The sequence below is a fragment of the Durio zibethinus genome, chromosome 10 (genome assembly GCF_047325235.1).
Source record: "Durio zibethinus cultivar Kanyao isolate XHJ-2024 chromosome 10, ASM4732523v1, whole genome shotgun sequence".
NCBI classification, from domain to species: domain Eukaryota; kingdom Viridiplantae; phylum Streptophyta; class Magnoliopsida; order Malvales; family Malvaceae; genus Durio; species Durio zibethinus.
Window position 1 is genome coordinate 8728633 of NC_143171.1, and position 60948 is coordinate 8789580.

The 60948-nt window shown below is 32.9% G+C and overlaps 4 protein-coding genes and 1 pseudogene across 11 annotated transcripts; 3 read left to right on the top strand and 2 right to left on the bottom strand.

Annotated features, from left to right (window-relative positions):
• The first annotated feature begins 28218 nt into the window (after positions 1-28218).
• On the top strand, positions 28219-31915 carry LOC111292702 (PHAF1 protein At3g51130). 4 transcript variants are annotated; one of them, XM_089766696.1, is made up of 14 exons: positions 28219-28388; positions 28751-28833; positions 29085-29177; positions 29270-29337; positions 29414-29519; positions 29604-29664; positions 29752-29918; positions 30195-30257; positions 30377-30424; positions 30609-30722; positions 30920-31010; positions 31099-31172; positions 31427-31531; positions 31648-31915. In XM_089766696.1, exons 1-14 carry the CDS (start codon positions 28286-28288, stop codon positions 31693-31695), a joined length of 1224 nt encoding a protein of 407 aa, XP_089622822.1. In that variant the 5' UTR covers positions 28219-28285; the 3' UTR covers positions 31696-31915. The 4 variants fall into 4 exon arrangements, with proteins under 4 accessions (XP_089622822.1, XP_022740946.2, XP_089622823.1 ...); XM_022885211.2 differs by having other exon boundaries at positions 29085-29159; XM_089766697.1 differs by lacking the exon at positions 30377-30424.
• Positions 31916-31933: 18 nt separating this feature from the next.
• On the bottom strand, positions 31934-35994 carry LOC111293284 (putative pectinesterase 53 pseudogene; annotated as a pseudogene).
• A 1589-nt stretch (positions 35995-37583) lies between these two features.
• Positions 37584-40603, top strand: LOC111293076 (protein CHAPERONE-LIKE PROTEIN OF POR1, chloroplastic-like). Of its 5 annotated transcripts, XM_022885794.2 has the most exons (6): positions 37621-37736; positions 38032-38136; positions 38463-38671; positions 38751-38854; positions 39314-39773; positions 40163-40603. In XM_022885794.2, the coding sequence occupies exons 3-6, from the start codon at positions 38526-38528 to the stop codon at positions 40317-40319; spliced, it is 867 nt and encodes a 288-aa protein (XP_022741529.2). In that variant the 5' UTR covers positions 37621-37736; positions 38032-38136; positions 38463-38525; the 3' UTR covers positions 40320-40603. The 5 variants fall into 5 exon arrangements, with proteins under 5 accessions (XP_022741531.2, XP_089622826.1, XP_022741528.2 ...); XM_022885796.2 differs by lacking the exon at positions 38032-38136 and having other exon boundaries at positions 37584-37736; positions 39323-39773; XM_089766700.1 differs by lacking the exon at positions 38032-38136 and having other exon boundaries at positions 37584-37736; positions 38754-38854; positions 39323-39773.
• A 147-nt stretch (positions 40604-40750) lies between these two features.
• LOC111293285 (fructose-bisphosphate aldolase 2, chloroplastic-like) lies at positions 40751-43948 on the top strand. Its single transcript, XM_089766699.1, has 5 exons — positions 40751-42037; positions 42224-42493; positions 42595-42704; positions 42892-42982; positions 43067-43948. The coding sequence occupies exons 1-5, from the start codon at positions 41867-41869 to the stop codon at positions 43313-43315; spliced, it is 891 nt and encodes a 296-aa protein (XP_089622825.1). The 5' UTR covers positions 40751-41866; the 3' UTR covers positions 43316-43948.
• Positions 43949-55487: 11539 nt separating this feature from the next.
• LOC111292811 (putative serine protease EDA2) lies at positions 55488-60680 on the bottom strand. The gene is made up of 12 exons (XM_022885401.2): positions 60401-60680; positions 60100-60225; positions 59831-59986; positions 59472-59654; positions 58585-58710; positions 58425-58478; positions 58275-58346; positions 57953-58158; positions 57701-57795; positions 56459-56533; positions 55992-56075; positions 55488-55803 (listed from the first exon to the last, which is right to left on the bottom strand). The coding sequence occupies exons 1-12, from the start codon at positions 60590-60592 to the stop codon at positions 55688-55690; spliced, it is 1485 nt and encodes a 494-aa protein (XP_022741136.1). The 5' UTR covers positions 60593-60680; the 3' UTR covers positions 55488-55687.
• Positions 60681-60948: the final 268 nt, after the last annotated feature.

The following is a 60948-nucleotide window of genomic DNA, read 5'->3' on the forward strand; positions in this document are numbered from 1 at the left end:
AGGTTTGACATGACATGATTAGCTGGCACATAATGAGGTTTAAGCTTAACTAGGTTGGCAGATGACAAGAAAAATATTGATTTTTTTAAAGTTCATAACCTCTATTAAGAAGGAGTTTTTTTTTCAAAGGATGAGAATATTTAATAAGACTTTCAGGCATAATCTTCAAGACCTCAGAGCATGATCTTTAAAACCACTTAGTACCCCTTTAGATTTGAATTTTTCTAAAAAAGTTCCAAAATCTTTATTAAGAATGAGCCTTTTTAAAGAAAATAATGATTTATAAAACCTCTAGGCATGATTTATAAGACCTTCAAGCATGATTTATAAGACCTCCGCGTATAACCTCTAAAGTATGAATCATAAAACCTCTCAACATGATTTATAAAACCTTCGGACATGATTTAAAAGACATTTGTGTATGATTCATAAGATCTCTTGGAATAATTTTCAAAACCTCTGAACATGATTTGTAAGACCTTCGAGTATCGCTTTTCTAAAACTTCTGAATACATCTTTAAAACCTTCATATATCATTTTTAAAACCTTTAGGTATCTCATCTTTAAAAAACTCATAGTATATCTTTAAGTGTATTGTCAAAACCTTATGGTGCAATTTGTGAATATCTCTAAATTGATTTTTGAAAATTTTTTTATTGAGATTTTTAAATTTTTAAAGCGTCTATTGAGAGAAATGTTTTTAGGTTTTTTTTACTAAAACAAAATTGATATGTTTTATCTTTATACAATTTTTATTTCACAAAAAATGTGTAAAGAAGGATAGTTGTAGATACATTATTTTTTTAGAGAATTTTTTTGACATCAAAATGGGCTTTTAATCTTAAATGAGTCTTAATTGAAATTTTGAGTTTTTGGGCTTAAAGATCAAGAAGCCCAAAATTATGTTTTCATTTATTTTTGTTATTATTATTATTATAGATATTTGGTTTCTAGTTATTTTATTTTAGTTTATTTTATTATTTTATTATTTTTTGTCATGTGTTAAAAAAAAGATTTAGGTAGATTTAACCGGTAAAGATTGAAGGCTAAGATTCAAAAATAATTAACACATTGCTAATGGAAAATGTTTAAGCATCAAGTTTAATTAGCAAAGAAAAGATTCTCGAGAGAAAAATCTTGAGAAAATTTTGGTAGATTTAGTAAGATCTTGATTTTTCAAGTTAAAATGGGATTTATTGTTATAAAAAGACCTTGAATTTACACAGATCGAAGGAAGAATTCGACAAATAGCAAGATCATTTGACACAAAAGTAGTTTTCAACAAATCACAAACAATTCAATAAGGAAATAATTCGGCAACAAGCAATAGGCTCAATTACCAAAGGTTGTAAGATCAAAGAATCAAGTAATCAAAATCAGTAAACAATTCCAAGCTAAATTCCACAACACAAGCAGCAAAGAATTTACCAATAATTTCATTAATCAAATTCAACAAAAAGAAAACCTAGAATCCAATAGTTCATCACCAACCCAGAAAAGACAGACCCACTACCTCGGATAGAGTTCAACATTAAAACAAAACCTAACCCAAAGTAATTTGATCAAACTCAAAATCCAATTTAAACAAAAAAAAAAAAACAAAGAAACCAACTAAATATCAAGTTATCTGCCTAGAAAACCAAACCCAAATTCAAAAAAAAAAAAATCTAAAATCAATCCACCTATGTCAACACATCATCAAGATCATACAAAGTTGGAACGCAAAAGCTAGAGAAAAAGGAAGTTCTTTGGCTACTTCAACCTTGATCGTAGTTGTTTTCAAATAGCGACAAAGGTAGTGGGTTGTGATCAGTTTTTAGGTTTTGCTAATTTGGTGTAGTCCTTGAGAGTTTGGAGGTATTGGCCACGACAACAATAATTGTACTTGCTAAAGTCTAGGTTACTGTTGTGTTGAATTTGAATAGAGAGAGTTTTTAGAGAAAACTAGGAACAAAAAAGTTAAAGAAGAAAAATGAAAAAGAATGAAGTTGAATATTTAACCATGGTCTAAACGATAGTGTTTTAAGCATTGGAATAAGTGGACCAATTGACTTATGCAAGGAAAGATCTACGTGCTATAATGACCTGATCCGATTAATTTGATTATTTTTTCTTCGATTTTTTTCTTCCTTTGTTTTTTATTTTGATTCTTTCTTTCAATTGATTGAAAAATAATGATGAAAAAGAACGTTTAGTTTTTGCATGATTAACTAATATTTTAATTTTATGAATCTACATGATTACCTAAGATATTTATTGTATGATTTATTGCATGATCATTAATATATTTGCATAATTATTATATATTAATATTATTTATGACTTCCTATTTGCATGACTTATTAGCATAATATTTTTACATGTTTATAGTTTTCGTATGATTATTTCATGAATTTAATTTTGCATGTTTTTTATATTTATTGCATGATATCTTGATATGATTTCTGGTATGATTTTTATACTGACATGATATTTAGTATGATATTTGCATGATTGCATGATATTCTTTATAGAATTTTTTGCATGACCATATTTTGTAAATAAATAAAAGGATTGGAATTGATAATTTACATGAAAAAAATCATCTTTGATTAAGGCTTAGGTAAGATAACATATAATTAGTTTGGTAGCAATTTTGGGCGTAATGGGATGCTAAAACATTTTTTGTACGTAACTGACTCCTGAATTTAGTTCTCTTGACATAGACCAGAACTTATTCTTTTTACAAATCCTTAGTTTTTACTTAGGGTAACCTTAAAAAAGATAGATTCATTTAGGTTTCCAATCACACCTAGAAAAAAATTTTGTGGTGACTCTATACTTTTTTTGTCTAATGGGCATGTTCTCGAACTTAAACGTTATGACACAAGCTATACGTGATTGCCCTGTATCTAAAGAAGTTGGGATTAGAATGGGGATCACTTGGGAAAGGGATAATGATAACTTTTAAGCCATAATAAACTAGATTGAAAATGTTGCAAGCAATGTAGAGAAAGATAAGTTCAATATTTTTTTCATAACTGCTTGGGCAATATGGAATAATAGGTTTAAGGAACTGCATGAAGTAACGAAAAGAAGTCTTGAACAAATAATAGGTTTTGTGACATCATACGTAGATGAATTTGTAGCAGTTCAATATGACTTCTTTATAACCATTTATTGCTTTTATTTAGACAAGGGGTCAAGGGTATTTTTTTATTTCATATTCACAAGTGACATGCTAGATCATACATTTCATATATTTATATATACAGATAAATAGATTAACTTATAGGTTCATATACAATATCTTTCTATATATAATGATGGTATCAATTCATATGGCCATGTTTGATTCGGTTGAATAAAAATGAAATAGAAATTAGCTTTCAAAGATATCGCTAACTAGGTAGTGAAGGTGAACTTTGATGAGGCTTTTAACAAAGATCTTCGAGTTGGGGGTGTGGGAGTAATAATAAAAAAACATGAAAAAGAAGTAATGGATGCATTAGTAGGAAAACTACATAGGCTTCAAAATGTATAGACTGTAGAAAGTTGGCAACTATCAGAACATTATCCTTTGCAGAGATATAGGTTTCATGAAAATCATATTAGAAGAAGATACATTACGGATTATAAAAAGGTTGAATAGTGAAAATATCAACCTCTCTCCAGGTGTTATCATCCTTGATAAGGCTCGGTTGCTTGTAAAAACCATGCAAATTTGTCAACTAAGCCATACCAAATGTAAGGGAAATAAAGCTACACACAAATTAGCAAAGTTTGGGGAAAATTTGAAAACAAATGTATTTTGGGTGGAGAAATGTCTTGGTTTCTTATTGTCTTTCATTGTTGAGGATAATAAAAATTTACGTTATTAGGTTTTATTTGTTTCGTTGAAAATGACTTTCGAAAAATAATTTTGAGAAAATGTTTATATTTTTTGCATTAAAAGAGATTTTCTGTTATTTGAATGAGTTAATGAAAAATATTTTTCCTTATTTGATTGTTTTTTGAAAAAGTCCTTTTTTTTCAAATAATATTAATATAACTATTAAAATAATAAAAATTATTTATTATTAAAATTTATTAAAATTATTAATATTAAAAATAATTATATTTTAATAATAATATTTAATCTTAAAATATTATGTTAATATAAAATTACTTTAAATAAAACTATTTTTAATTCTTTATATTATTTATTAATATTTATTAATATTATTTATTAATATAATACTATTTCTTAATATTATTTATTAATAAGTAAAATTATGTTCAAAAATATTGATAAATATTTCCACTCATAATCAGTTCTGTTTCAGAAAATGTCTTCTCTTTTTCAAATCCGTAAAATAATTTTCAAAAAAATAACTTCACTTTTCATTAATTAATAAGTTATTTTTCATTGACCAATCAATTTTTTGTTAAATAAATACCTAAAAATGCGAAAATTATTTTTCAAAAAATAATCACTTTAAAAAGATTATGGGCTAAAAAATGTATAATTTAATACAAAATTTTAAAATAATTGCATTCGAACATTTGATTTATTAATTGATGTATAATATTTATTTTTAAATCTTTTATTTAAAAAATTAAATTATTTATATTTAAGATTATTACGAATTGGATAAGATAATTGGAATTAAAAGTTTAGACCAAGCGATCATTAACCAAAAATATATTTCTTGAATATACATTCTCATAGATCTTTTGTTATAATGTTATTTTTCGTCCTTTTATTAAAATGAGAATTCTATTATCTTAAATGAAGAAAGCCAATAATTTTTGCAAAAATATTTTTATTGCCTACAAGTTTGTACCATAATTATCATTATATAATCTTATACATGAATGCTGCAGTTTTTGCAGCACACTTATGTCTCTCCCTTTTTTCTACTTTGTTTTTTTTTCCCTTATGGTGCCACATTTTTTTTTTTTACTTTTCTTATCAATTTTTTTTTATTTTTTTATATAATTTATTTTATTATTACAATGGGACCCATTGGGTCCACTTTTTTTGTTTTTTATTTTACTTTTTATTTTATAAATTTTATAATTTCTTATATTTTTAATTTTTTAAAGTAGAACTTGCTATTTTTTGTTTTTGGTGGGCCCATTTTTGTTTCGTTTTCAATTTTTTTGCATTTTTATTTTTTTATTTTAAATGATTCATAATTATTTTAACTTGAGATCCGTTTTTTTTTTTTTTGGGACTTGTTTTTTTCTTAAATTTTTTATAGCGTATGTCTATTTTATTCATTTTTAAAAAATGTTTAATATATATTTTTATTTTTTCAACTTACTTGATGCCAATTTTTTTATAAAAAAAAACTTAATTAATCTTTTTTTCTTTTTTACTAAACTCACTTAATATAAAAGATATGTCACGTGTTTTTTTTTTTTTTATGTTTTAAACTTTTTCTCATTTTTCTATTTTTTTATATATTTAATGAATAACTTTTTATATTTCATTTTTTTAGTGATTCATATGATATCCAAGATAGTTTACGTATTAAGTAATTTTATTTTTTTTGTTTTTTGTTTTTAATTTTTTCTGTTTACAATTTTGTCCTATTTTATTTAATAAATATTTCTAAATACTTTTAATTTTTTAATGTTAGGCTCATTTGATATTATTTTTAAAAATATATATTTTTTGTTTTTTATTTGATAATTATTTTTAAAATGATATTAACAAAGGTGTCACTCTCACATCCAAATTTTATTTTATTTTTCTTTCTTTTTTCTATCTTTTCTTTTATTTTTTTAAAATTTATGATATAAAATTTTCAAAAATAAAATAATTACTGTTAATGTTTTGTGTCAACTTTTTTTTTCTTTTTTTCACTTTTCGTCATTTTATTCTTTTTCTTAAAATTTTCCTTTCCTTTCTTTTTTTCTTTTTTATATTTAATAAATATTTTTATTTTTTATTATGGGTAGGGTAAATTTTCTATTAATAATTAAAAATATTTTTTTGTGCCATCTCTAATTAGAAAATTTTTTTAAAAATATATATTAATGGAGGTATAAACGTGGTATGTAGATTTAATTTTTTTGAGCTTTTTTAATATATAGTATAAGAAAAAAGAAGTTTTTTAATCAATAATATCAAATTAGCACCGTAAAAAAATTACAATATAAAAAAAGTTAAATATTAAAAATAAATTAAAATATAAATATAAATTTATGATATCAATTTTATAAGGAAATCTCATCATTGTTAATACATCTTTTCTACTAAATTTCTCTATTTTTTTTTTCGTCATTTTTTACTCTTCTTTATTTTTCTTTATTTTTTTGTTCTATAATTAGATTTTTAAAAAAATGCATGTGTATATGTGATACCTTATTTCATTTTTTTTATCTTTTAGTTTTTGTTAATCAAATAATCGACAACAAAGACAATTGGTAAACTAATTTAAATATAAATTTTAACAAAGGTACCTTATTCTTGTTTTTTTTTATTTTTTATTTGCTAAATTTAAAAAAAAATACGATGAAGAGATATGATAAAATAAAAAAAAATTAAACCATGACTAGTACAAACAATTCAAAACATGACACGAAAAGCATTATAAAAAAAGACATGAAAATGATATAGGTTAAAATTTTAGCAAAAAACATATATGAATTTAATAAAAACCAAAAAATATATTTCGTGTTGTTGCATTCTTACAAATTGTGATATGTAATTTTCATGTAAAATATAATATTAATACACGAATTCTTATTATTTTATAGGATACGAATACACGAATTATCAAATCTACTCACGATAATGCATGAGCACTTTTCTAATACAATATAAAAGGTGTTATTGTATTTCTAATATAAAATCTTTTTATTTTGAAAGTTGTATCAACTTAAAATATTTCAATAAAGGTTAGAATTTAGAAGATAAATAAGATCATAATAATCATAATCCTAATGTTACTTCCTAAGTTCCAAATCGTGTCATACCATAATTATTTAAAGGAAAATGTTAACAATTGTCTAGCGGAATGGTGAAGATGATATTTTTTTAAAAAATAATATATATGTTTTAAATTTAATGAAAGTAGTATATTAAATAAAAAAATAAATAATATTTTAATTATTATTAATCAGTGTTCATAAACTATCATAATGTTTAACTCCAAGAATCTAACCATTAAATACAAAATTATAAAGTCACCATTAATTTTTTTTATTTAGGTGTCATTGGTTACTAATGTGAATCTATTCATTTTAAAGTTATTCTAAGTCTAAACTAAGGATCCTACAAAGAATAGATTTTAGTCTACATCAACAAAATTAAGATTTGAGAATCAGATACGTACAAAAAAAGTATTAGTATCTCATTACGCCTAAAATTAGTATAAAAATAATTATATGTTATCTTACCTAAACTTTATCAAAGATGATTTTTATCATGTAAATCAACCAATTTTAATTCTTTTGCTTATTTATGCAACATGGTTATATAAAAATTTTATCAAAAATCAAAACATGCAATCATGCAATCATGCAATTATGCAACTATCATAAATATCATGCCCATGAAAAAATCATATAAAAAATCATGCAATTAAATATATAAAAAATCATGCAAATAAATATTTAATAAATCACACAAATACATTAATAATTGTGGAAATATATTAATAAACCACATAAATAAATATATTAATAATTATATAATTAATTAACAATCAAGCAAATAATAATGAATCATGCAAATAATAAATAATCATATCCTAAAAATGCAATAATAAAAAAAATCACAACTTAAAAATCCAATCAAATTTCTTCTTCTTTTTCCTTCTTCTCATTATTTTCAATTAAATTAAATTAAGAAAAAAATAAAAAAAAAAGATTAGGAAAACAAAAACCTCAAAGCTGAAGATGGATTAGGTCAAAGACGTAGATCTAAGTCACATGGGTCAACTTCTTTCCTTCAACTTTCGATGCAGTGCATTTTGGCCAATTTTATATTTCAAATTTTTTCGATTCATTCTTTCAATGTTCTTCCCCTCCCTCTAATTTTGTTTTTTTTCTCTAGCATTCTAAAATGCCATGGCTTGCCACCCTTGTAACCCAGAAACTGACCAGCTACCTCAACGGTTCCCACCATCAAACCCCATGACCACCGTCGGCCTTTATCAAACCTAAAAAATTTCACCCAATTCTTCCTTTTTCTTCTTCACCAATCGAGACCCCAAATTAGAACTCAACAGCAATCCAAACCTCAACGAGACTACCTTATGTCATCTTTTATCACTTTACCGAGAAATGACCAGCTAGAAGGTTACCTTCTTCTTGACAACTAGGACTACCCATAATCGAATCCATTTTCTCTTCCTCCGACCGAAACCCAATAGAGAAACCTTTTCCCAATTTTCGTTCCTTTGCAAATTTTGGCTTTCTGTACAAATTGGGTTTATTATGCTTGTTGATTTTTTATTGCTTGTGTTGTTTGCTTCTAGGTTTGTGTTTGATTTTCTATTGGTTAGGATTTTTCTTTTGATTTGGGATTTTTTTTTTTTTTTTGGATTGGGGTTTGGTTTTGCTAATCCTAGGTTTAGGATTTACCAATTATACTTGGTGATGCCGAATGGTTGATTATGGTATTGGTTTCGAGCTAACTACTCGAAGTTGGGTCGAGACTGTGTTATTTGATCTTTGGCTTTGAATTACTTTCTGGCTTATTGCAAATTGGTTCCATGAATTACTCCTCTATTTGGTTGCAGATTTCTTACTAATTCTTGCTCTGTTTGTTTGCTTGATTATTGCTTTCTCCTGGTCAACTGCTAGAAAATTAAGCTTGAATGCCAAATTGGTCATTGGGTCATATTGCTCTTGATTGTTCTTGTCAATTACTTGTTCTATCTGTTCTAGACTTGCTACTCTCGATTCTTCCTTGATTTGTACGACTGAAATCTACTAATTGCTTCTCTTGTTGAATTGCTTATTGATTAATACTTATTGCTGTTGAATAGCTTGATGTTGGAAACTGCTAATTACTCTTTTTTGTCCCCTCTGTGTTCAGATCAATTTTCTTTATATAGAGATTTAATCCCTTTAAACTCAAAAGCTTTGAAATCCCACCAGAAAAGTCTCATAGGATTCAATTCCGTGTAATTTTCCTTTTTTATAGATTAAAGCCCAAGTTTTCCAAAATTATTTGATCATTAAATCCCCAAATCTAGACTGGATCCAGAAATTTCCTTAATCGATTGGATCTTTGATTTCTAGAATCGATATCTACAAATTTCCATTTTCTTCTGTTTACTTTTTTGTTTTTTTTTTTGTTTTTTTGTTTTACATTTGACCTTTCACTCAAGAAATTAAAAATCAAAATTAAAAATCAAAATCAAAATTGAAATTAAAACCAAAGTTAAAAATTAAAATTAAAAAATCAAAAATTAAATTAAATTCTAAACTTTTAATCTTTGACCCCAAAATCCATTTCTTTGTATTAAAGCTCAATTGTACAATCAAATCAAAATTTGAAACTTTATGAATTTTGAAAATTTTTCATAAAAAATAGGATATCTATAACTATATCTCTTTATGCATTTTTTGTTAAATGAAAATTGTACAAAGATAAAAATGCTTACATTTTGTTTGGGTCTAGAAAAATCAAAAGAAGATAGTAAATATTCTTTTTCAAAGCTTGAAAATTTTGAAAAATAAAGTATTTTTTTATCGCAGTTTTGACTTTTGAAAAGTAAAGTACTCTTTCAACAAAGCTTCATAGTTTCAAAAATAAAATACTCCATTGAGGCTTTTGCTTTTGAAAAGTAAAGCATTCTTGTACCAAAGCTTTAACTTTTGAAAAATAAAGTACTTTTCTATCGAGGTTTTGATTTTTGAAAAATAAAACACTCTTTCATGGAGGCTTCAAACTTTAAATAAAATGCTTTTTCACAACTTAGACTTGAAACTTTAAATAAAATAGATATTTGAAATTTTTAAAATCATGTGTAAATACCTCAATCTGTTTGGAAGGTCTACGAGATTAACTCTATCGATTAAAAAATGAAAAAATAATAAAAATAAAAAAGCTGAAAAATGAAAAAAAGGGTGGTTGAATTTGGGTAAGACTGGGTTGAAGAGTTTAAACTGAATTAAGGTTTAGAGTTAGAAATAAGAAAGGATTGAAATCTCATCTGGTTTAGGGCTCTCGGATTGAAGCCTTATAAATATAGCTTTAGACACAAAAATAAAAAAACACATAGAAACATAAATTAAAAAAATCACAAGCAGAAAGCAATTAAAAAGTTTTTCGAAGATTTTGGGTTTAGGGGAAAAAAAGGAATTTTTAAAGAAAATTCTAAAAAATTTCTAGATTTTGATAAATTTTTCAGCATCGATTGAATTTTTTAACAACTTTTTTGACATCGGTTGAATTTTTCGGTGAGGGTTTCTAGAATCTGATAAAGATTCTAACAAAGTTTGAATTTTTTAACGACCATCTGACAAATCAACTTAGATTTTGATGATATTTTTCAGAATCCGATTGATATTCAATTAAAGATTCAACAGAGTTAGAGAAAAATGAGAGAGGTAGAAATCAAAGAAAGCAGTTAAAAAAATTTTTTTGAAGATTTTTTGGGGTTCTAAAATATTTTTTTGAAAAAAATCTAAAAAATTTCTAGATTTTGACAATTTTTTTTCTACCTTTCGTCTCAAGCCGAGCCAAGTTGAGTTGCTTTTTAAGCCATTCCAGTTTTTCTTCCTACAATTGAGTCAAACCATCTAGCCGTTGAGCCTAGCCATTTTTCTGTTTGGTATTTTTTATTATTTTATTTTATTTTATTTATTTTCATAGTATTTTTACATGATTAAATTTGAGAAAAAATAAAAAAATAAAATATTTTTTGAGAATAAGTATTAATTATCTAATGATGATATTTATAGAAATTTCAAATGATAAATTTTTATAAAATTTTTAGGTGAAAAATTTTGTTTAAATTTGTCCAAAATGGTAAAATAATTTAGATAAATTTTCAATAAAAATAATTAATATTTATTTTTTAAAAAAATTAAAAAAAAATAAAATTTTGGTTGAAAGTATGTGACAATTATCCAATGATGAGATTTTTAGAAATTTCAAATAGTAAATTTTCTAAGAAATTTTTAAGTGAGAAATTTTTTAAATTTGTCCTAAATGGTGAAAGAATTTAAATGAAATTTCAATAAAAAATAATTGTCATATTATTTTCTTTCTCAAAACAAAAAAAAAATTTCTAAATAGGCCAAAATAGTGAAAAATTTAGAGATTTAAAAAAAAAAATTTCTAATTTGGCCCAAATTGTGAAATAATTAGATATATTTTTGACAAAAAAAATAATTAAACTTTTTTCGATAACAGAGCCTCTTCAAGAAAAAAAAATGTAATTTTTGAATACTCTTAAGGTGAAAAAATATTTTTAAGAAATTTATCAGATTGATGGAAGAATCTTATAAATTATTTTCAATATTCGACATTAAATCTTAAAACCATTAGAATCAAGACTTTAGGATAAATTTAAAATAAAATGGTACCATCTTCAGATTGGCATGTAGGGGTGCTATAACCTTTCTCACATGTAATCGAACTCTCGAACTTTATTCTAGTTTGTAAATCTGAACCTATTCTTTTAGGGACCCTTAATCGAGTTTAGGAGCTCCTTAAGAGGATAGATTCCTTGGATGGTCAATCACACCTAGTTAAAAAATATTTGTGGCGACTATTTAGTTTGTTAAATCTAGCTATAGATTTTTGGATTTATATGTTACGATAATTTGGTGACTTCACTGGGGACAGCCATAGAGAGTCAAGCCATAAACTTTTAAATTTATCCTATTTTTTGGTCTAATGGTTTTAAATTGTAATGATTTGTGTTATCTGTTTACTAACATTTTTGTCTTGTAATTTATTTTTAGGGTATGAAACCTATATGTTCCTTCACACACACTATCACATACATTTACATTACAGGAGTTCTATACCTAAGCTCTGTCCCTCTTAGAAAAGAGTAAAGTACCTACGCTCTTGTGAGATGATAATCTTCACAATAGTTAGCAAATTACTCTCACTCAAATTGAATCTTTTTCGTTGGTAGCTTGTGATGGGTGAGGATTGAAATACCTTACTAGTCTGTGATGGACAATGATGTAAGAAACAATTTAGGAATCGTTAGCAGTCAAAATCACCTAACCCTGCATATAATCAACACCTAAGAGGCCAACCTTAAGATAGAACCATTCATACCTAGTGACAGATGTAACCTAAAGTTAAGACAATAAAAAACAGTTTGTGATCTAACTATTTTATTTGTTTGACTTTGTGTATTTACATTACCATGTCATGCATCATTTCTATTGTCATTATGCATTTGTATCATTTTAATATTAAATTTCAACCATGAAAATACACATTCCATTTATGCATCAACATATCATGCATAAAGCATAACATTTCTGATCATAATTATGGTACTCAAAGTTCAAAGATAGCTTCACCAACCAAAAATTTCACACAATCAACTCACCAATATAATACAAGAGCTTGAGCCAGACAGATAGAATAAGAAATTTTTAATCGTTTTAAGAGGATAGAGAAAGCCCAATAGAAGCTAGAAATAGAGTTGAATAGGATTTTAAAGGCTTTAAACAGGTTAAACAAGGGGAAATGTATATAAAAAAGTAATAGCCAATAAGATCATCTATCATAAGAGGTGGATGGCCCACTATACCCTCCTCATTTTAGGTTACATCAAGCTCAACTTACACAAGGTCCACAACCATAATAGTTCACCTATCTTGTATGGTACATATACCTTGAAATACCATCAACTTCAAACCCGAGACAGTATCAGAGTTATGTAAATTTTATCTTTACTGATAATGTAGTAGAATCAATACCAGTCTTTAATTTGAATGATCTAGAAAAGAAAGAAAAACTAAAGCCTAAGGAAAATGAGACTTTAAAAGCCTCAAAAGCTTAACAGAAGATGAACTTGTTAGAGGAAAGGTTGAGAACCGTAGAGGGCATTGGTTTTTATGGTTCAATGAATGTTGCTGGGCTTTGTTTAGTCCTAGATGTGGTTATCCCTTCGAAGTCCAAAGTGTCAGAGTTCGAGAAGTACGATAGTATAAAATGTTCGAAAACTCACATTACCATGTATTGTCAAAAAATGATTGCTCATGCTAATAATGAGAAGCTATTGATACATGTATTCTAAGATAGCCTTATAGGTTCTGCTACTAAATGGTATGTCCAGTTAGATAGGATCCACATTCGATCTTGAAGTGATATGGCTCATGACTTCATTAGTTAGTGTAGGCATATCATAAACTTAGCCCCAGATCACCTTTTTTATAGAATATAGAAAAAAAAGCGATTGAATCATTTAAAGAGTATGCTTATATGTGAAGGGATATTGCTTCTTAAATGTAGCCTCTTTTGACGGAGAAAGAGATCATGGTATTATTTGTCAGCACTTTAAAATCTCTCTATTATGAAAAAATGATAAGAAATGCAACAAAAAATTTCGTTAACATGGTGATCTCAAGCGAAATCATTAAGAATACCATTAAAAATGGTAAGCTAAAAGAATGAGAAACTAAGAAGGCATTAGAGATGAAAGAGATCAAAGCTAAAGTCATGAGCTTTGGCAGATAGTTTAGAGGTTATCAACCTTATCCATTACAAGGTTACTCTCCATACTCTCTTACTACGAACAATACCTCATCCTACCCATACTAGCCAATCCTATTGCCTTCTTATCCATCAACATACTAGCCTATTTTCATCCTGCAAGCTCTCATATACAGCCTTAATATTCAACCTCCTGCAAGACCCCAAATTCATCCTATTAACCTAACAAGTTATTCATGAAAGTAACGAATTACTCAAGAAAAATGCGTATTTGATCCAATCCCCATGACTTATATGAAGTTATACCGAGAGCTCTACAATAACCACTTGATTACTTCCAATCGTGTGGAGCCACTTAAGTCACCTTATCTCAATTGGTATAACCCTACATCTCATTATGACTACCACTATCAAATTACTGGCCATTTCACAAGAGAATTATACTACCGTAAAACATAAGGTGTAATGGTTGATCAAGGATAGAATGATAAGTTTTGATCAAGAAGGGGCAACAACACCTAATGTTAGTGGCAATCTATTGCCTAATTATAATGTCAATGCTCTGAATGAGAATCAAGAATAAATTGATCCAAAAAGGCCTGGAGAGCTACAATGAATCATAGAGCTAGATGTTAAGAAAGATCATTCACTTGATCGCATAAGGGCATAATTTTAGAAAGAAAAAGATATTAAGGCTGGTTGGAAATTGTTTATCATTTTAGGATTTCTTTCAAAGTAATGTTAGGATTTCTTTTTTGCAATAGGATTTCATTTGTTATCATTTTAATAAAAGGCAAGTTAATGCATTTCATTACATTTTCTCTTTCATTTAACTATTATTCTGTGCTTTGTTACCTTTCATAACTTTTTATTTCCATTCTCAAATTTCAGACGGTAAATATTTAGACAATGATAACAATAATTATGGGATTTAATTTTAAGAACTGATTACATTGTTTTGAGAAGACCATTTGAGCAAAAGAAGTTAGCTACTAACAGAGGTGGAATAGATATGTCTTAAAAATGTGCAATCATTTCTTTATTTTTGTTCAATAGATGATGTTCAAGGAAAGCATTTATATTTGAGATAAAAAATTACCATATTTCTTTTATCATTTAAAAAATCATTTATTACTACCTCTTTGAGCTTATTATGATTTTTTTTTCTAAAGATCACTAACCAAGGATCATACTCCACACTGAGTGATAATTTTTTTTTAAAAAAAAGGTAAAAGATCGCAAAAGGTCTCAAAGATGAAAAGCAAAAAAAGAGAAGAAAAAAAAAATAAGCAAGAGAGAAGAAAAATGAATACCATGAATGATTTGAGGTAAAGTAATGAAAATCTTTTTGTGAAGAATGAGAAGAATGAAAAAAGAAAAAGTAGTAAAATGATGCAAAATACCAAGTTGCATCAAATGATGAATGATTGGTTGGTTCTGAACCCATTAAACACAAGTTTTGAGCCTATTTTATCCATTCTTTTCATGACCTTCACCATGACCTATATTACAACCTTTAAAAGTCTATTTGGATCAAATGTGAGTGCTCGAATTGAATGATTATATGTTAGGCTAAGACATGCTCGTGATGGAACAACAAAATCTTCTTACATTGTTTTAGAGATTGATTAGTGAGAGATATCATTAATGGATGAAAAAAAAATAAAAAAGAGAAAAAAAATAAAAAAATAAAAAAAAATGAAAGAATGGAAAAAAAGAAGAGAAAATGAAGACTCAAATTGAAAACTCGAAAGGGTAATTTAGGTAAAAAAATCTCTAAGTTGAGAGTTAGATGAATAGTTCACATGGATGGAAGGTTAAAGACATCCGAAGATCCCTCAAAGATGGGGTAAAGTTTAATAAGCTTAAAATGATTTTAACAATCAATAGAATGAATTTTTGAAAAAGAATCCTAGATTAATGTTCAGAATTGTATGAATATTCATTGTTTAGGTATATCATTTGTCTCAATGACATGCATCCAACTTGTTTTCTTCCTCATTTATTTTTGTACCAAACTCATTCTTTATTGATTACCTTTTTTCGATTCACCCTATGCTTTTCTATTCTTACATCCCCATAATGAATCGAGAAAATGTATGAATGTATTATATTTGTCATCATTTGAAATGATGATGAATGAATGATGATGTGCATGAAAAATTCTTGCATTTCTTTGAAAAGAAATCCAAGATGATAGGAAGCAAAAAATAAAGAATGTAGAAACTTGAAAAGATGATTCGAAATGACATAAAGTGTGACCAAGTAATGAATATAGTGATGGATTAATCAATATAATTTATGAAAAGTGATCAAATGATAAGAATCAGTGGACAAGATTTATTTTGGAATGGCTAGTGCTAAGAAGCCTATTAATGGTGATCAAGTGATGATCATAATGTGGATTAAAGGATAAAATTTGTTTTGAAATGGTTATTGCTGAAAAACCTATGAATGGTGATCGAATGATAAAAATAATGTGGATCAAAAGATAAAATTTGTTCTGAAATGGCTAGTGCTGAGAAACCTATGAGTTGTGATTAAATTATATGAGGTAATGGATAAAATTTGTTCTGAACTTGCTAGTGCTAAAAAGTCTATGAATTGCGATCAAGTATCAATGGATGGAACTTGTTCTAAATGGTTAGTGTTGAGAAATTGAAAAAAAAAAAGATAAGAGATGATGGAGTATTAAGAACCATATTGCCACAATTAATTAGAATTTCATGACATGGACATTCGCATTACATGCATTGCATTTGCATTGTTGTTTGGAGAATATTTAAAACTTTGGTTTGGCTATGCATGAGCATTATGCAATAAACATTTGAATCATGGTTGAGAATATGGCATTGTGAGAATCTAGATTGTTGCATTTGCATCATTAAAAAAGCATTTGCATCATTGATCATGACATTCATTACATACAAAATTTTAACTTTGGTAAAAATTTGAAAGTCATCTAAAAAAGAAATTTTGAATCTTTGGATGAATTCTTTTGAGATAAAATTGTAAACCCTTAAATGAAAATCTTTGAGTTTTAAATGAAGATTTTAAAAAATCCTCGAATGAAAATCTTTGAGTCTTAAATGAGAATCTTTAAGAAATCTTTAAATATGAATATTTGAGTTTCAAATGAGAATCTTTGAGTTTTTAAATGAGAATTTATGAGTTTCAAATGAGAATATTTGAGTTTTCAAATGAGAATATTTGAGTTTCAAATGAAAATCTTTGAGATATGAAACCCTAAAGTTTGTCGAAAGTGAATATTCGAACTAGAATGAAAAGTTTTAAACTTTTGGATGTGAATCTCCAAAATTCAAATGAAAAGCTTTAAACTTTTTTGATGTAAATCCCAAATTTAGGTGAATCTTTAAACTCAAATGAGAAGCTTTGAACTTTTGGATGAGAATCTCCAAAATTCTAATGAGAATCTTTAAATGTTGGATGTGAATCTTGAATTTACAAATGCAAATTTTAGAAATCCTACAAATTTGAATTCTTGCATATTTGAAATTTTACAAATCAAATTCTTATGAAACTGAAATTTTGAGAATCAAATTTCAATGAATTCTTGCAAAGCTGAATTGTTCTTGCGAATCTGAACTTTTGAATTTTGAACTCAAATTATGAATCTTTGAGTTTTTATCAGACATGATCTATGACTCCTCTGGATATGATTATCAAAGAGTCTTTTATTTTCTAAAATTGTTATGCCTTTATTTAGAGAAGCCTTTTATTTTTCAAAGTTATTGTGCCTCTATCTAAAGGAGCTTTTATTTTCCAAAGTTATAGTGCCTCTGTTTAAAAGAGCCTTTATTTTTCAAAGTTGTGGTACCTTTGTTTAGAGGAGTATTTTATTTTTTCAAAGTTGTGGTGCCTTTATTTAGAGGAGCATTTTATTTTTCAAAAGTTATGGTGCCTCTATTTAGAGAAGCTTAATTTATTTTCAAAAGTCGTTAAGCCTCTATTTAAATGAGCTTTGTTTACTTTAAAAAAAATAAAAAAAAGTGTCAAGTTGATCAGGTTGTCTACGTTTTTGCACAATTCTTGTTTCACAGAAAATGTATAAAGAGGGACAGTTGTAGATACTCCTATCTATTTGGAGGGTCTACGAGATTAATTCTGTCAATTAAAAAATGAAAAAATAATAAAAATGAAAAAGCTAAAAAAACAAAAAAAAGGTGGTTGAATTTAGGTAGGACTGGGTTAAAGAGTTTAAACTGAATTAAGGTTTGGAGTTAGAAATAAAAAAGGATTGAAATCCCATATGGTTGAGGGCTTTCGGATTGAAGCCCTATAAATATAGCTTTACACACAGAAATCAAAAACTCAGAAAAAACACACAGAAACAAAAATAAAAAAATTGCAAGCTGAAAGCAATTAGAAAGTTTTTTGTAGATTTTTGGGTTTAGGGAAAAAAGGAATTTTTCTGGAAAAATCTAGAAAATTCTCAGATTTCGGTGAATTTTTCAGTACCGGTTGAATTTTTGACTACTTTTTCAGTGTTGATTGAATTTTTCAACGAGGGTTTTCAGAATCTAGTGAAGATTCTGGTGAAGTTTGAATTTTTTAGTGATCATCTGGTGAATCAACTCAGATTCCAGTACTATTTTTCTAAAATTCGGTTGATATTCAACTGAAGATTCAACCAAGTTAGAGAAAAGGGAAAGAGGAAGAAAACAAAAAAAGCAGTCAAGAAAATTTTTTTGAAGATTTTTTGGGGTTCTAAATTTTTTTTTAATTTAAAAAATTTCTAGATTCTGATAATTTTTTTCAGTTTTTATCTCAAGCCGAGCCAAATCGAGTCACTTTTTAAGCCATTCCAGTTTTTTTTTCCTACAGCCAAGTTGAGCCTTCTAGCCACTGAGCCTAGCCATTTTCTTGTTTGTTATTTTTTATTATTTTATTATTTTATTTAGTTTTATAGTATTTTTTCATGATTAAATTTGAGAAAAAATAAAAAAAATAAAATATTTTTTAATAAGTAATAATTATCCAATGATGGAATTTATAGAAATTTCAAATGGTAAATTTTTATAAAATTCTTAGGTGAGAAATTTTGTCTAAATTTATCCTAAATGGTGGAATAATTTAGATAGAGTTTCAATAACAATAATTGATATTTCTTTTCAATAAAAAAATAATAAATAAAAAATAAAAAAAATAAATTTTTGGTTGAAAATATGTGACAATTATCCAATAATGAGATTCTTAAAAATTTTAAATAGTAAATTTCTAAAAAATCTCTAGATGAAAATTTTTTTTTAATTTGTCCCAAATTGTGGAAGAATTTAAATGAAATTTTAATAAAAAAATAATTGTCATATTATTTTCTTTTTAAAAACGAAAAAAAAAATTCTAAATAGACCAAAATGGTGAAAAATTTAGAAATTCAAAAAGATAAAATATTTTTAATTTGACCCAAATTATGGAATAATTAGATATATTTTCGACAAAAAAAAAGAATAATAATTAAACCTTTTTCGATAACAAAGCCTCTTCAAGAAAATAAATAAGATTCTTCAATAATCTTAAGGTGAAAAAATATTTTTAAAAATTTTATCAGATTGATGGAAGAATCTTATAAATTATTTTTAATATTCAACATTAAATCTTAAAACCATTAGAATCAAGACTTTAGGATAAATTTAAAATAAAATAGTACCATCTTTAAATGGGCATGTAAGGGTGCTATAACATTCTCCACATGTGATCGAACTTTCGAATCTTATTCTAATTTGTAGACTCAAACTTATTCTTTTAGAGACCCTTAGTTGAGTTTAGGAGTTTTTTAAGAGAATAGATTCCTTTGGTGGCCAATCACACCTAATTAAAAAAGATTTGTAGCGACTTCTTAGTTTGTTAAGTCTAGTTATAGATTTTTGTATCTATATGTTATGACATTATGCACTAAAATCTTATAAATCATTCTTACATTCGAAAAAGCTCCTTCTTAAAAGAGACATTGAAACTTTAAAAATTCTTACCTTAAAGTGATTTCTTTCATTTTAATTGGATTATCATTGATGTCTTTTATCAAAATCATCTCAACATCTATTTTCTCTAAACATATGTAATGAATGCAAGCAACGTATGAAAAGATTTTCCAATATTCTATTCTCAATTTTAAAATTCAAACTTTGATTATTCTTGTCCTTCATTCATGTATAATAAATGCAATGAATAATGAATGCAATATTCTTAATGGATGCAATGAATACAATGTATAAAATGCAATAAATGCAATAAATGCAATGCATGAAATGCAAAAGTCAATGTTATGTATCTTTAATTATGGTAAATGGTTTTCAAAACTCTTTTTCATGTTTTTTCACCCTTTCAACTTTTTTTTAGTTTTTTTAAAAACTGGCTAGCAAATGCATTAGCCAATTTCTTTTCACCAATTTCATCATCTGATCTCAACCTTTGGAATATTTCTTTTATCTCACAAAGATCAACATTCTTTTAAACTTTTTTCATCATTCTCATTTCATTTCAATCTATCCTAATCATTTTTAACTTTTTTGAAATAATGCAAGGATATTTCATGTCAATCATTTATCATCATTCCAATTTGATGACAAATGTAATACATCACATTTTCTTAATTCATCATAGGAATAAATGGTAAAAATCAAGGAACATAAAAAAAATGGTATTCATTATAAGAACAAATCTAGTAAAAAATCAAAGCAAATCATCAAGATAAATATTGAGAAGGGTTCACAACATCAAAGATAATGAGTATTCAAACAATCTAGACAAATTAATTCTAAATTCTTTTTCAAAAGCTCATTCCATTGATATTCTTAATAGTAAAACTCATCAATCCAAGCATTATGAAATTCTCATTAAAGTTGTTTTTCCAAGTCTCCATTTCAAATATATCCATTTTTTTACTTAACTTGTCATTTTGAATTTTTAATTTAAGTATTCATTTTTCCTTTTTTTTTCTTTTTTTCTTTTTTTGCTTTTTTCTCTTTCCTTATCTTTCTTTTTCTTTTTTTTTTTGCATATTTTTTTTCATTTCATTTCCCCTTAATCCACTAGTGATATTTCAATCAAAATCCCAAATAATCTCATTAAAAGTCTACCTTAGTTCAATTTATGATTATTTGATTCGAATATTCACATTCGATCAAAATAGATTTTTAATGTAATGTAAGCTAAGGTTATAGGTTACGAAAGAAATGGACAGAATAGGCCTAAAATGTATTTAAAGGTTTATAAACTAAATAATCATTTCTCATCATATGGAACACCTTAGCCTTTTGTCCTATTATTTATCTTTTCTTTCTATTTTTTTTTCTTCACATTTTTCTTTCATTTTTAATCTTACATCTTTCATCATTTTTCAAAAAAAAAATCTAAACACAAAAGAGTTTTGCCTCTTTAAGTCATTAAGGCTTTCATTTTTTTTTTTTGAACAAGTTTTTTTCAAACTTTGTCCCTTAGTGTGGAAGATAATCCTTGGTTAGGATTCTTTGAAAGAAAATTTCAATAGGCTTAAATAAGGTAGTAAATGAATAATTTTACTCTTTGTGTAAAAGTAAAAGAAAAATTATCATTTTTCATTTCAAATATAAATACTTTCAATAAAGAATATTTATTGACAAATAGTAAACTTGTGAATGAACCATTATAAAAATCACATACTGCATTACTTTCATAAGTGAAACTCTTTGCCATATTTGACTTATTTAATAAAATATGCCTTCTTTTACTTTAGTAATCTCAATAGATTAAGAGTCTTAATTTATTAATCTTACCAATATGAATGATGCTTTCAAAATTGAATCTTAAATTATTATCTTAATTATCTTAACATTTATTATTTAGATCATAGGAATGAGTGAAATATGAAAGGCATATATAAAGGCAATGGAATAAAAAAAGAAATGTAATGAAAATGCATTTGTCATTTTATTGAAAGATAAAAAATAAAAGACTAATCATTAAGACTTGCATTTTTTTTAAATGAGCCTAAGGTGATAGACATTAACAAAAAAATTTTCTCAAAATTATGCCCTTGTGTGTCAATGTTCAGCTCACTTAGCTTGTCGAAACTCACCATACTTGCTTTAATCAAGTTCTGTACTTTACACTTAAAAGTAGGATAACTTTCTATAGAATGACCCACATTATCATTATGATAATCGCATGTGGCATTAATATCATACTATCTCGGACAAGGCAACTTTAAAGGCTCTAGTTAAATAGGTGTTACCAAGTGATTTTTAATAAGTTTCGAAAATACCTCAGTATATGACATAGGGATAGGATCAATATGAGCTTTTGCATATTTCCATTGTTTCATAAGCTCAATGGCCAACGTGTCATTATTGATGAAATTCTTAATATTCTCTTTTAATTGCCTACACCTTTTAATTGAATGTCCAATTACCCCTAAATGATAATCGCATCTACCATTCAGATCATAGCTCATTACTGATGGATTTGGAGTTGTTTTCAAAAGCTTAAGGGTGAAGAACCAGTACTTTATTAGCAAAGACAAAAGGTTAGGAATTAGAATTAGAATTTTTTTTTTATTATTCTTTAATTTTCTTTGATTGCTTATTGGTTAGTTAGCAAATTGAGTGGTAGTTATTTGGGGATAAGGATTTGCATGAAAACCTAATAGCTACATAAGTTGATAAGGATAAAAATTTTGGGAGAGGTTCTTTACAAAAAGATAATAAGGTGGGTAGATGAGATAAAATTGATATGGGATGAAGCTTTTAGTAAATGATATTTGATATTGGGCCTTTTAAGATGTTTGTGTTGAATGTAGGCCAAAACTAGAAGGATAAAATAGATTAATTTTATTTTGGATCATTATCTCTTTCACTATTATCTTCTTCTTATTCATGTTTTTGTGCCTTTTTCACCTTTTAAATGAAAAAGCCAATTCGTTTTCCATAATCTAGTGTTGTAGCACCTCAGATTATTTAAAAATTAGGTTATTCTTGAACCTTGATTTACCATAATTATAGTGCATATTTAAAGGGATGTTCATGAAACTCTCTTATCTTTTGCATAAATGAATGCATGTATGCATGAATGCCATAAAAAGAATTTAATGGTGTAAATGCATGCATATACAATAATAGAAAAATGTTAATAAACATAATATATACAATGAACAATATAAAAGGTTAGTATGCACATAATATATACAAAGAATAATTTATAAATTTACATGTAAAATAATAAATGTCTCATCATGTGTCCTATTTACAATTTTTGAGCAAAGAAAAAAGTAGGGCTCTAACTTAGGTTCATATCCTTAAAGGGCATTTGGTTTGTAGAATCTTGGATTCCACGAGAAAGTATGATCCTCAAGAAAGTATGATTTTCGAAGGTTTCTTCTCTTTTTAGGGTATCTTATGTTCAAATTCATCCATTTGATTAAGGAGAATCCATGTGTATTAATCTTAAATAATTATCATAATCTCTTTGACATATATGATAATAACTTCTTTTTTTTTAAAGGCAGTGAAGGACATATGTTCAGGAAGCAAGCTAGTGAGTCCCATTTAATCTTATTCATTCCAAAATCCATCTAGCTTAATTCCTTTAACTTGCTAAATTTGAATTCTAGCCTTGAAAAGATTATTTCTCCTACGCACTACCATTATATATATATAGAAAGGCAAATATTTGTGGTCAGGATTAATGAAAGTAGAAGCAAGAATTATTTTATTTAATGGGGTAAAAGATCAATACCTTAAGAAGTTAACTGCTAATGGCGAGGATCTCAATTCAAGAAACTTAGAACCAAAGAATAAGGCAAAAATCAAATCTTTGCCACGGTAGTTAACTGATCTAACATGAAGTATCTTAAGACTGGAAAAGCTTAATGCCTAAAAAGTAGGGCGAGTTAGTTTGCATTCATTTAGAACTTGGAAAGGATTTTTTTTTAAGTGTTTTTCAATAAAAATGCCATAAATAATTCAGTTCTATTTTTTAAAAGAAATTATTTAATATATTTTTCACCTAAAAATGCCTTAAATAATCTTAAATAATCTTATTCTATTTTTTAAAGAGGATTATTTAAGGCATTTCTGGTTGAAAAATGCCTAAAATAATTCTCTCAGATTTTTTAAAAAAGATTATTTAGGGTATTTTTCATAAAAAAAATACCTTAAATAATCTTGTTCTATTTTTTTAAAAGGATTATTTAATACGTTTCTGGTTGAAAAATACCTTAAATAATTATATTACATTTTTTAAAGGGAATTATTTAAGGAGTTTTTTGTTGGTAAACGTCTTAAATTATTTTTTAGCAGTAAAAACATACAACTGAGTTGCAGTCACTTTTCAAACATGTTTTTCAAAAAGGTAACGGCTATTTCATAATTTTTTATTTAGGTTAAATATAAAAATAATGTAACTTTCCCCCCAGAATCCTAGAATACCACAAGGAGATGTGAATTTTTATTTTGAAACTTTAGGTACTGTTGAAAATTTGTCACTTTTTTCCATAATTGGATTACCTTAAACCATATGTGAGAATCAAATACCTACTATCAAGATTTCAAGAAAAAAATTTATGAATTCTCCTGAACCAAACGCCCTTTTAAGGTTTATTTACATGCTGGGTTCAAAGGTCTAACAATCTAAAGACTCCCAAATTATTTCTTACATTATTTTCCATCGTAGACTAGTAAGGAACCTTAATCTTCACTCACTATTATAAGCTTAAATGAAAATGGTTCAATTTGAAAAAGAGTTTTAGCCAGTTCATATAAAGTTAATTACCTTATGAGAGTGTAAATACTTGCTCATTCCTAAGAAAAGTCAAAGCTTGGATTTAAAGTTTATGCATGAGTGCATGTGTAGTATGTGTAAAAGGACATGCCAAATAATCAAATAAATTAGTGCACATAGAATTAAAATATGCAAAACAAAAAATAAGAAATCATAAACAAATAGGTTAATCCACATAAAAATCATAAATAATTACACAAAAAAACCATCAAAGTAAGGTTTAAGATAACATATAACTAACTAATGCTTGACTCTCTAATGATTGGCCACCTATGTGAATCTATCTCTGTTAAGGTTATCCTAAACCTAAACTAAGGATCCCTAAAAAGAATAAGTTCTAGTTTACATAAATAGAACTAAGGTTCAAGAATCAATTACGTGTAAAGAAGGTATTAGCACCATATTACACCTAAAATTAGTATCAAATTAATTATGTGTTATTTTACCTATGACTTATAAAAGATAATTTTTATCATGCAAATCAATCAATTCTATTTATTTATTTATTTACACAAAATGGTCAAACAAAACTTCTATAAAAAATGAAATCATGCAATCATGCAACTATCATAAATATCATGCTAATGTAAAAATTATATCATAAATCATACAAAGATAAAATGCAATAAATACAAAAAAAAAAAACATTATGCAAAACGTTATGCAAAAATTATCACGCAATAACAAAATATCATGCAAATAAATATTTAATAAATCACATAAATACATTAATAACCATGCAAATATATTAATAAATTATACAAATACATTAATAATCATGCAATTAATTAATAATCAAGCAAATAATAATTAATCATGTAAATAATAAATAATCATACCATAAAAAATGCAAAAAAAAAAAAAATCATAATCTAAAAATCCAATCAAATTTCTTTTTTTTTTTCCCCACTTCCCATTATTTTCAATTAAATTAAATTAAGAAAAAATAGAAATTAAATTAGGAAAACAAAAACCTAAAAGTTGAAGATGGATTGGGTCAAAGGCGCAGATCTGGTTCACATGAGTCAACTTTTTTCCTTCTACTTTCTATGCGGTGCCTTTTGGCCTATTTTATATTCAATTTTTTTTCTCGGTTCACTCTTTCAATGTTCTTCCCCTTTCTCTGATTTTGCTTTTTCTCTAGCATTCTAGAACTCCACTGCTTGCCACCCTTGTAACCCAGAAATCGACCAACCACCTTTGCGGTTCCTGCTGTCAATCATCAGTGAGCACTGTCAGCGTTCATCCGACCCAAAAAATTTCATCCAATTCCTCCCCTTTCTTCTTCACCAATCGAGATCTGAATTGGAACTCAAAAATAATCCAAACCTTAAAGAAACCTCGCTACTATCTTGTGTCACCATTTGTCACTTTGCAAAGAAATCACTAGCCAGAAAGTTACCACCTTCTTGACAGTCTAGGATTGCCTAGAATTGATTCCCTTTTCTCTTCCCCTAACCAAAACCCAGTAGAAAAACCGTTGCCCAATTTTCATTCCTTTGCAATTTTTGGCTATTTGTGTGAATTGGGTTTACTGTTGCTAGAATTATGCTTGTTGGTTTTTGATTGCCTATGTTGTTTGCTTTTGGGTTTGTGTTTGATATTCTGTGGGTTGGGATTTTTGTTTTGGGTTTGGGATTTTTTTTGGGATTAGGGTTTGGTTTTGCTAATCCCGAGTTTAGGATTTATTGATTTTACTTAGTGATGTCGAATGGTTGGTTGTGGTATTGGTTCTGGGCTGATTGCTCGAAGTTGAGTCGAGACTGCTCTATTTGATCTTTGGCTCTGAATTGCTTTCTAGCTTGTTGCAAATTGGTTCCATGAATTACTCCTCTGTTTGGTTCCAAAGTTCTCACTAATTCTTGTGCTGTCTGTTTGCTCGATTATTGCTTCTTTCTGGTCAACTGCTGGAAAATTAGGCTTGAATGCCAAATTGGTCTTTGGGTCGGATTGCTCTTGATTGGTCTTGTCAATTGCTTGTTCTGTCTGTTCTAGACTTACTGCTCTTGATTCTTCCTTTAGTTTGCACGGCTGAAATATGCTAATTGCTTTTTTGTTGAATTGCTTATTTATTAATGCTTATTACTGTTGAATTGCTTGATGCTGGAAACTGTTAATTGCTCCTTATCGCCCCTTTGTGTTCAAATCAATGTTCCTTAAATAGGGATTTAATCCCTTTAAACATGGAAACTTTGAAACCCTACCAAATCTAAGAGAAATCTCCTAGGATTCGATTCCGTGAAAGTTTTCCTTTTTTTAATAGATTAAAGCCCAAGTTTTCCAAAATTATTTGATCCTTAAATCCCCAAATTTAGACTGGATCCAGGAATTTCCTTGGGCGATTGGATCTTTGATATTCATAATCGAGATCGGCAAAGTTTCATGTTTTTTTTTCTGTTTTACTTTTATGACTTCAAGAAATGAAAAATCAAAATTGAAATTAAGACCAAAGTTAAATATTAAAATTAAAAAATCAAAATTAAATTGAATTTCTGGCTTTTAATATTTGAGCTCATAATCTTTTTTTTTTTATTATTAAGTTCTAATTATACAATCAAATCAAAATTTGAAATTCAATGAATTTCGAAAAAATTTTTGAACAAAATGAAGTATTTACATAAACAATGAACCAAATTCTTATATAAACAATGAACCAAATTCTTATTTAAATATGACAAATCAATGAATAATAATTAATAATAAATCATTATGATATCAAAGGAGAGAATAAAAAGTTTATTCATTGATGATAAGATTATCACTGATGCACTTAAGAGGATTAATCACAGCGAAGCTAGTCGGAGGTTACTGGAAGAATTTATCATACTTGTTAAGAAGAGAAAGTTAAGGGCGTTAGAGTTAATATTTCGAGACACATTTCAATATTAAATGTAATAGCAAAATATTTAAGGAAAAAGTGGATAAAGAAAATGAGAATAGAATTGAAAAATGTCGAGAGTAAAAAGAGTGTCAAATGTATGATTATAGCGATTGTCTTAAAATTATATGTGAATCGTACGCGAGTCTTGGCGATGAAATAATTAAAGATATAACAATTATTAAAGTAGAAAATAATAAAAATATTAGAATGAGTAAAATAAAACAACCTAAGTTAAATGGTATAATTTATCTTATTTATTTTATCATCAATTATCAAAGTGAACCAAAAATGAATTTCTTTTTAAATTTTATAAAGTAAATGAAACCAATATTAGAGGTGAGGAAAAATAAAAAAATTAAAAATTGATTTGAAATTGTAATGTTTGGTTCGATTTGGATTAAATTTTTTTTTATTTGATTTGAATTAAGTTTAGATATTAAATTTATATATTAAATTTGAATTAAATTTTGGATCGATGAGTAAAAAATTAAAAAAAATTAAATCAAATCGAATCATATATTTTTATTAATATATATTTTAAATTTTTATAAAATAAAAATAATTATTTATATCAAAATTTATTTAAATATATGAAAATTTTATATTGAAATAATATATAAAAAATAAAATTTAAAAACTAATAAATTAAACTAATAAATTTGATTCGTTTCAAAATGAATTGAATGAAAAATCAATTTGAATTTAAATTAAATTTTATAAATTAATAATATAATGTAATATTAAAAAAAAATCATACTGATAACATTCCTAACCGATACCATGGAAAGCAAGCCATCCGGGGGACGGGTCTCCGTTAGTGGGTCCAACGGCCCAATAGGCCAGGGTGTCAACATTTCGTGAGCTGGGAGTCAATCTAGTGCTTAAGCCGATTCGTTTTCAAAATCACCGGCCTTTGTATATAAGCATACGACGCCTCGGAGTTTCTTCTGCGAAAGTAACGGAGACCTATCCAAATAAACAATATCAAAAAAAAAAAAAAAAAAAAAACCAACCAAATGCAAATGTTGCAGAGACCCAGACGACGCTGTGAAGGCACCGCTATGGGCGCCATCGTTCTCGATCTCCGTCCCGGTCTCGGCATCGGACCTTTCACTCTCGGTTCTTTTCCTCTCAATATTTTTCTATATTATTTCACTTATTTTATTTTCAGAGACGAGATGTATTTGAAATTATATAATCGGACGCGAATTTTGATTGGTCGATTAATCGCGATTTATTTTAATCAAAGAATTAGCTTATATATTCTCCACAGATTATTGTTGTTACTAATTTCAAAAGTTTGTTGAGAGCTTGAAATCAATGAGAAGGATGAGAATCTAATCGTTTTAATCCTTTTCCGATATGAATATGATTATTTTTAGCTAGTTCACTGGTTTTATCTTGTCGTCAGTGTATTTATTTACTTGAAATTGCTGAATTTCGGATTATAAGATTGTTTGTTTTTGTACTGTTTATTTTAGGGATGCCGATGTGCGAAGCATTTGCTCAAATAGAACAACAGCCTAACATTTACGATGTTGTTCATGTGAAGTATTATGATGAGGTTTGGATTGAATCATTAAATATACTGTTTCTTATAATGTTTGTTGCAGCAGTTTGGTGAGGTCTTCGGTACAAGGTGGAACTCTTTAAATTTGGAATTCAGATAGACTCAATATCTATACAGTCGGTCATAATTGCAATTATCTTTGATTTGGCTGTTAAAGTCATAGTTTGGTGAATGCTAAGTGATTATAGTGTCAGGTTAAGTTTAATATTCATGCCAACCTTCCTCGTAATGGTTGTTGTGTGCAGGAGCCTCTTAAGCTTGATATTGTTATAAGCTTTCCAGATCATGGTTTCCATCTCCGTTTTGACCCTTGGTCTCAGGTTTTATTTTCAGTTCACGTATATATGTCATTTTTATACTTTGTTATCATTTCTTACGTTGATTTATATATAGTACATTTTATTTATTTTGATCTTTAATTCTGTACTAGAGATTACGCCTTATTGAAATTTTCGATATCAAACGTCTTCAAATGCGCTATGCCACTACTTTGATTGGGTAAGTTAAGCCCTAAGTTTTATTTTCATATTTCATAATTACAAATTTCAACAGTGAACCTGGTTTCTGCATACAGGGGACCATCTACTCTTGCTACTTTTGTAGCTGTCTATGCACTTTTTGGTCCAACCTATCCTGGAATTTATGACAAAGATAGAGGTGTTTATACCCTATTCTACCCAGTATGTACCTTGATCAAGAGTGATTTTTATTTTGGTTTTTAAATTGTCTCTAATTGTGCAGTTTTTTTATATTGTTATGTGCAGGGTCTATCATTTGCTTTTCCTATTCCAAGTCAGTATACAGATTGTCATCATGATGGAGAAGGTTTTTATTCTTTAATCCATACATGATTGCTTGTCATGCCTCCTCTTCAACTCCTAATAAGTTGATTTTCACTCTTTTACTTGACAGCGGAATTGCCTTTGGAGTTCCCAGATGGCACCACCCCAGTTACGTGCCGTGTATCCATATATGATAGTTCTGCAGGCAAAAAAGTTGGCATTGGATCCCTAAAGGATAAGGCTTCTGCTCCTCCATTACCTGCTGGCAGCCTGTACATGGAAGAGGTGCATGCTAAGGTTTGACTTCAATCTTCCTTGGTTCTGTTGTTAATTTGAGTCAGTTCGTCATTTCATTTTAGCAGATGATTACCTCTTTACTTTTTGTCCTTTTAGCATCAACTTTTGGATTCTGTCTCTTGAAAATAAGTGGACATTTTAGAAAACGGATAAGGCCTTTGGGCTTGGTATTTTGATTGATCTATTTGTTTGCTTTGGGGTGTTTTTAGAGTACCAACGGCATCTTAATCTGGAGACTAATTTGAATCTAACAAATTCCAATGTCCATGATTCCAGCTTGGGGAAGAATTGTTTTTCACTGCTGGAGGCCAACATATTCCTTTTGGTGCATCACCTCAGGTAAATCGGAAATTGATTTGATGAAATTTAACTTTATTTTCTTTTCCCTCCTCTGGCATTGACTGTTCTCTTGAATCTTGTGGGGTAGTACTAAGTTTATGCCATTCCCTTTCATGTAGGATGTCTGGACTGAATTAGGGCGTCCTTGTGGAATCCATCAGAAGCAGGTAGCAATGATGCATGAACATTTGAAATGGTCTATGGGAATTTAATGTTGGTTATAGACATTAGCTTTCACTAAGAGGAGTTGTTTTCATTCACTTGTGGGGTGAAAGAGTTTTGTGCAGCAGCTTTTTATGCCTGAATTGTTTGCATATTTCCCTCAATGGCAAAAATTGATTTTGTTTACAGGTTGACCAAATGGTTATTCACTCTGCTTCTGATCCTCATCCGCGGACAACTCTTTGTGGTGATTATTTCTACAACTATTTTACTCGTGGTTTGGACATCTTATTTGATGGCCAGGTATTCAAAATAAATACCCCCAACACCCAAAAATTAAATTTGATGGAACCTTTCCTACATATTACATACACTTTTGTTATTTGCTTCAGTTTTCGATGTGGTTAAGAAGGCATTTAGATATATCCATCGGCTATTATTTCAGTTTTATCTATAATCATTGTACTCTTAGAATTAATATTGGTGTTTTTGTTTTTCAGACTCATAAAGTCAAGAAGTTTGTACTGCACACGAACTATCCTGGTCATGCAGATTTCAATTCATATATAAAGTGCAATTTTGTTATCCTAGGTTCTGACAATCAGCCCTTCTTTCAATCTTTTGTTATTACAGCCATTGATGAGTGTAATTGATTTGTGTTTTTGTTCCTGGCCTGCAGTTGGGGGGTCCTTCCTGGATGTAAATAACTATAAAAACAGAATTACCCCAAGCAGCAAATGGGAGCAGGTTAAGGTAACGTTTTAGAGTTGAATACATACAAATATTTTTCCTTTTGCTTCTCACTAACCTTTCCTTCAACAGTTTATAGGCCATCTTATCTTATTTATTTAGATAAAGGTGCAAATATATGTGTTAAAACTTAAAACTGATCCCATAAACCCTCGATTAGATTTTCTATTTATTCCCTTTATTTATTATTAGCTTGCTGCCTTCAGTGATCCTGTTTCAGTTCCATGCGATTAAAAAATGGAATTCACTTACTGCAGGAAATCCTTGGGGACTGTGGCCGAGCGGCTATTCAAACACAAGGTTCTACAAGCAATCCTTTTGGCTCTACTTTGGTGTATGGCTATCAGAATGCTGCATTTGAGGTGAAAGCTTGTTAAAATTTCTTGCTCCATTTGCCTTTTAGTATTTGATGCAACACCTTTTTTTTTTTTTTTTAATATTGAGGCGATTTGCTAATGAAGATCTGTTTTATTAGCAGGTTATGAAGAATGGATATATTGCAACGGTGACACTTTTCCAGTCTTGATGAACCATCTCTAGTATGATAGGTTGTTCCTCCGCATCCAAGCTGGCGGATGGAGACAGACGTTGAAGCACGTATTGTTCGTACACACTATGGGGAAGCAGTGATAATTGTACAGTAATGTATTGATTTGTATAGTTGATTCGTGCTTTTGAATGCATTGACCATGTATCTTCTGTAATTAGTCTTCCTTTAAGAGAATAATAGTACATTGTTCACTCAAGTTGGCCATGCTTTAATGTCATTTTCTAGTAACTGCAATGAGTAGAATAAACGTAACTTTACAACTTGATTTATAAGCTGCGGTTGCCAGTTGAAGAATGAAGGTATGCCCATCAATGAAATCAACTGAAATAAATGGTGTTGCCTCGTGTTGAGTAAGCTCTCTAGCCAACGACACTCGCTCACCAAAATCAGTTCCAGGTCCTGAAAACTTGTACCGTCCATAATAGACGGTCCTGTAAAAGCAAACATGTTTCAGACATGGATGAGTTTAACTTGTCTGGTGGCTAAAATTGACAAATTAATGTACAGAAAAATGGGGGAAAGGAGGAGTTTTTTCCTATACCAAGGGAAAATGAAATTTTTATTCCCTAATAAGAGTACTTTTAATCTTATTTACTTAAATGGATGCTTCATGGCAAATCATCATTCTTGTTTGTTTCCCTTCCCCACCATTAACGAACTTCTAAAAATGGTGTCCCACTCCATCCAAAGTGTTTGATTTCCATCTTTAGCAAAGTATTATCCGTGCAATCAACACAAACCAAGCTTCATCAAGAGAAATCCTGAGGAAGGATCAGAAGAAACAGTAAAATGGATTATTCATTGCTGCTCAGCTTTCTGTGACGTGCTTCTGGTGGTACAGAAGACACTAATACTGATGCAAAATCGAATCAAGTTTTATGGTGAAAAACAACCAAAGAGTTCTGTGATTAAAGATGAGACAAAGAGTGATGAAATTAACAATAGTAACTAAGGAAAACAGCGCATTAGAAGGGGGAGTCGTGCAACAAGGAAAAAACTGCTAGCAGAAGTTTATCTCAAGTGTAAATTAGTTAATTTTGGCAATGCTTGCTGGACATATAAACAATTTACAAATGATATTCAGGTCAGGCGCAGTATAAATGTCCTGATGTTATCATTGGATCCAAACACGTAACATTAGCAGATTTATGGTCTTTTGCTTGTAATTTTTTTGAGCTCGCTACTGGTAATGTTCTTTTTTATCCTCACATTGGTGAAAACTATGACCGAGATGAGGTATGCAGAAACCATTCTGTCTATCTCACATTTTTATTTTCCTTCATCTGATACATTATAGTTTTTGCCTCTTAATACCTGTGGTTCTTCATGTATGTATTTGAATAATTTCACTATCTTTTGTAGAACAAGTTATTCCATAGTGAATATTAAACCTGGCATTGCTTGATGCATATTTTTTATTTGGTAAGATTGTATGTATCTTGTTTATTCTAATTTGCAAGCGTACCCATACCACCCTTATGCACAGCAAATAAGGATACAGAGAGGAGGAAAGGAATGATAAATGATTGAAATTCCTAGGGCAATAACATCATTTCTGTATGTCTTCAATAATTTTATCAGCCATAATTTTGTAAGAAATGAGATTTTGTTATGCTTTTTTAGCTTCTATTTGTTTGGAGGTTAACTGTAATAATTTAACAGAAGTCAGTGTCAAATTTATAAACTAGGGGTAAGGGGTTGTTAGGCATTTGCTTTATATTCAACCCCCAACAAAACCAAAAAAAATGCTCATGTATAACAAAAGTAATTGCACGCTTTTATAGAAGAATTTAGTCCTTTTTTTGTCCATGTGATTTTTTTTTTCTCTTAAAAAGTAAAAACAAGAAACTTTAATATGATAGGCTTCTCACATTTGAAGTTGTTTTATGGCTGTCTGCATGACAAGTAAAGAAAAGAGAGTCGTGCAACAAGGAATGCAAGTCATGGTAACAATGGTAAAGATGGGAGACCCTAGTTTAAAGATGAGACAAAGAGTGATGGAATTAACAGTGATAATCAAGGAGTCTTTTCCCAAAAAAGGATACTTTAAAATCTTTATTCTCTAAATAGAGTAACTTAGATGGCCATCAATTAAATCGTCTATTGACTCATCTTTCAAGTCTTTCCATGCCATTGAATCAGCAAAAGCCAATGGCATTGATTGAAAGGAAGTCTCTGTCTCTACAATAGCCTTGTTCAACTGTTTAATAAGATCATTTTCATCAGTTGGAATGTTCAAATCCCAGACACTGAAGATATCAACAGTCGATGAATTCATCTCAGCTGCAGATGAACTCAATTCAAGTCCCAAATCAATAGCTCCACCCCAACTCTCATCCTTGTTGCATGTAGGCAGGAAATGATTCAGTGGAATCATCCTGAAAAATTGCTTACAGAATACCAGTCCTCCATTTGAGAATACCATTGGTGTTTGTTTCAGTGTCTCCATTGATTGGAATGACAACAAGATCATCATCAGTTCTTCTTAAGTAATTGACAACCTCTGCCTCCTCAACTGAAGGAACCATCTTAATTGAAATTATTTAAAAAATTGTAAACCCTAATTTGCCGATTAGGAAAAGTGGGGCACTTTTTATATTCTGGATTTGAGAGGACACAGAAAAAGAAGAAGACTTGAATTTAAGAGAATGGATTAAACATGTAGTTTCAACAAGGCAACATGTAAAGAAAAGTAATGATCTCTCAAGGGTTTGGCCAGGGGAGCGAATCAACGAGAAGGGAGAGCTAAGCAATAGGACTTTGAGTTTTGTAGTATGGGAAAAGTGTCAAATTTGAGTGCTTTTGTAGAAATGCAAGTGGAACAAAATGCAAGAATATTGTTTTTTTTTTTAAATTGTCTTTTTTTTTTTGGGAGTACCAATTTGGATATTTTGAGAATAATTTTTGGAAAAAAAAATTGAAACACATGTAAATATAGCTGCAGGGAAGAAAAAGGAAGAAAAGGAATGAAGGAAAGAGATCAGCTGCGGTGGACGAAGACGTTGACATGAAAGCAAGAGGAGTTAAAAGTATCTTTATTTTAGAAAAAAATTTAAAAATTTTCTAATTAAGAAATTAAAGTTGTAAAATGCCTTAGTTGGAGAAAAAAACTTGATAACAAAGGACAACAGTGCAGTAGAAGGGAGAGTCGTGCAATAAAAAAATATTGCTGTTTATAAATGAAAAAAATGATGATGTGACATGAATTACTCTATTTAGGTAAATAAAATTAAAAAGTACCATTATTAAAGAATAAAGATTTTATTTTATCTCGAAGAAAACTCGAAAAAGTATGTCTTACTTATATTTCTCTGTTTTTGTCTTCCCAGTAATACCATTCTCTCGGGGTGATGATCTTGTCCGTGCAAGTATAAACAAAGACCGCCCTAGAAAAAGTGCCCCATGCCCGCCCAAAGTAGAGGGCACCAGACACAGTTACCTTTCAGTTGACAAAAGAGAAGCCTGTTTCCTATCTCATCTGATCTGTCAGGGCTCCATAGCTTCCGGTTATGGCATGCAAATGGCAATCACTATAGAGGGCAAAGGCCATTTCCAAATATAAAATCTATAGAACCTTCAATGTAGCAGTCTTTGAAGTAGTGTCTGCCAACGTGATCGTAAAGAGTGTCACTGCTTGCTTTCCTAAAGCTCCTGATGGCGGAGATGGTGCTTTGTTCTGTCGGAAAAGTATTCAAGGTCTATCAAACACAATACATAACTTACCAAAATTTGTCCTCTTCAGTCGAACAATAGACAAATTAAGAACAACATTGATGAATAACATAGGACGAAGCTACTATTACTTCAAACTGGAAGTTGTTGAGATTGTAATCTAAAGATTCTGGTTGACCTTGAAGGTAATGCTCTTTGCAATGAAACAAAGATAATCAACGGCGAATGTTGCAGAACCATAGGTGGCTAGTGGACGGCCTGTCTGTGCCTAGTGGAAGGCCTGTCTGTGCCATCCTGTCTGCTGTGTCCTCCCATTCAATGACGGTTTTGTTTGCAACAGCACCTAGCTATGGTTTCTTGTTTACTCTTATGATTAAGCAGGGCCTTTATTTGTTCTTTGCTTTTATGAAAAAAGAATGCTGGAAAGAAGACATCTGTTTAACCCAGTTTAAATATTCCTTTTCGATCACCTCAAATTCATGGCTAAGCCTGTTCGAGGTAATCGAAAAACTTGCAACTTCCAACTGCAGGATAAGCATGAATAGCTTCATTATTATCTTGCTAGTTAAAAACAATATCTGTTTAACCCAGAAGAATGAGAAGAAAGTGAGAGGAGATCCCAACTTTCTCCAGTGATTTGCAATTGCCAGTAATGGATAAAGCTATAGGATTTCCTGGAGAATACCTGTGTTTAATACTGTATAAAAATGGAGCTGGCTCAAAAACTTAAGAGAATGACGAAATTGCATTGGTATATCTGGCACGGGATGGGTAGCTGTATCTTTATTGGTTATTCCTACCAGTCCCTTTAGACCAAGCGGTGACTTTTAGTCCCTGGTGTTTCTTATTGTCTGTTCTTGATTTGCCAGAGCATTTACAAGATACCCGTGTTAATAATTAAGTTACGTATATCATTCGAACATACTCACCTTCAATTTTCACTGGGCATTTACAAGATACCCGACATTAATAATTAAATTACATATATCATTCCGAATGTATTCACCTTCATTTTTCATTTTCATTGACCGTCAATTTCATCTCATATGACATAATTCAACAGTAAGAAATTATAATTGTAAAGAATCATATATAACTTATGCGATATTATTTATTTTGATTTAAAAATTTTATAATTTTATCTTATAAAAAATGTATCATATATATTAAGTTTAAGTCTCAACTTGTATATTATAATTGATTCTCAGAATATTCAAAGTGATTCTCAGAACTGAAGCATTTGCTATTTAGCAAGTTTTGTTACGTAACTGTGAATTTCTTGTGCTTGTCATTGCACTTTAACATTTTGGGTTTTAAAGGAAAATCATGCAGAAAGTAGACAACAGAATGTGGTGGACCATATTTATTTTCTCTTTCTAGTTCTAGCGTGATCTAGCTTGCTAATGAGCTTAAAGAAAGAACAAAGCAAACGACATTGTTTTGAGCAGAGGCATGGGAGAAGATGACAAGAGGATACACATTTCTTTAAGCTCTAATCCACCTTATTTGTGGAGGACAGACAATGCCTTTTGGTTTTTATATATAATATGTATATTTTTAAAAATGTTTAGGTTATGAAAGATTATTTCATTTTACTATGAGCAAAAATTCACATTAAATTTATAAATTATCTATAAAAAAAAAACAAAATTCACCTACTCGCTAATTTTTTTAGGTTAAAATAATAAAAAAGACTTCTGAATTTTGTCATTTTATTTAAATAAATCTTTAACTTTTAATTTATTCTATTTTATCTAAATAAATTTTTAACTTTTAATTTACATCAAAATAAGCCATTAACCTTTAATTTGTATTTGAATATATTTTTTTTAATTTGTAGCTAAATAGGTTTTTAATATAAATAAAATTTTATTTAAAGTGTACAAATGAAAATATAAGATTTTATTTAGGTAAAATAAAAGTTTAGGGGTTTCTTTAAATAAAATTAAATAATTCAAAAGTATTTTTAGTATTTTAACATTTTTTATAATCACTGTTATTATTTAAGCTATTCCTAAAAAAGTAATTACTATATAAATATAAATAAAAAATTATGTTGAACATTTTTTATCATCACTATTATTATTTAAGCTATTCCTAAATATAAATAAAAAAACTATGTTTCAGGGACTTGAACTCGGGTCTCGCAGTTGAAAACGAAGTATCGTATCAACTAAATTAAAAGATTTAACGGAAACTGCTAAAAATTTAATCATTTTGTTGGTTTTTGAGATTGGCAAGCAGGGTTTAATTTGTTTCTCCAAGTTTTTCACACGCTGCTTCCCTATCCGTTGCAACACTTTTCGGCTCGACCAAACTTAGTACTTTGAGACATCTCCAGAAGGGTATGTCTTTTTATCAATATTTATCTTTCACAAGCGTTACTTTTCACTAAAATTTTCTATGTTTGATTTGGGGTTCTAAATGCTTACTGGATAACACTAAATGATCTGGGAACTGTTGGTTGATTTATTCTTACATTTATTCGGGCTTGAATTTCTCAATTTATGTGGCAGAGTTAATTGCTTTATAGCTGTGGTGAAGATAAAATTGCAATCTTTCTTGGGATTGTAGCTAAATTGCTGTTGAGTTGATAATGGGTTGTTTTTCTGATTTGCGTTTTGGTTATATATTCTTAAGGGTTTTCAAGCTGACCTATTGATTGGGTTATAAGAAAAGGAAATGAATTGTTCTTTTTAGATGTTTTCAAGGAGGATGAACGAATGAATTCATTTTAGATTCAAGGTAATGGACCATACTGTTTACTTTAACAGAGAATGTTTGTAGCTAATAGGAAAAGTTAGTTTTCCCATTCTTGAATCCACCAACGTAAATTGATTATGAATATTGAGGAATTTGATAACACGATTGTGCTTTAAATTTCTCAACTATATGCACTGTGGAATATAAAATAGCGAAAACTGAGATGTTTTTGAGAACCATGTTTGCTCTTCATTACTGTTTATCCTGGATAGTTGTTTAATGTAAAATAGGCATGGTAACTTTTATTTTATTCTTTATTCAATTCAAGTTGCCATCTAATGTGAGTGATTTGACGTTGTCGGTTGCAGCTGTTAACCCTTGATCTTTCATAGTATTTTTGTGGACAATAGGCGATTGAGGTATTACAAAAAATGAGTGTCTCTGGAATGACTGGCGCTACCTCACAATTTTTCCTTAGGCTACCTGACTGCAATCAAGGGTTGGCATGCAGGCAAACTTCAGCAATTCCAAGTGCTGGCAAACCTAAGAAAAAACTTGGCGAACTCCTTCTTGAAAGGTATTGCTTGAGTAACATGAACTAGCAAGCTTTTAGTTTGGTCGTCTGATGTCATGGTCTTTTTCCTGTTGTGATGCAGAAGTGGTTGGACCATTTCTATTCAAAAGTGGAAGACACAGAAAACTCGGTTGATAAAATGTGCAATGGATGCTTCCTTTGGTGATATGGCAAGTGAATCACCTGGTAATATTCATTGCTTGACCTAATCGACATCTTATCTTTTTGGGCTTTCCTGTTGGTTAGCTTTGAATAAGTACAGATGCTATGCTAATTGAGATACACTTAATTTTTTGTTAGGATTGATAATTGAAGGCAAATCCGTAGTAAGCATATATCTAAGTTAGTGATAGCTGATTTTAAACTTAAGATCAAATATATATATTTTTTACAATCTGGAAATACTGTAAGCTCAACATTAGCATAGCCTTTGTTCATTGAGCATGACCCTAGTTTAACCCTAACATTGTTGGTATGTTAATAGGCTTGGAATATACTGGGAGCCTACAAATTACCATTTGTTTGTGGAGAAGTTGTTTCACTGAATTGGGCTTTTGTCCTGATTTATTGCTGCTGACCCCATTTTGTTAAAGTATGTTATGCATTTTTTAAGGCATTTACCCAATGGAATTTTTTCTTTATTAGCCTTTGCAGGATTGGTTATCTTTCCTAGAATTAATATTAGGGACCCATACAAACGACTAGGAATAAGCAGGGAGGCTTCTGAAGATGAAATTCAAGCTGCAAGGAACTTCCTTATTAGTAAATATGGAGGGCACAAACCAAGCATGGATGCAATTGAAGCAGCACATGACAAAATAATTATGCAGAAATTCTATGAAAGGAAGAACCCAAAAATTGACATCAAGAAAAAATTCAGAGAAGTTAAACAATCCCGGGTTGTACAGGCTGTCACAAGCAGGTTCCAAACTCCGGCCACAAAGTTCATTGTGAAAACATCCATAGCATTTATAGTGCTAGGAGTTCTCACTATTCTCTTTCCAACTGAAGAAGGCCCAACCTTCCAAGTAGCTATATCATTGATAGCTACCTTCTACTTCATACATGATCGGTTGAAGAGCAAAATCCGAGCTCTACTTTATGGGTATGTGATGATATTTCTGGTGTTAACTTAAAATGTGTTATGATGTCCTTGATATTTTGCTCTGAGCCCTTTTTTTCTTTGGTGTTAACTTAAAATGTGTTATGATCTCCTTGATATTTTGCTCTGAGCCCTTTTTTCTTTCTTTTTTTGAATCTTCCAATAAAATCCTGATTTTATGTTGACCATGATATAGCACTGCTTTATAATTGTCAAAAAGATGGATTTTTCAAACCCCATCCTTCTAACTATATCAATTATTAGCCAACTATTTCATTTCATGATTTCTTCCCTCTTCTAAATGCATTTGTGAAATTTCTTTGCTAATTGCTATTGACCAGAATTGCTAAAATATTAACAGGTTTATTAATCAATTTGCTTCTGTTCGGCAGGGCTGGAGCTTTTATAGTCTCCTGGTTGGTGGGAACCTTCTTGATGGTATCCATAATTCCACCTATTCCTATTCTTAAAGGACTGAGGAGTTTTGAAGTGCTAACGTCTTTGGTAACCTATGTGCTACTCTGGGTTTCATCTACTTATCTTAAGTAGTGCTAAAGCACCAGGTTTCTGTTATTGTAGACCTCCCAATTTTCATGTAGTGGGCAGCACAAGATTTTCTTGGTAGTGACTTATTGATCATATTATATTAGCACATGAGGGCTGTGTCATGTCATAGTTCTACTTTTGGCATTGATACTAGTTGTTATGCTTAACGTATTGGTCAAAAGCATAGCTTGAAAAAAAAAAAAAAAGATTTGTGGATAAATTTGTTTGTTGTCCGGTAAAAGATGTAAAACTTGATCAAAGTAAAGATAGGTTGCTGATTTTGTGAATTGTGGTTTCTTACATGTTTTTTCTTCCTTTTTGTTCTTTTCTTCCGTCTTTGCGACAAAGGTTCTGAATCAATATGGAATCTTTCGAGCATGAAGACAATTTGCTTGCGGCGTTGGATGGGTAAGACAGTGAGAACTTCTATGTACTTAATTTGAATCACCTGAGGTCTAAGATGCCCTGGAGATTGAGCGGTTGAGAATACCCTCGTGGTTGCTCTTCAGTCTTTTGAGGTTTTTTAGTTACAGAGTGCCTGAATCTGTCCACAATAGTTCCCGTGTGTCTTTTTGAGGAGATTTTCTCTTCTTCGCAATCTGTGGTGTCTGTATATTTGTTTCTTTAGTTACATTTTCCTTATGCATACAGCTGCCAGATCTTTTGACTATGGGACCATCGATGTTACAAGTAATCGTTGGGTATAATTAAGCTCACTTCTGCAGCTTGAGGTGATCAGTGAGTCAAGCACTGATTTTTTTAACCTCTTCCCCTTTCAATTGCAAGAGAATTGATTGACAACTGTCCTCGATAGAAATATTTGCATCTTGTCTTTAGGGTGCAGAATTAGTGGCCACTGGCCAATGCCTATGGTTAACTTCAGGCTACCTCTTGCTTTGAAATAAACAGAAGCGACAGGAATGGGTATATTGTGCATACAAAATACGTACTTGAAGCAATGGGACTACTTATTACCCTAGTCTGCCATTTATTGACTCCAAACTGGATTTCTTATTCTAAAGCTATTGAATGCATTAAATGGGTTTCGAGCAGGGAGGCTATTTGTTGGTTCATAGCCTCGACATTTGTTAAACAGAAAAAAAAAAAAAAATATATATATATATATTTTAAATTGTAGACAACTTTTTTCGCTAGTCAAGTTGCTGTCTGCATCTTGCCTTTTGGGTCATTTTCCCAAACTACCATGGCCGAAAGAAAGAAAAACACAAAAAAGGATCAATCAGCTCCAAAAATATCAGGGTTTTAGCACTGATTCCAATTATTTCTGATTTTACAAATTTTAGAAAATTCAACTTTCTACTCCAAGACAAGGTTTAGTTGCCCCACCTCATCTCAGCCACTCCTCTGCCAAACCAACTTGCCAAGTAACCATCCCTCATGTCAGTCGGTGATTGGCCTATGTGTAACAGCCCCAAACAAGATATCCCTTGGTAAGGACTAGGAACTATAAATTAGAGAATTAGAGCAAAAAGTTTGCGAGTTAAAAACGCTTAAGGGGAGAGAAAAGAGAACATATTGAAAACTCTAAAATGGCTTCTGCATCTCTCCTCAAGACTTCACCTGTTGTAGACAAGTCCGAGTGGGTTAAGTGTCAGACCCTTTGCCAACCTTCAGTTTATGTCGTGAGGTGTCACCCTGTTGCTCCCTCTAGACTAACTGTGCGTGCTAGCTCATATGCCGATGAGCTTGTCAGGACTGCAGTAAGTGTTATATAATTGTAACCTCTCCCACCACTCGCTTAAAATATATGTTAATACTAGAATGACATAACAAAAGAGAAATAATGGTCTTTTTAGCAAGTATATTATAAGCTTTTGACAATCAGAAACTGAATTTTCGGAAAAAACAATGGATTTTACTGATATGGAATTGTTGGGTGCATGTAGAAAACTATTGCTTCTCCAGACCGTGGAATTTTGGCCATGGATGAGTCCAACGCTACATGTGGGAAACGTTTGGCCTCAATCGGGGTAGAGAACACCGAGGCTAACCGCCAAGCCTACAGGACATTGCTTGTTTCAGCACCTGGCCGTGGCCAGTACATCTCAGGCGCCATCCTCTTTGAGGAAACCCTCTATCAATCCACAACGGATGGCAAGAAGATGGTTGACGTTCTTGTTGAGCAGACTGTAGTCCCTGGTATTAAGGTCGACAAGGTAAGAAGTCTCATGCTCCATTCGTGGGGGTAGATGTCTAATCTGTTGTTTAATGCTAAGTAGTATCTCTTACTAAGGGCTTGATAATATGAACACTGCAGGGTCTTGTTCCACTTGCTGGCTCAAACAACGAGTCCTGGTGCCAAGGTTTGGATGGCCTTGCCCCACGTTCTGCTGCATACTACCAACAAGGAGCTCGTTTTGCAAAATGGTAAGATTTTATCCATTTGGCACTTCATCTCTGAATATTTTAAAGTTTTCCATCAGCATTTCGCCGTTTCCCTTGTGTTACTTATCAATGCAAGAGATATAGAATTATATATGTTCTTCCTGGTGGAAAACTGCTTTCCTTATGTTTATCCTATTATTAAGGACATATTTCCAATTGTTATTTGCAGGCGTACTGTGGTAAGCATTCCCAATGGACCATCTGAACTTGCTGTGAAGGAAGCAGCCTGGGGACTTGCTCGTTATGCTGCCATCTCTCAGGTGAAATGAAGTGAAATTTTATTACAGCAGTGTCTTGGTTACATGTTTTGGCATTAGATAATCTTTTGATGTTTGGTCATGCAGGACAATGGATTGGTTCCAATTGTTGAGCCGGAGATCTTACTTGATGGTGACCATGGAATTGACAGGACTTTCGAAGTAGCCAAAAAGGTATGGGCTGAGGTTTTCTTCTACCTTGCCCAGAACAATGTGATGTTTGAAGGTATCCTCCTCAAGCCAAGCATGGTTACTCCCGGTGCAGAGTGCAAGTCTCATGCCCTGGGCGGGCACGCTAGGCACATCAGGCCCACCAAAGTGCGCACCCGAGGTTGAAGCCCGCACACCAAGCGCACTGGTGGGAGTTTGCGCGCAAGGCCTTGAAGGGAAGGCTAGAACGTCCGCACAACCTGCAGGCTAGCTCGCACAACCAAGGCCTAGCCTGCATGATGCCCGCACCACCTCTAGAAGGGCCCAAGAGTGGAGATGCATAAAGGGATCTTCTAGAAACCCTCAGGATCAGCAGGAGCCTTCTAGTAGATTTTGTTGACCCTTAGAATCAAGAGATAGAATCGTGATTGATTTTAATCTTTATAATTCTTTGATTTTAGCCTTGATACTAGGATTTAGCCATAAGTGTAGTTGAGAGCCTCAACTATAAATAGATGGCTGCTTCACCCTCATTTGTACATCATCATACACTTTTGTTTCAGTGAATACAAAGCATATTCTAGCAAGCTATCTTGTTTTCCTATTTCTCTCAAACTTGTGTATTCAGCTTCCCATTGTTTTAGTGCCCGCATGCTGGTGTTTTAGGCTGACTTAGGCTAGAATTAGGTGATTCTAAGCCTAATATTGTACGGATTCTGAGTCTAAGATCGAAGCCCGTGATAGTTGGTATCAGAGCAAGTTTAGTTTTGTGTGTTTGTGTTGTTCAGGTTAGATCACAGTCAAAGAGATGGCATCCCATAGTGACGTTGCTAGCCAACAACCAGGGGTCCAGGAGCTGGGGGGTGAAAGAGGCAAGAAAGCCAATTCGAGAGATATCTGGTCTACCATGGATGGTAGGCAGGCCAAGGTAGAGGTGACCATAGGTGACATGGGGGAGAAGCTTGAGGAGGTAGAGACTCGCGTTAAAGCGCTAGACTCCATGGGGGAAGAGCTCCAAGGTAAGTTACAAGCTGCTTTCAATAAAGGTATGGACGCGATCACCCAAAGGAACGATTCCTTGGAGGCTATGGTGAAGACTATGCGCGATGGCATGGAGGCCATGAATAAGAGGATAGAGGAGCTCACCAGCGAGCTTATTGCTTGCAAGGCTGCCATTGGGAATGGCATGTTTGTTATAACGTTTAAGTCCAGGATAGATGTCCCCAAGCCCAAAGAGTTCAAAGGGACTAAGGCGACCAAGGAAGTAGACAATTACCTGTGGGGTATGGAGCAATACTTCCAAGCCATGGGCATGCAGGAAGAGGCAATAAAGGTAAGCACCGTTGCTATGTATCTTACTGATGTAACCTTATTGTGGTAGAAGGGCAGGTGTGATGATGTCAGGCATGGGAGCCCCAAGATTGGAACCTGGGCAGAGTTTCAAAAGGAGTTTAGGGAGCAGTTTTACCTAGAGTATGTCGATGATGAGGTACGGGCAAAGTTGTGCAAGTTAAACCAATAAAGGGACATAAGAGAATATGTCTAAAAATTTTCTGAACTGATGCTACAGATCATGAATCTATGTGAGAGTGATGCCCTGTTTGCTTTCATGGATGGGCTGAAGCCGTGGGTGAAGCATGAGCTACAACAGAGGGAAGTTCATGACTTGGCTAAAGTCATGACTATTGCTGAGTCCTTGATAGAGTTTAGACCATTGAACAAGTTTGAGTCTTTCAAGCCCAAAGGCAAGGGCAAGGATAAGAGAGACCGAAAGAAGTAGTCCAAGGGGAAAGACTGTGACCAGGAGTCCAAAGATGGGGATCGAGATTGTTCAACCAAGGATGGCGAGAAGAAGCCACCGGCAGGCAAGTGGAAAACTAAGAGGGAGTGAAAGCCACGCATGCTACCTATGTAGAAGGAGCCACATAGCATGTAATTACCCATAAAAGGGTAAGCTGGCTATTGTAGACAAAGAGTCTAACAATGAGCCAGAGGTAGAGGCAGCAAAGCTTGGGTCATTGGTGTTCAATGTTATCCAGAGTAAAGGGAACCGCAAGTCAAAGGGTTTGATGTTTACAGATCTAATGGTTACGGGTCAAAAGGTGAGTGCACTAGTGGACACAAGTGGCTCGTACTTATTTATTTCAAGTGATGAAACTCAAAAGCTCAGACTAAGGGTGTAAAAAGAGACTGGTACCATCAAAATGGTGAACTTCGAGGAGGTTCCAACCATTAGAGTAACGCGATGAGTGGAGTTACAGCTTAGAGACTGAAAAGGCAAGGAGACCATTAAGGTAATACCCCTTGACGACTATGAGTTTGTGATTGGATTGGATTTTCTTGTTCAAATTAATGCCCTTTTTGTGCCTTTTACCAATTGTATTTGCATCCTGATGCATGATGCCAATGCCTAGTACCATTGAAGTGAGGGTCCAGAGTTGGGTCACGGGTGGTGTTAGCCATCCAATTTGCCAAGGTGGTAAGTAGAGAAGAAGACACCTTCTTGGCAACCCTAAAGCATGAAGAACCAAGAGATAAAGAGATCGAGTCATTGTTGGAGGTGTTAAAGACCTTTAGTGATGTGATGCTCGCGAAGCTACTTAGCCAGCTACCACCTAAAAGAGAGGTAGACCATAAGATCAAGCTGGTGTTTGAGGCTAAGCCACTAGCTAGAGCCTCTTACTGAATGTCTCCACTAGAGTTAGAGGAGTTAAGGAAACAGCTTAAAGAGTTAATTGGCGTTGGCTTCATGAGGCCATCGAAGGCACCATATAGTGCATCGATTCTATTCCAAGTCGTTGCAGCTGTGCATAGACTACTGGACTTTGAACAAGCTGACCGTTAAGAACAAGTATCATATCCCACCATTACAGACTTGTTCGACCAACTTGGGAGGGCAAGGTGGTTCACCAAGCTGATTTAAGGTCGAGCTACTACCAAGTCAGGATCGCAGAGGGAGATGAGCCTAAAATAGCATGTGTCATTTTGTATGGTTTGTATGAGTTCTTGGTCATGCCATTTGGACTCACGAATGTCCCAGCAACATTCTGCACCCTTATGAACAAGATACTTCAGTCATTTTTTGATCGATTTATTATGGTTTATTTGGATGACATTATGTGTAGACCACTTAAGGTAGGTGTTCGAGGTGTTAGGGGTGCACAAGTTGTTTATCAAGAGGAAAAAATGCTCGTTCACCTAGCAGGAGATCCCATTCCTAGGCCACATAGTGGAAGGTGGTAGGATACACATAGATAAAGGTAAGGTGTGCGCCATCCTAGAGTGGGAACTATTAGCCAAGGTCATTGAGTTAAAGTCATTCCTTGGGTTGGTTAACTACTACAAGCACTTCATCAAAAGTCACTTAGCAATAGCCATGCCATTGATTGACTTGCTCAAGAAAAGGAGAGCATATGAGTGGAGTGCAGGGTGCTAGGAAACCTTTGACAAGTTAAAGCAGGTTGTGACCAAAGAGCCAGTCTTAGCCTTGCTAAACCATACCAAGTCGTATGAGGTGCATACGGATGCATCAGACTATGCCATAAGGGGTGTGTTGATGTAGAAGGGACATTTAATCACGTTCGAGAGTAGAAAGTTGAATGAGACTGAGCGTAAGTACACAATCAGGAGAAAGAGATGATTGTAATGGTGTACTGCTTGTGCACTTAGTGCCATTACCTGTTGGGATCAAGGTTCGTGGTTAGGACGAACAATGTGACGACTAGGTACTTTCAGATGTAGAAGAAGTTATCCTCCAAGCAGGCGAGATGACAAGATTTTCTTACGAAATTTGATTTTTAAATAGAGTACAAGCCAATGTGGATGAACCTGATGGCAGATGCCCTAAGCAAGAAGGCTAACTTTGATGCCATTAGCTAACCAAAGGGGTCACTAATGCCGCGCATCAATGAGGGACTTACACATGATCCTATAGCCAAGGCTCTTATAGAGTACGCCCAACAAGGTAAGACTAGGTGATTTTGGGTACATGATGGTTTGTTGTACACCAGGAGGATTAGTCTATTTGTGCCATAGTATGAAAAACTTCGTAAAAAAGTTTTACAAGAGTGCCATGATTCAAGATAGGCTGGACATCCTAGGGTGAACCACACCTTGGCATTGCTAGAAGACTGATACTACTGGCCGCACATGAGAGATGATATGGAGGCCTATGTGAAGACTTATCTTGTGTGTCAACAGGATAAGGTGGAGCTCAAGAAACCAAGTGGTCTCTTGGAGCCATTACTAGTGCCAGAGTGACCATGAAAGAATGTTTCTCTGGACTTTATAGTCACTATACCCAAGGCAAAAGGGTTCGGAAGCATCATGGTAGTGGTGGACAGGCTTTTCAAGTATGAAATCTTCATTCCAGCAACTAAAGAGTGCCCAGCCAATGAGGCAGCTTGATTGTTCCTGAAGAACATGGTTAAGTACTGGGGAGTGCTGAGGACCATTGTTAATGATTGGGACAAACGTTTCACGGGCAGGTTTTGAATTGAGTTGTTCAAGCTATTGGGGTCAGACTTAAACTTTTCCACCAACATGCATTCGTAGATCGATGGGCAGACTGAGTGTGTGAATTGACTATTAGAGGTCTACCTCAGGCACTATGTGAGTACCACACAAAGAAACTGGCCAAAGCTATTAGATATTGCACAGTTTTCTTACAACTTACAAAAGAGTGAGGTAATGAACCAGAGCCCATTTGAGGTTGTGACAGGTCAACAACCACTAACACCCAATTTAATTGCTACATGTTATACAAGATCAAATCCAGAAGCATACAAGTTTACCAAGGTTTGGCAAGAGTAAGCTGACTTGGCCAGAGTCTGTTTATACAAGGCAACAAAGAGGTCGAAGAAGTGGGTAGACTAGAATAGGTGAGACGTGCAGTTTCAGGTTGGAGACTTGGTGTTTGTGAAGTTACATCCTATTGTATGCCATAAGAGGCTGTACAGAGGCCTAGTACGGAGGTATGAAAAACTTTTTCAGGCAAGGTTGCTTACAAGCTAGATATGTCACCCAAGCTGAGGGTACACCTGGTGTTTCATGTAAGCATGCTCAAGCCATTCTATGAAGATAAAGGAGATTCAGGACGAACAAAGTCAAAGTGTACGCCATTGAGAGCAAGGGCCTCATATGAGAAGAAAGTCCACAGTATCATACTGAACGAGAGGTGAGACAAAAGAACTACCAACTAAGACAAGAGTACTTGATATGCTACAATGGACTTTCAAAAAGTGAAACAAGCTAAAAACCAGCAGAGAATGCAATGAGGATGTTGTATAATTAGGTGAGAGAGAATGTCATGCCCTGGTCAGGCGCACCGGCACATCAGGCACACTAACGCTTTCACCCGAGGTTGAAGCCCGCACATCAAGCGCATTGGTGGGAATTTACGTGCAAGGCCTTGAAAGAAAGGCCAAAACGCCCACACAGCCTACAGGCCAGCCTGCATAGCCAAGATTTGGCCTACATGATGCCTGTACCACCTCCAAAAGGGCCTAAGAGGAGAGATGCGTAAGGGGATCTTTTAGAAGCTTTCAAGATCAGTAAGAGTCTTTTGGTAGATTTGGTTGACCCTTAGAATCAAGAGATAGAATCTTGATTGATTGTAATTTTTGTAATTCTTTGATTTTAGCTTTGATACTAGAGATTTAGCCATAAGTGTAGCTGAAAGCCTCAACTATGAATAGAGGGCTACTCTACCCTCATTTAAACATCATCATATACTTCTATTTTAGTGAATACAAAGTATATTTCAGCAAGCTATCTTATTTTTTTGTTTATCTTAAACTTACGTATTTAGCTCTTCCCATTATTTTAGTGCCTGCACGCTGGTGTTTTAGGTTGACTTAGGCTAGAAAAAGGTAATTCCAAGCCTAAGGTCACACATATTTTGAGTCTAAGGTCAGAACTCGTGACACAAGAACATGGCTACTCTTTAGTAAGTTACTGACTATACCTTCGGTGTCATGTTTAGGCCCTAGTGTGCCTCAGTCCTATCATGACTGACCCTAACCTAAGTAGTGTTCGAGGCCTTGTTGGTGGGACGATGAACTTGGTGCATGTGTGCGGGCATTTTAAGCACAAAAACATGTTATTAATATTGTGTGTGGGCAATATGAGCCTTGAGTCGTAAGATGCATGAACAAGTTCAAGCCAGTAAGCAAACCCTCAATCTAGGTAGCCAGTCAGGTACTATCAATCAAAGCTATGTGTGGGTATTTTATGCATGAGAACATGTTGCTAATATTATGTATAAGCAGTGTGAGCCTTAGGCCCTAAGATACGTGGGTAAGTGTGAGGCAGTGGGAGGGTATCTTGGAGTCGGTTAGCCAATCAGGTGTTGTCGGTTGAAGCCATGTACGAGCACCCTCAAATGGGTTAGTGGAGCAACGAGTGGAACACTGGAAATATGATGACTAAGAAGAAGGTCATTGGGTCTTGAGTTGGGTGAAAAAAACCTTAAAATGGCTGAAGAGAAAAGTTTTTCCATTTTAGGCAGTCTTATGATTCTTGGTAAAAGACCTAAAAAATCTTTTAAGCTCTTTATAGGAGGATGGCTGATGTAAGCTCTCCACCACCCCCTTGGCTAGTACACAGGCGAGGGCTTGGCTAGTCTAAAATGAGTTATTCTTAAACACATGCGATGTTTAAGTGGGCGAGCATCGTAGGGTCATGAGTATGGTATGATGTCTTTTCGAGTCATGATAAACTTAGGGACGGTTAGGGTCGATAGGCCTAATATTGCACTTTTACGTTAAACTATAGGGTTAGGCCGTAACATTTGCTATGCCTCTCAGTTTCCCTTCTTTGATCCGAAAGGATCACAAGATGGTATTTTCATAAGAGGGGTACCATTGAGCTTAAGAGATAAATAGGCTAGAAGGTAGGCACGTTACTAAACCCTTGTAGCCAATCGATAGAGGGATGCTACGGCTGGGGTAGCATATCTGAGTCCCTGAGGTGGGGATGAATATGATGCTAAATGTCAATCATGCATGTGGACAACCTAAAATGAGACTAAGGGCTAAGGCCCTAAGAAATGAGTTTCATGGGAAGAGTTAAACCTAAAAGCTCCTGGCTGGCTATTGACCAGCACATGTGTTATGCTTGCAAGATCATGACACTAGAGTTTATGTACAATGCGGGTATGCATGGTGTTCGATTCTCACTATGCCAAAAAGTAATAAAATCATGAAAATCAATGCTATACACCCTTATAAGAATTCAAAGGTTGGCGCTCGAGACTTTAGTGCTTGCGGATAGAGAAGAGGGCTTGAAGCTACCCAAAGATTTGATAGCTAATGAGTTGATGAGAGTTGGGTTCCTCCCTATCGAGGTGTGACCCTATGGGGTTGAAGTCAGGAAAGGCTCATAAGTATGTAACTTGAAGGATCGATATCGAGCTGTCTATGAGAAACTAGACTCGAGAAAGGCTAACCTTAACTATGAATAGTCTTGGTGTCACACGGATACGTGATTTCAGAATAAGAAATGCATAGCTCGTGGCATTTTGGTATCAGAGCCATGTTTGGCTCAGTAGTGGGACTAATATGACCCTAAGTATGGACATAATAACATGAAACAGAGGTGGTGTTAAGCTCAAAAAAAGATATCAAGGTGTGAATGTGATTCTGTGGCTATGAGGGCTCGATAATGAGCCAACGATGCGTGTTGTGAAAAAAATTAGTTTGGGTGAAAGGCCTAGAGTAGGCTCTTGGATTCCAAGCAAAAGGGCATCGAAGTCTAACCTCACCTAGTAAAAGGTGTTGGCTCGTACGGGCATGTGATGCCTTTTGAGTGATGGACAATAATCGAGACCATAATGCGAAAGAGGCATACACCATGAAATGGTGTTAAGTAAGGCCATGTAGGCCGAAATGAGTTTTATCTTGAGGGACATGAGTTATGTATATTTAGATCAGTTACAAATGTGTGCACTAGTTGTATGGTGCATATGCTTTAACAGGGGTATGAACTGACTATTGGGTCAAAGTGTGGAGTCATTTTGTAGAGGTGGAGGAGCGTAAGTTGGCTAAGGATTGAAGCTATGAGTTGTGGTGGTCAACAGACCATAACAATGTGTAGTCAATGGAACGAGCAAGCAGGAATTGGCTAATTAACAAGGCTTTGAGATGTGTGGGTCAAAAAATCAATCAAGTTGAGTAAAATGATGGTATAAGCAGATGGTATAGGCATTCGAGTGGCATCCAGTCAGCAAATTAGATGAGTTTGAGTAAGGTAAAGGATAAGCTAATTGAGTTAAGCCAAATATGGAGTATTTGAGTAATATGTCAGCCTATAAAATGGCCTTAAGTTTGAGTAGGTTAGCAGACCTTAAGTATTGAATGGGTTGGTTAACCCTTGAGTCAAGCAAGTTAGTGGACAATGTGATTGGTTGGATCAGTGGATCCTTAAGTATAGAATGGGCTTTGAGATGCCCTATGAACTATGCCAGAATCAAGGCAGTCTAGTTATGGAACCATTGAAGAGACATGGTTGCGTGCAAAACTGAGTTGTGTTTAAGTAAAAGTTAGGAAGAAAGGTGTTCCCCATGGAATTGAGCCAAGACAATAGAGACTAAGTTTATTAAGCACTGTGTTTTGAGTATGAGATAGAGATCAAGTAATAAGCGTTAAGGTGCACCACACCAAGAAAGGTGATCTTAAAAGGGCTAAAAAGACCCAAGTTATGAGATGATCGAAGTGTTTGAATGCCACCATGCTAGGGTCTATTATGAGTGGTGCCGTATAAATACGGTTGACCTAAACATCACGTTCAGAATGGCACATCGAAGAGTTGATGCCACAGACGTGCAGTTGGTGTGATGGGTTACGTCTAGCGGAGTGCACCAATGTATGGCAAAACGGGTGGTCATTCATTCTACTAAGGGTCATGATCGATAAAAGTGCCTAGAGGCCACAACATGATGTGATCACAAGTGAAGTGGGACAGTGGCACATATCAAGTAACCGAGATAAAGTATGATGGTCTAAGATGGAAATTGCCCAAAAATACATTAGAGTTAGGATGAGATCAATCTACATTGGCAATGAACAAGTACTTTGGGTGGTGCCTCATGTGATGAAATCTCGACCCAATCCTTGACGGCACAAATGAAAGACATATGAGAAAGTGTCAACTGTGTACAACAAGAGAGTTGGGTATGGTCTTGATATCGATGAGGGCTACGACATAATAAGTGGGAAAGAGTGTCATGGTTAGGCCCTGGTGTGCCTCGATCATGCCATGAATGACCTTGAGCTGAGCAACAGTTGAGGCCTTATTGGTGGGACAATGGATCTGGAACATGTGTACGAGCATTTTAAGCACAAAAATATGTTACTGATATTGTGTGTGGGTAGTATGAGCCCTAGGCTGCAAGATGCATGGGCAAGTTCAAGTTGATGGGTAGACCCTCGAATCGAGTAGCCAGTGAGGTACTATTAGTTGAAGGTATGTGCGGGCATTTTGAATGTAAAAACATGTTGTTGATATTACGTACGGGCAGTGTGAGCCCTAGGCCCTAAGATACGCGGGTAAATAAGAGGCAGTGGAAGGGTGCCATGGAGCCAGCTAACCAGTCGGGTGTTGTTGATCAAAGCCATGTGTGTGTGCCTTTAAGTGGGTTAGTGGAGCAACGAGTTGAACGCTAAAATTATGGTGACTAAAAGAAAGGTCACTAAGCCCTGAGTTTGATGAAGAAAGGACTTGAGATGGCTAGGAAGAAAAGTGTCCCCATTTTAAATAGTCTTATAGTTTCTGGTAAGAGACCTGAAAAATTTCTTACGCTCTTTATAGGGACGATTAATGTCAGCTCTCTGCTACCCCTTTAGCTAGTGGGTAAGCAAAGGCCTGGCTAGTCTGAAATAAGCTACTCCTAGGCACATGTGGTGTCTAGGTGGATAGGCATTATAGGGTCACAAGTGTGACACAATATCGCTTAGGGTCATGGTAAACCTAGGGACAGTTAGGGCCAACGGGCCTCGTATCATGCCTTTGCATTAACCCATAGGGTTAGGCGGTAGCATTCGCTATGCCTATTGATTTCCCCTCATTGAGCTGAAAAGATCATAACATGGTGTTTGCATAGGATGGGTACCATCGAGCCTGAAGGATGAGCAGGTTAACAGGCAGGCACGCTACTAGACCCTTGTGGCTAATCGGTAAGGAGGTGTTGTAGCTGAGGTAACACACCCTAGTTCTTGAGGTGGGACAAGCATAATGTTGAGTGTTAATCATATGTGCGGGGTACCATATATGCCTTTCGATTTCCCCTCATTGAGCTAAAAGGATCATAACATGGTGTTTACATAAGATAGGTACCATCAAGCCTGAGGGATGAGCAGGCTAACAGACAGGCACACTGCTAGACCCTTGTGGTTAATCGGTAAATAGGTGTTGTAGCTGAGGTAGCACACCCAAGTTCTTGAGGCGGGATAAGCATGATGTTGAGTGTTAATCATATGTGCGGGTAGCCTAAAATGAGGCTAAGAGTTGAGGCTCTAAGACATGAGTTTATTGGAAAGAGTTGAGCCTAAAAGCTTCTGGCTAGCTGCTGACCAGCATCTGTGTTGTGCCTGCGAGATCATGACATTAGAGTTTGCCTATGATGCCGATGGACATAGTGTTGAGTTCTCACCATGCCAGAAAGCAATAAAATCATGAGAACCGGGGTTATGCATCCCTATGAGAATTCGAGGGTCAGTGCTCGGGGACCTTGGTGCTTGCGGGCAGGGAAAAGGGCTCGAGGCCACCCAAAGATTTGAGGGTTGATGAGTTGATGGGAGTTAGTCCCTATATATCGAGGTGTGACTCTATAGGGTCAAAGTCAAAAAAGGTTCATGAGTATGTAATTTGAAGGATCCATATTGAGCTGTCCATGGGAAATGAACTTGAGAAAAACTGACCTCAATTATGAGTAGTTTTGGTGCCACACGGACACGTGATTTCAGAATAAGGAACGCGTGGCCTGTGACACTCAGCCTCCTCCGCCAAAGAATCCCTCCAGCTGTCCCTGGAATCATGGTAATTGGCAATAAAATGTAAATTTTTACACATGCCTGGAAGTTGGAAGCTAATGGCTGATTGTTATGTTTTGGCAGTTTTTGTCTGGTGGGCAATCTGAAGTTGAGGCTAACTTGAACTTGGATGCAATGAGCCAAACTCCAAACCCATGGCATGTGTCATTCTCATAAGCAAGAGCCCTTCAAAATACTTGTCTGAAGAAGTGGGGAGGCAGACCTGAGAACGTGAAGGAGGCCTAGGAAGCTCTGCTTGTCCGGGCAAAGGCCAACTCTCTTGCTCAACTTGGCAAGTACGGAGGTGAGGGAGAGTCAGAGGAGGCCAAAGAAGGAATGTTTGTCAAGAGCTATGTCTACTTGGTTGTTTGAATCAAATTCCATAGAAGAAGACAGCAGTGATGGTAAAATTATAAATTATGTAGAAGTAATGAAGAACTTTGCTGCATCCTCGTAGCCAATGCACTATAATTTTGTTGATAACATGTATCTTCAACAGCTTTATAAATTTCCTGCAGTGAAAATTTAATGGAAGGAGCAGACTGCCAATCTTTCTGTCATTACCATTCTTCCGTTTTCCCCTTAATTCTTCTTAATAATTATGCTAAAGCATTAGAATTCGGCCAATGGCAATCCATTCTAAGATAAACTGAGTAGAAATTCTAAAGAGCTATGAGGCTCATTGGAATTCAAAGCATAAATTGGGGCAAGTGATGCTCAAAAAGACAAAATTTCTCAATCGGAGCCAAATTGATGGAATTTTTTAAAGATGTGCCACATTCTTGGATCCTTCCTTCACATATTTCATATTTTCATATGGGATTAGTGTCAGCTAAGGAACATGCATTCCTCAATCGAACTGCAAAATCTAACTTAAAGCATAACTATGCTCAACCTCCAGTAAACAAGCCAAGTATTACCATTTTATGAAATGAAAGTGGAAATTAACACCCATATCCAGGGAAGGTTTTGAATATTTCTGGAAGAATGTTGGCGTCCAGCCTCGCATATCCTGAGGAGATATTCTGTTATGATGAATTTGTCCATATCTTATCCAGTGATGGAAACCCTTTACCTGTCCAGAAGTTGCTTCAGCATGTAGTTGGCCTCCATTCTTTCTGCTACTATTTTCGTCATCATTGCTCGATCTTCTGATTATCCTTATCATTTTTTCTCTTGCCCATCTACTAATGTCTTTATTTATGATTTTTTAAAATGCTTTTCGAACACTACTTGCATCGATTATTTGGGTCTGTTCACATATACGATTTTGCGATAATGAAATTATTGAGGTTGATAACGAGACATTTGAATGGCATACAAGAAGAGGATAACAAAAGAGATAATTTACTGTTAAGTATAGGTTATTATTCATTACGTTTTTGGGTTGAGGACATACAAAAGGACAAGTAATACTTGTAACGCCTTTATAATGTGCAATTAAACATTTTCAGAAGGTAACATACATGAGATCAAGGTTAGCTAAGTGATCAATTGGAACATTTATGTATCTCGTCTGTGCCATACACTTTTACATGTAACTCCTACCCGCGCTCTTGCACTCAGACAGCCACAAGTCAATTTGTTCGATCATCTGTTGCCTCACTTTGTGAACTGATTCAGGAGAACTGCAATTCTGAGCATTACCTGAAATGAGAAAAATCACAACTTAAGAGAATACATCGCAAAATCCTTATTTAAAGAACTGGGAAGTGATAATCATAGATAAAGTGTTATATAAAGCAAGCACATAATTGACCAAAGAACATATGCGTCTTGAAGCTATAAAGTCATTCAAAATAGTTTAGACGACATTAGCAATAAAAAATTCTTACCTTCAATGCTTAAAGGCGATTGGGGACATCCTCGCATATCAGTTCCATGGCCACAATTATGACAAGTAATGAGGTAGGAAGGCACTGGAATGTTCAAAAGGAAGTTCTTAGAGAGTGAAATATGACAACTAGGTGAATTACAGGGAAGTTATTGATCACTGTAAGTGATTTCTGTTTAGATAATCTCAAAACTATTCACACATTAACAATAACAACTTAGGCTTTTTTCCACAACATGGAATTGGCTCCATCGGAAAAAGAGAACTTTCTTTACCACAACTTAGAACTACTAGGCATGGCTATTATCAAGAGCTAGCCTATTAGACATCTAGGTGTCCTCTGCTACACCATCCACGTTGCTAAGTGGAGTGAATAAAAACGAAGAGCTTCCTATAAAGTCTCTTATTTTGATTTTGGAAGCTGGCCATTCATGAAAGTAATGGGTAATAATAATATAGGAAGCTTACTATCTGGGGATGATAGCTGTTTGGATGCATGACGCCATGGATCCTGTGAGCCATTTGTAAAAATGATTTTTGAACCTGCAAATTCATATTTTTGTAAGAACAAGTGAACTATAGTCTGCTAGTGAAAGTCATTGATTGCAATAATAGGAGCATAGGAATATAGCAAAAAAATTGTAAACCATTTTAGCCCTCATATGCTAAAGAAACGATTCATCTCTTTTGACTTTGAGGTAATGCCTTTTCCCTATAAGAAATTTAATCTCTTGTTTTCTTTCATTCATAACATGATTTTTTTTTTCTTACGTAAACCTCATAGGTATTAGCTGAAAATGAATGAATAAAACCACATATCAAGCTGAACAGAAGGCTTCAGTTGCAGAGATAGATAATCCATGTCCGTTAAATGGAATCAAAGAATGATATTTGACATCAAGAAACATATGTTGTGTTATAAGAACATCTAGGTACAGACGTTTGCAACAGCCTATCAACCTCTGTTTGCTGGCATAATAGTAGCATAATAAGACAGGTACAAGCAAGCCTGTGTGTGCAGGTGTCTGAAGACGTGGTGCGTGTGAGAGAGAAAAATTACATGTTAGACAGCTAGATGAAACAAAGCAATTCTGGACCAGCAATTACTATTTATGGGGATTGACAAAAGAAGGGAAAAAATCAAGTCTTTAATGCTAGAAGCCTAGTAGACTAAGGGGGCTGTTTGGTATTGTTACTAGTTTTATGTTTTATGTTTTTTAAAATTTTGTTTTGTTTAATTTTTATTTTATTAAAGTTGAAAATACGATTGAAAAATTTATTTTTGTTACATAAACACTAAAACAACGGACCACAAAGAGAAGTGGCTGAGGGCACGGGCTAGCAAATTGACAGGGGTTGGAATCCAAGTTTTGGCAGCTTTGGTGGTCTTTTTTCAATATTTTGGCAATAAAACTGATACTGTTCACTCATAGGGTACTGTTCACCACTGTAGTAGAAATATTTTCGAAATATTGAAAACATCATTGTTTTTCACTTCCAACAATTTCCAAAATTTTGTTTTCAATTTTTAGTTTTTAAAACAAAAATAACCCACCAAACATAATTTTCTTTCCAATTTTCAAAAAAATTGAAAATAAAACATAAAACACAAAACAAAAACATCTACAAACGAGCCTAGATTTATGTAAAAGTACAGGAAAATTCATGTTGAAGAAAAAGGCAGAAAAACAAGGGAGATTACGCCTTGACCTGCAATTTTTGTGCCTCCGTAGTATATATTTGTCACATCAACCTCGGGGTAGATACCTTCTCCAAAGACGCTCTTGCAAAGGTCCAAGTGGTAGCTGCCATGTATGAGCAATACATTTGTATGGTCAAATGTGCCGAAAAGCATACAAAAAGAACAAACACCATAACCATATGCATTTAGCAATTTGACAAAGACACAGACAGAAAGCAATCTTTAGCATAGATTACATAACATGATATTTAAAAACATACTTTGTATCAACTTTTGAAGAGCGAATGCTATCAGTTGAGGGTGCCACCTGGAAATATGCAACTTCAGTACACACTTGAAACCACCATAGCCGGTCAGAATTATCTTCACTAACTGCAGTGTTCTTCAAGTGTTTCTGATTATAGGTTTGAACACTGACACCAATACTTCCAATGTAATGCTCTTTAACATATTTGGCATAGGCACCCTGCATGAGATATAGGAAATAGTTTCCCACAAATCATATTCTTGATAAATAAAAAAAAGAAGAAATTCATACTCTTGAAAACCTACAAAGAAGCATAATTAGAAAGAGGAGCATACCACCAAATCCTCTCCAGCCTTTTTTGCTTCAACAAGAGGGGTGCATAATGTATCTGGGTTTCCATATTGAAACTGCAAATTTAAAGACAATAAGATTATTATCAAGTAAATTTAATAGAGTGAGAGGATAAAAGGAGAAAGCAAATCTACCGCAGTAACAGCTGCATCTGCCACAAAATAGAGGAAATCACCATCAATCTCAAGCTGGAAACATAAAAAAATGTCAGCATCAGGATCAGGAGATGACATCTAAAAAGAATTTAAGTAGAGGGTGTCTGCTATGGAGAACTACAAGGAAAGAAGATTCAACCTCAGCTGCGCCGAACAGTGTCTTCAGTTTTTTTCTTTCTGATAGTGGTAATGCAAGTCTTTGATCAACAAGTTGAGTAATTTCTTGTAATGCGGCTTTGCATTCAGGACCAGCTGACTCACCAATCTGCACATGGTGGGGGGTAAAAATAAGGAGAATGAAGGTGATGAGAAAGTCTAGAACTGAAGGGAGAACATATTGAGGATATGAAACTAAAACACCCAGTATGGAAGCAGATATTTACAGGATGTACTCACTTTCAACCACTCAATCTCATCACGTTTTCACCGTTGGCTGTCCCAAATACTAAGGCATTTTAAAACAAACTAACTTCATGTTTGGTGCATAAGATAATGGATAAGATAAGATGATAATCATCCTATATTAGGTTTGGTTTGTATATGAAGAGAGGGATAGGATTGCAATCATTCTCTTGACATAGGATGATTCAATCTTTCCAAAATAGAGATGATTATTTTAATCCATAGGATTGAACTAACATATCTCATTATACCCTTAAAAATTTACATCTATAATTTTAATTTGATAAACTTTAAAGAAGGATAATTGAGATTAATAAATAAAATTATCCTATTATAATCCTTACATACATCAAACACAAGATAGAATGATATTATTTAATTTAATTTTATTCATAATATCACTTTATCCAATCTTATTCAATATCTTATGCATCAAACAAGCCATAAGAGAATTATATATCTCTATCCCTATGTATACCCTTCAAAGAAAAATAATTGTAAATTGGCATCCTAAATTGGATTGGTTTGTAGGTATTTGTGAAAATTTACAATCAATCAGTTGACACATGAATAGTAAAATGTAACACAACAAAAAGTGGGATGAAGGAAGCATCAATATCTTACCTGCTTATCAAAATCAGTGAAGTTGTAAACAGCGAGAACAACCGCAGAACTTGCCAGGCTTCCACATGTTAAATGAGGAAACTTAAGACGAAACCACGCACTAAGAGCACCAGGGTACGAAATACCAAAAACAAACCACGGATTCTCAGAATCCCTTTTATTCTGCTTCAAATTTAAGGATTCCTACAAAACAGAAACACCATAAAACAAAATAACAAATTAAGCAGACATAAAATTAACAGCTAAAACATAATCACATTGAATTCATTTCATCTCATAAACCCACTAAGACAAAACTAGGCAGGTTAAGAATGGAAAAATCTCTGAACAATGAAAAAAAGGGAAAAAAAAGAACTTACCTGATACCATTGGCGAAAAATAGCCAAGTCAAAGAGAGCCTGCTTGGATGAAAGATATTTCAAATTTTCCGTTGTATGTGATTTAAAAGGACTGCTTTTCCCATAGTAACGATGCTCGAGTGAAACCACAGCTGCTCCAAACTTCTTCGCCAAAACCTGAAACCCAGAAAAGAAAATAACAATACAATAATGATTAGCCATTTTCTTCCAAAACCAAAACAGTTTTCACCGTAAAAAATTTTGGGTTTGAAAGAATTAGTAGAATTTACGCTGATATAGTCATTGGTTATGCCAGGGCAGGAAGATTCCCCACAGATGTTTAAGAAAATGGGTCCATCTGGAACTTGAAAGTAATCAAGGAATTCATAGTAACGCTGCTTAAATTGCCGGTGATCCTGCAACAAAAAAAGAAAAAACGAACAGATTAGCTGGTAAAGGGAAAATAGAAACTTTACCTAATTTTGGCGAATTAATGAAACTTAATGATTGAAATAAAATATTGGGAAACTTTGGAATAAAGAAATTAAATTGAATGGAAATGAAAGAGAATCAAAAGAGTGGGAGAATTACGTAAGGAGAAAAGTGATCGAGAGTCTGGTCGAACCAGAGCTCTTTAGTGGTTAAGTATTTGCTAGTTTCATCCAAGCGGTTAAGCAAAGTACGAGGTGTCACGAATCCATGTGCGAATCCCGACAGAGCTACGAGAAACAACAACGAAACGGAGAAGACCTGCTTCGACAGCCTCATCGTCGCCGTTGTCATTCCCAGTTCCGAAAGTAATGGCCTTGTTCTTTGTTCCTTAAGACTCTTGGGAATGGGAATAAAAGGTTGTTATGTTTACTGTTCATAGAAAACGTGAAGGAAACCTGATCAGACAATTGCGGGCTGACATGTTCAGCATTCCTGTTCTCAAACTCAACACGTGCTTTTTATTTTTACTTTTTTTATGGTACATTTCCAGCGGTACATATTTAGAGATTCGTACTCGAGGCAGTTTTTTTTTTTTTTTAATTACAATAATGAAATTTTTTTAATCAAAACCAGATTATACGGACCTGCTAAACATTTTTATTCATTCAATTAAAAAAATTATATTATTGGAGAATTTTTGTTTCTCA

Coding starts and splice junctions, on each gene's coding strand:
- LOC111292702 (XM_089766696.1), top strand. CDS start 28,286: ATGCAAATGTTGCAGAGACCCAGACGACGCTGTGAAGGCACCGCTATG. Junction 28,389..28,750: donor CATCGGACCTTTCACTCTCG/GTTCTTTTCCTC, acceptor TGTTTATTTTAG/GGATGCCGATGTGCGAAGCA. Junction 31,173..31,426: donor GCAAATGGGAGCAGGTTAAG/GTAACGTTTTAG, acceptor CACTTACTGCAG/GAAATCCTTGGGGACTGTGG.
- LOC111293076 (XM_022885793.2), top strand. CDS start 38,526: ATGAGTGTCTCTGGAATGACTGGCGCTACCTCACAATTTTTCCTTAGG. Junction 38,672..38,750: donor GGCGAACTCCTTCTTGAAAG/GTATTGCTTGAG, acceptor GTTGTGATGCAG/AAGTGGTTGGACCATTTCTA. Junction 38,855..39,313: donor TATGGCAAGTGAATCACCTG/GTAATATTCATT, acceptor TTTCTTTATTAG/CCTTTGCAGGATTGGTTATC.
- LOC111293285 (XM_089766699.1), top strand. CDS start 41,867: ATGGCTTCTGCATCTCTCCTCAAGACTTCACCTGTTGTAGACAAGTCC. Junction 42,038..42,223: donor ATGAGCTTGTCAGGACTGCA/GTAAGTGTTATA, acceptor GGGTGCATGTAG/AAAACTATTGCTTCTCCAGA. Junction 42,494..42,594: donor CTGGTATTAAGGTCGACAAG/GTAAGAAGTCTC, acceptor TGAACACTGCAG/GGTCTTGTTCCACTTGCTGG.
- LOC111292811 (XM_022885401.2), bottom strand. CDS start 60,592: ATGACAACGGCGACGATGAGGCTGTCGAAGCAGGTCTTCTCCGTTTCG. Junction 58,479..58,584: donor CACTGTTCGGCGCAGCTGAG/GTTGAATCTTCT, acceptor TTATGTTTCCAG/CTTGAGATTGATGGTGATTT. Junction 56,534..57,700: donor CGGAGGCACAAAAATTGCAG/GTCAAGGCGTAA, acceptor ATGAATTTGCAG/GTTCAAAAATCATTTTTACA.